The 72,089-nt window shown below is 39.9% G+C and overlaps 1 protein-coding gene across 1 annotated transcript; it reads right to left on the bottom strand.

Moving 5' to 3' along the window:
• Positions 1 to 1,500: 1,500 nt before the first annotated feature.
• mthfd2l (methylenetetrahydrofolate dehydrogenase (NADP+ dependent) 2 like) lies at positions 1,501 to 53,179 on the bottom strand. The gene is made up of 9 exons (XM_002941768.4): positions 52,966 to 53,179; positions 48,216 to 48,275; positions 45,632 to 45,816; positions 43,351 to 43,473; positions 22,794 to 22,946; positions 21,593 to 21,700; positions 20,338 to 20,430; positions 9,209 to 9,334; positions 1,501 to 1,818 (listed from the first exon to the last, which is right to left on the bottom strand). Exons 1-9 carry the CDS (start codon positions 53,064 to 53,066, stop codon positions 1,706 to 1,708), a joined length of 1,062 nt encoding a protein of 353 aa, XP_002941814.2. The 5' UTR covers positions 53,067 to 53,179; the 3' UTR covers positions 1,501 to 1,705.
• Positions 53,180 to 72,089: the final 18,910 nt, after the last annotated feature.

Genomic DNA, 72,089 nt, shown 5'->3' on the forward strand with positions numbered 1-72,089 from the left:
CCTCAGATTCCGGCTGTAATCCCTCTGTATTGTTTAAAAATGTAATCCCCTGTGTTTTTCACACCTTTTAGTTTCTGCATTGTTCACCCCCTGCAGTGTTCACACCTCAGGCTCAGACTGTAATCACTCCCATTGTTCACTTCTTCACACCTCAGACATAGGTACTGTAGGCAGAGAATGGCACATACAGCCAGCATAGGGCAGGTAGAGTATGGCACACACAGGCAGCATAGGTCAGGGAGGGTATGGCACACACAGGAAGGGTAGGGCAGACAGAGTATGGCACACACAGTCAGGGTAGGGCAGGCAGAGTATGGCACACACAGGCAGGGTAGGGCAGGCAGAGTATGGCACACACAGGCAGGGTAGGGCAGGCAGAGTATGGCACACACAGGCAGGGTAGGGCAGGCAGAGTATGGCACACACAGGCAGCATAGGGCAGGCAGAGTATGGCACACACAGGCAGGGTAGGGCAGGCAAAGTATGGCACACAGAGGCAGCATAGGGAAGGCAGAGTATGGCACACACAGACAGCATAGGACAGACAGAGTGCTGCCTGTGTATGACATACTCTGCTTGCCCTATGCTGCTTGTGGGAGGTGAACCTGGCAGGGGTTTGTTGTGGGAGTTTGTTAGCAGTTGGAAATAGCCATTAAATGGTCCCAAAGGTGTGTAATTATGTACTGGGGGGTTCTCTGCTATCCACAGGGGAGGAGGAGGCATATGGAATTTAAGGGTATATCTTAATATGACATAATTCTTTCACATATGGATGATGGTTGATATCCCCACAGTAAGGACCAAGCATTTGGGATTTTGCTGTGCTACCACCATTGTGATAAAATAGGTGTGGTTTGAAGTGGGTGTGGTTTCAAAAAGGGGAGTGGTCAAAACTGGCTTCCATTAGCGGCCCTCTACCATGTATGCTAGAGAAATTCCAGCCCTCGGCACCGCAGAAGTTGGACAGCACTGTATTATAGTATTGTAGTACAAAGTTTCATAGAGGAAAACCTACAAATTGAAGCAACATGAATATATATGACTCATTCTAACATCAAAACACGAATACTGATTTATCACTGATAAATGCATCTTAGTTGGGTAGCATTATGGTTTCTCTGCTCCACTGCTTGCCCAAGAATACAGTGCTGGCAGCGCTGTATTAGTTAGTGGTGGGCAATCGCCCATCCATTTCCTACCCATCCCCTAACTTATTCATCATGCAGAAACACCATTCAAGGACATAGGTGCAACGAGGTCCTGTCCTTATTGCCAGGCCTACAGCGGGTGTTGGTTAAATTAACACTAGGGTATGCATCTTGCACCTTTAAGAATTCTAGCACTCATTTGAGAAATGTAATAAAAGTAATAAACACAAAAACAGCTTGTTTGAACAAATAGTTTTTATCAAGGTGCATATTTTCCCCCATAAGTTCCCAACCAGGCACACACAAACTAAAGTCAGTTTTACCAGTAAATAAAGCAGAATTAGATCACTGGTTCAGTAACATTTTAGATTTATTTGATTCTGGTTAAAATTATTTCTTGGAGAGAAAGATATATAAGTTTTTTGTTTTTTTTTACAAACAGTATTATCAATGTCAATTTATTTTTCTCAGTCTCTAGTAATTATATATTTGCATTGTACATGACTTACAGCAGAGTGATATACTGTAAGCTGGTAGTTACACAGTGAGGTTTATTTCTAGTAAACTAGTTTCTTTGCAGCCAATAGTGTGTTTTTTAGAAGCATTGCAACAGTCATCGGTCCCACACCTCCAGGAACAGGAGTGATAAAGCCTGCTTTTTCTTTGACCCCTGCAAAAAAAAAGAAATAATAATGTGATAATATTGTGCAGGGAACAACGCTACCACAAACACTTCTAAAGGTGTGGGCTCAAACCTCTCTCTCTTGTGACCTGTAGAATGCAAGGCTAGCTCACCACTATATAACTTTAACTGTATAACCCTTATGTTCTCCTTCTTGTTCCTTTGCCTGCACCCTTGCTGTTATGCCTAGTTAAACTGCATGACAATGAAGGGAAAAATAACCTTGCTGTTTTATTTACACATGATGTCCTGTAATATTTAGTTCTATGTAGTTTGGTTTCCATATTAATGTGTATAATGTGTTTTTCTGGTCATCTCACCCTTGTATAAATGGTACATGTGACACTTTTAGATGCTTTATTCTGTGTTCTTAAGTAGCCCAAATATATGGAGCCAAGGCACCCACAACTGCCAACCACAGACTTGCATTGTGCCAGTCAGTTGAGAGTTGTCTACAACAGCGTTTTTCAACCACTGTTCCGCGGCACACTAGTGGCCTGGTGTGCCGTAGGCAGGGCCGCAATTTTTACTTTCAAAAAAAAATCCGGGCCCTGTCATTGGTTGCGCCCCGTGTGTACGGGTGACGTCAGTACGCACGGGGCGCAACGTTATAAAAGGGCCTGTGTCCGGTCGCGTGTAGGCAGAAGTGCAGAGGCGGCGCGCGTGAGGGGAAGATGCTGCTGAAGCCGCCGAAGAGCAGAAGTAAAATGCTGCTGGGCACCAATGTATTAGGGGGGCCACGGGGCACACTGACTTATGGGGACACTGCTGCTGGGCACCAATGTACTAGGGGGGCTGGCTCTTGGCACCAATGTACTGGGGGGCACTGCTGCTGGGCACCAATGTACTAGGGGGGCACTGCTCTTGGCACCAATGTACTAGGGGGGCACTGCTGCTGGGCACCAATGTACTAGGGGGGCACTGCTCTTGGCACCAATGTACTAGGGGGGCACTGCTGCTGGGCACCAGTGTACTAGGGGGGCACTGCTCTTGGCACCAATGTACTAGGGGGGCACTGCTGCTGGGCACCAATGTACTAGGGGGGCACTGCTCTTGGCACCAATGTACTAGGGGGGCACTGCTCTTGGCACCAATGTACTAGGGGGGCACTGCTGCTGGGCACCAGTGTACTAGGGGGGCACTGCTCTTGGCACCAATGTACTAGGGGGGCACTGCTCTTGGCACCAATGTACTAGGGGGGCACTGCTGCTGGGCACCAGTGTACTAGGGGGGCACTGCTCTTGGCACCAGTGTACTAGGGGGGCACTGCTCTTGGCACCAATGTACTAGGGGGGCACTGCTGCTGGGCACCAGTGTACTAGGGGGGCACTGCTCTTGGCACCAATGTACTAGGGGGGCACTGCTGCTGGGCACCAATGTACTAGGGGGGCACTGCTCTTGGCACCAATGTACTAGGGGGGCACTGCTGCTGGGCACCAATGTACTAGGGGGGCACTGCTCTTGGCACCAATGTACTAGGGGGGCACTGCTGCTGGGCACAGAGTTAAATTTTTTAACATTTTCTAATGGTGGTGTGCCTCGTGATTTTTTTCATGAAACAAGTGTGCCTTTGCCCAAAAAAGGTTGAAAAACACTGGTCTACAAAGCATGCTGAGTCTATGGGGAAACCTGATTGAACTATACTTGAATCTAACACTGGTGCGTAGGATGTTGTATGCGTGCCCATAAGTGGAACAAATGAGACTTTAAATAGGCAAAACACTGCTCTTTGGTCACATTAGCATAAAGGTTTGGCTCAGCCCACATGCTTAATGCAGGACCACACAAAAGTATGACATTAACGCTCCTGCAGGTTTTACAAGCATTCAGAGCAGATTATATAAACATGTGGAGCATTTCGGTCAGTTTGGCTAAATGTTACGAAAAGAACATAAAGTAGCCTTAACTGTGAGTTTGAATCTGGACAGAAACTGTATTTCATGTATTCAGATGATTAAATTATTCAAGTTATAGTCTTGTGCAATTATATGGATTTGTAAGGACTCATTTATCCCCATAGCCACTATTTTGGTTGAATAAAAATGGACACAGCCATTGCACATATTGACACCAGTCATTAATTGTACTCAAATCCATACATGTTCCTTGCATTTTAGTATAGTTGCTCTCTGCATGCGTGTAAATATGCCCCCCCCCCCCATCACCTTCAAGCTGGCAATTCCAGTGTTCCCACTGCCCTGTGTACTTGAGTCCAAAGATTCAGAGGTCCGTTTAAGGACCAGCACTGAAATTTGATGTAGAAAACTTTAAGCACAATTGTGTCCAATTTGCCTCAAAACACTAGTGCATCCTTATGGCCAGAATTACGTACAATAGGCGCAATGATCAACACCGCAATTTAAGAATCTTTAGAGCATTATGGAGCGATATATTAGTGTCATCGCTCTTAATTTCATTCGTGAAAATGGCAATATTAATTTCATATACAATTATAGAAGGTTCAAATCAAAACCATATCTCATATGCTATTCTACAATAATAAAACAAAAAATCCAGTTCAATGGGAATTTATGCACAGCTCTTAACACATGACGAGAGACTGTGATGGATGAATAGGAAAAAAAACATGTAATGCACAAGACATTTGCAGAAAAACAACATTCCATCCCAGATAGCTATTCTGAACTCTCTCTCCCACTCTCTTTCCCCTACTATTATCTTTTTATTGATAAATCTTGGTGCTGTGCCCGAACATTTATGTTTTTTAATTGACCTACTGGATTTTGGTGAACAGATGCAGTGCAAAATATGCCATCAAAATATGACAGTGCTTGAAAGGAAATTGTGGCGCTGTTCAATGGCTCATTGATAGATGGGCAAATACTGCATATTTTTGGTCTTCATTCTAACTTATTCCTCTCCATTTTTGTATTTTGCAACTGAATTTTGTGTATTTTGCAACTGGATTCAGGATAGGGTGAGGAAAGGAAAACACCCTGCCCTATTATTCTAAATAATGTCCCAGTCAATACTGAATTGCCATTGTACTTACAAATAATGCAAGTATTAAAACACAGGGAAAGCAAAGCTTAGAACATGTGCTCATAGCAAAGTACAGAGAGAAATCACACAGTTTGCTTGAGGCTCCACAAAACAGACTACAGCAATGAGCTAAGAGCAGAGGAACAAAATGCTAGCGCAGGGCTGTAGTTTCTTATGAAACAGATTGTGACTGTATAGCTCATATGCATGCTTTATAGTAAACAGGCTGTGACAAGAAGCTTAAGGTTTAAGGAATATGAATCTTGATGATGAAAATGTACATGTGACTTTAATGCAGCCAGCTGGGGAAATACATTATGGTACTGATATTTTATTGTGAGCAGTGAAGGTGCCCTTTGTGGCATGATTGATTGTTGTTCAGATACTAATGTGGAATTAATTACTAAAAGTCTTCGGGCAATGCATACATCCTGATATTTAAAAAATTCTGTGTGGGTGGCAAAGAAGGAATGTAAAAATACTGCTCCTGTCAAGGTTTTTATCTTTTTAAATGTACAGTATTTTCTAAACTGTATAACAAATTGATGCTACTATGACCTTATGCACCCAATAAACCACATAGCCCCATGCCCTACAAGGGGTATATGATAAGCAGACGGTCTAGAATGTTTACTGAAAAAGAATGCCAAATCCGGCAGAAGAATATTCTCTATTATATTTGTTATTATATAACATATAGTTGTTAAATATGATTTTTTGTCCAGTTACTGTAGTATTTTTTAAATGACCAGTTTTTCCAAAGGGGTAAACATTAATTGCAGTGGCACAACACTTTAAGGTGGAAGATTTCTCAAACTGGGATAAAACATAAAAACTCAAAACTGTTTTTTTTCCACGATTTCATATTCTGTGTTAAACCCTGTGGTATGTCTCCCAGTGCCTCCTTAATGTAACAAGAATTTAGGCATGTAGTACTTGCCTAGCCACTACTGTTTCCCCCATCCATTATTGCTTTGTTAGAACCAAAAAAATAGTTAACCAGTAAAAAATGGACTAAATTTTTTAAAAAAATTATTCAGTAATCTAACCACTGTTTGAACTTGTCTTGCATCCTGTTTCATAAGCCCTTGACGCAGGAGAGTAAAGAATTAACTAAACATATACCTGATTTCCATAATCTTACATTAATGAAGAGCTGGACAAGAAAAGGCATATTCTGGTATGTGCGAGGGCTCCAAATCACTTCCTTATGTGTGTGAATTGCAAAAATCTCTCAAATATTTTTAACATGTGTTCACTTAACTTTCTCATAATTAAAAAAGATTTAGAAATAGATAAAATATGTTGGATTGGTGAAAATGTAAACTTTTTGGTTTTGTTAAGTTTTGTTTAAGTTTAAAATGACAAAGCCATGACAAAGCAAGTGGAAAGCAGGATGGGGCAGAGCCAAAACAGCTGAACAGAAAGAATATGTAGAAGCAAGCAAAAATAAAGAATAATGAATACAAAAGGAGGGATGGTTGAAACCAGAAGCAAAAACAGGAAACAATACTGTAGCAAAATACAGAGGGTAAAAGTACAAACTGTAAAAAAAAAAAGAAGCTAAATCGGTTGGATTACAAAAAATATTTTTAGAAGCTTGAATGAAAGCAAAATGTTCAATATGTCATGTAGGTGACTGATAGTTACCCTTTTGATTGGCGGTTCCCTAATGTTTACACAGCTAAGTCCTTAGTCATAGCAGAAGTTCATCTTCCTATGTTAAAACATTCTCCTGGCAGTTCAGGAACTGGCCAGTATAAAAAGCGGAAGCATACAAACTCACGCATTTTTTTTCCTGGATATTTCCCATGGCAGGCAGGGGGAAAAAGCTTGAAGCCTAGGCAAAGGTTATTTAGGAGTTTTTCTCTGCCATAGATCACTGTAGGAGTAGGAGTAATAGATAGGAGTAGGGTAGCTAGTGAGCAGCCTGAGCTTCACCAATGTGAGTTAGTAATAACTAGAGTCCTGGGTATACTGTACTGCACAATAGTAGGAACCTGAGTGTACAGACCTAGGGGTAGAAGTTATTCTGCCAAGGTTCCACTCAAGAGGCCTGAAAGCTTGGGTGACACTTGCAAGTTGATTATCTATTTTGCTTTTATTGACCCCTAAAGGGCATTGACTGAAGAGCCTTTGTGAGTATACTGTGTTATCTCCAAGGGATCTGAATATTTACCTGACAATAAAGAAGTTATTGTTATTGTTGAGAACCACAATGCCTATTTTACTGACCTGATAGATATTGTTCTTATTATTATTACGGCAGCTTCTGGGCGCAGTAATTAGAAATCCAGTGTTGCATTCAATATGAATACTTATAAATATTTGCCAGTTTCTCTGGTGCATTTTAACAACTTGTCTGTGGTGATGAGTAAATTTTTTCGCCAGGCATGGATTTGCGGCAAATTTCCGCAATTCAGCATTGGTGAATTGTTTTGCATGTTCGCCGTGTCGAAATAGGCACTGTCGCAGGGAAAATAGGCGTGGCCGTGTAAAAAAAAAATGTGAAAAACACGCTTCGCAGATTTTTTCACAGTTTTGTGCATTTTCCTGTTTTGCAATTTTTTCTGCGAAACAGGACAGATTCCGCTCATTACTACTTATCTGAAATGAGCCCCCATATGTTTTTTAAGGTACAAAACTTAAAACTGTTTTATGGCAAAAATTGCTCATTGAAAGCAATTTTGGCCAAGATGAATGTACCACTTCAGCAATTATCAGAAAAATGTTACAAAAGTGGAAACCAGCCAATGCAGGTACTTGTAAGGAGTGGGAGCATTAAAATCTAAACATACTCAGTTGCAACTTACTAGGTTGTTGCTGGACTACACATTTCACAATATTTTAACATATTATTAAGGGTTAAAGCATGATAGAAGCAACATCAGGTTTGAATTCTTAAAGCAACATTGCTTAAAATAAACTTTTCACCAGTTCTTTAGGCCCAGGAACACCATTTAAATGCAAAATAATTCTCAAACTAGACTACAGGTATGGGATCTGTTATCCGGAAACCCGTTATCCAGAAAGTTCCAAACTACGGAAAGGCCCTCTCCCATTTTACTCCACTCCATTTTAATCAAATAATTCAGATTTTTAAAATGGATTTCCTATTTGTCTGTAATAGTAAGATATAATTAATGCTTATTGGATGCAAAATAATCCTATTGAGTTTAATAAATATTTTATTGATTTTTTAGTAGACTTAAGATATGGAGATCCAAATTACAGAAAGACCCCTTATCTGGAATACCCTTGGTCCCGAGCATTCTGGATAACGGGTCCTATACCTGTACTATGTAATTTTTCTCTGTATTCTTTGTGCCTGCAGAGCAAGCAATATATGCTCCCTCTGATGTCTATTTCTGGGTAATATCATGAAACAAAAATTACACAATAATCTCTGTAACATAAGAGCAAAAATGCTAACGGTGCTGGTATACAGCATTTTCATTGTTGATTAGCTTTCTTCTGTAATTAAATGTACTGTTACCAGCATGGCAACAATATTGTATACTTACTCATTCCTGTTGCAATTTAACTTTACAAATTATATACAATTAAATAACCACATTATTTGTGACATTGGATGAAAAAGGCTACAGTGTTTATTTACTTACAATTATTCTGTATATAACAATGGCAAATAACAAGTTGGTAAATACTAACTAGCACAAACCACCTTACTTAACCCTCCTAATTGGCAAGTGGCCCATGGAACTGCAACATTTTGGTCTGCAATGGCCCCAACCTTTCCTGACCAGCCAAAAGCTACTCACCAGATGCCACCAATACCAACTAACTTGGCAAGCGCCAACCACCAAGCTTGCTTTAACCACTGTGCCCCCCGACGTGAGACCGTTGCCTAGGGGGACCATGAACCACCACCATTGATGCTGTGACAATATCTACCCCCAATTTCAACTCTCCCCCTTTTCTTTTAAATTAATACAGTAAATATTTATTTATTTGTTAATTTTCTAATTTTTTTTTTATTAAACCATTCTGGTGCTCCCATAAACCTGCTTTCACAGGAAGGGAGGGAGGGAGATTGCTGCTACACCACTAACAAAGTGGCTTCATCTTATCCCCTTAGCTCAATAACCCTCCCAACGTGCCATAGTCACCCACATGTAACCCCTAGCAACCTTCGTCACATCCAGCAACCAATGGGATCATTACCCAATGTTGCCATGCCTCCCTGCTCAACCCTTAACAGGAGTCTATTCTCACTAGAGAATGCTTATCTCGTTTAGAGAATTTGTTGCACAATAGGATAGTTTTAGAGATGTTAGATGATAAAGTTAAAAGGAAGGCAAGTAAAAAAATATACTGATCATCAGAAATAGTTACTGTACAACATTATATTTACCTTCAAAGTCCACATCCCCTACTATGATTGTCTTCCCCGTAACTGGATCTTCTATGTGATTAATTCCTACATCAATAACAGTAGCACCTTCTTTAATCATGTCTGAAGTGATCAGCTTTGGAATGCCTAAAAGGAGAATTGATTTTAGTAAGTAAGTTTGACAACCGGGCTGTAAACACTAATATGCATTTTATCAGTGAAAAGTAATTCTACCACCAAATGTTAAGCACCCCCTCAGTGATTGTAATTGCTTACCTGATACCTCTGGCCAGTGTTCCTGTTAGGAGAAAACTGCACCGGCCTGGGGTATATGCAAGTGAGCGATTCTCTTCCTTCTGTCTTCTTTGTTCTGAATTTTTGTGGGGGTTTTGCCTACCACTGGATCCACTAGCAGTTATGCAGGTTAGATACAGGCATAAAGTTTGAACTTGATGGACGTATGTCTTTTTTCAACCTAATTTAACTATGTTACTATGAATCACAGGGCAAACACATGGGCAGTTGAGCAAAAAAGTCAGTGAAAATGAAAGGCTCACCCACATACACACTGGCCAGTGCAGGAGCACCAGCTGGAGGTTTGAGGTGAGCGATTAAAGTCACTGGCGGGTTCCTAAAATTTTGGCACTCCACAGTGATGAAGCTTTTCCTTCTCCTTCAAATAAATGCAATAGGATTTTTTTTTTTTTTTTACCTCCAATAAGGATTAATTATATCTTAGTTGGGATCAAGTACAAGGTACTGTTTAATTACTACAGAAAAGGAAATCATCTTTAAAAATCTGAAAGATTTCGTTAAAATTAAGTCTATAGGAGATGGCCTTCTCATAATTTGGAGCTTTCTGGATAATGGACCTTATCTATCCATCTATCTGTCTGTCTGTATAAGGAATACAAAGTAACAATAAAAATAAAATTGTAGCCTCACAGAGAAATTTTTTTTTTAGCTGCCAGGGTCAGTAACCCCCATTTGAGTGCATGAAAGATATAGAAGAGGAAGGCAAATCATTCATAAGCGATAAAAAATAAATAATGAAGACCAATTGCCAAGTTGCTATGAATAGGACATGCTATAATATGTTAAAAGTTAGGGTCAACCACCCCTTTAAACACTATACCACAACCAGCTACCATGGTTCAGCTCACTAAAGCCACAGATGGTATAAACTGTGAACAGCACAGGCTGGCTGGGTACTACTCCAATCAGAGCCAGCAAATATGTTTAAATATATTTGACATGCCGGTGCTGTGAAAGTGATTCACTCTAACCTGTCTCTTACTGCAGCCTCATTAGAAGATCAGGTTTTCTCTGACTTGGCAGCACATATTTATCTTGTGCAGGAGCAAACTGCTTTTTTATAGGTCAGACAGATAAGAGGTGCCAATATGTCAGGCACAGCCATCTCCACAGAGAATTCAATTGCTTTTTATATTTTTCTTTTCATCTTTTTTTTACCTTTCCCAGTCAGCAGACTTTTTAGACATTTTAGAGAATTGTTTAAGAAAGAATTTTACTCTATGTTCAGCTGCTCCAGGGACACCTGGGATAGGTAATTATAATCCCAAGTGGCACTGCACTACTTTTTCCCCTAAGGCTGTTGCCTTTGTTTCTTTAAAGAAGAACTAGCCTAGGGGAAAAAAGTAGCTATTAAATTAACTGGTGGTGCCTAACATACAGTATTTACAGCCCCAGTGAATAAACCTTTCCTTGTCCTTTAAAATGATTTATTTTTCTAATATCATAATATGATGAAAAAATACTTTCTAATCTGGAGGTACAAATCTGAAATATTGTGCCAATGCTTAAATGTATCCCAATACACCCTTCTGAACTGTTGCACCAAATGGTATGTAAAGTGTGTTTAATGTTATGTAGCCAGTCTGAATTCCTATCCTCCCCAGGTATTTGACTATTACAATGCAGGCCTGGCTTGGTTCATATAATGGCCCGCCCAGAATGTGATTGGCCCCCTCTGGAAGCTGCCTTTGTGTTTGTCAGAAAGAATGAAACCCTGTTCTGCATTTATGACAGGGCCTGTTCCCTTTCTGGCAAAGGTGGCTGCCAAGAATTCCAATTTGTTAGTCTTTATAAACATTTATACACATGGTAGATCACAGAAATTGCCCAGTCATAAACCATCACAGCTGTACCCAATAGTGAGCAGTGAATCTGTCCTGATTTGCTTCGCCAGAAAATGCACGAAAGAGTGAAAATGTTGCATGTCAAAAAGAAATTGTTGTGCACATAATTGTTTTGACGCACTTGTCAAAAAATTACCCACACGACAATTTTTTGACGCATGTAATTTTTCCATGCCAAATTTTGTTGTCCGTTTTGCTAAACAATCCATTGATGGCAAAACACAGAAATTCGCTGAGAAACCATGCCTGCCGAATTATTTTGCCCATCACTAGTACCCACATTTTCCAGTACCCAGCAGTAGCAGTGTCCAACCCAGGCATCATCCACAGGCAGAACCGCTTAATGCTAGGCTGGCTAACATAGAAACTCTGAGAAAACTGTAAAAGTTGGAGCTAAAATAAAGAGCTTCATTCCCTATAGGAGTCATGTCTGTGAGCAGAGGCGGACCAAGTCCATTGGGCGCCCTAGGTGACCCAGCCGGCCACCTCACCCCCACTGCTTCCCCCTCTCTCCAAGTGCGCACATGCGGGGACATCGTAGAGGGGGGAGCACCGAAATCAAATGTTGGGATAAGCGATCCCGGACTAGGGGTGGCAACATAGGTATCTACTCCCTCACTGTTGCGCCCTAGGCAGGTACCTCTTCTGCCTACCCCTAGTTCCGCTCCCTGTCTGTAAATCCTGCCCAGTGTCCATGTCCTCACATGGTCTGGTACCATGACACATCATAACTGTAATTTTGTAACACAGTTTCTTATTCTGATGAGTGTAAGTCTTACATTGGCATCATGCCAGCAGATAAAAGGGCATTTGATGTCTGCTGAACATCATGTTACATCAGCTCAAGACAATAAAGCATATGGACTTTGGAAAGGCTGACTCCATGTCTGCTGACTATGGCAGGCAAAAGTTTCATAAGCTTAATACTCACTTCTAAAACACGGTAGGAATTTTAGTGAGTGTATAAAGGCGAACACAATTATAGGCGTTTTCTAAACATAGTATTTATTATTATATTGAGTTTTCTTTAGGTCCACACATTTCACTTCTAGAAGTGCAACTCCCAGCATTCTGTTAAGGTGTGAATGCACTAAGCTGTGAGGCCTGAAGTCGCAACAAACCTGATTTAATGGTAAGGATTTTGCTACATTGGCAGTTCTCATTATATAATGTGATGCAACAAGGGAGTCAATTCCCAAACTCAGAGGAAATAAAATATGTCCTTGCCTTGTTAAGCTAATTATCTTGGGAGTGTACTTACAGTCAGCAAGGAGTGTATTCCTCCAGACAGCTTCTCTCCGGGATTGATCATGTTAGAATAAATCATTTTCCCAATATTATAATGTAATGTGGGGATTATGCACTTAAAAAGAGAGATAAGCAAATGCATTAGGGATAGCTTGAAGAACATTCTCTTTCTGGTGAGGTCATGATGACTTTAATGCATTGGTTACTATTTTTAAAAGGGGTCTAAAACCAAAAAATTAATTTATATAATAATAAGAAGCACTTGGACCCTGGGGGACATCTACATGCCACCCCCGCATGGCCAACTTGAATTGAGTGCTGCCTGCATTAAAGCTCGATCCAAGGAGCATGCTGCAGGTATCTGCACTCTGAAAAGAAACACTAAAGCCAGCAGTCTTCACTTTGCACATTGCATGGTGTGTAGTGAGCTACAACTCACTTGAGACCTCTGTTCCTCCTTCTGGTACCTAATCATATTATTCATGTTTGCCTTTTTGAAATGTACTATGGCAAATATGTCTATGGGGCAAGGCACAAAATGTGCCTGTTTTTTGTACTTTAGACCTTACCCCATGCCATTGTAATGTTACAGCCAATTCCACACTTCAATTTGGTCACCAAATTGAAGTGTATACTCATGGCTGTCTGTATTAATTTAAAAAAAAAAAAAAAGTGCCAATCAATTGCCCTTAAACAGAAAGGCTCATTTCTCTTTAGTTTGCTTTCTAACTGGGGAGGTCTGATCTCTGAGATGAGATGTTACATTAAGCATAGCTTAGTTGATTTTTTAAACTATATTAATATAAAGGTGGCAATGCTACCTTAGTACCGAAACACAAGACACCCCAGAAATAGGGCAGAGATTTCAACCCCAGGACAAAGTCTCCCAGGACGACTGCAACATGCACAACAATATCCTGTGGGCGCGTGTTGTGACATCATCGCGCATGCTTCAGGGGACCTTCATAGCTAAAGGGAGACCAGGAGAGTAGGTGGGATTTTCCGGACCCTCCTGGAGACTTGAGAGCTCCGATAGGGTTATATATTGAGTCCACATCCTACATGGCTAATTAGCAGTTCATATGTGCTGCATAGCTACACATAAGTCAGTTTAGTCTGCTGCATGCATCTGAATTAATTGCTCATGAGCCATTAAGGATATTGATTCAATATGTGGCCTGTATTAAAGGGGTGAGGTGGCAATCCTACCCACTTCTCATAGCAACTTATAGCAGCTGTGTATAGTCAGATGATCCAATCTGCCAATACTGTTTCTCAGAGTAATTATGAGGCATCAACTAATCTTCCCCTGTTCCATACAGATTTGTTTCCATTCCATCAAAGAAATAGGCATATCGTGTATATGTCTCCTGAAATTATATATATGACTTGTGGGCAGCAGGTTTATTACAGCTTGTATAAAAATGAATTGATCTTAAACAAATGGGACTAATGTGATGACACTATATCTTTTAGTGAATCCAATGTTTTAAAGTATAATAAAGAAGAATAATAGACAATAAATTTTAATAGCGCAGACACATGACTCATAGCACTTGGTGTCTCCCTGGGGAAAGCACAAAAATGAGTCACAGTAGCACTGGCTATTTTAGTACTGGATGACTGACTTAATAATAAGTTAATATTAATCTTGTTAATAGCAGTGTTGGTGATGTTCAGGGTCGGACTGGGATGACGGGACACCGGGAAAAATCCCAGTGGGCCCTGGCTCTAGTGGGCCCCGGCGCCCCAGACCCGACCCTTGCTGGCGCTCCCCCTGCCCGACCGTTCCTCCCCTGACGCGTTAAACTTACGCGCACTCTGGGAAGGACGTCGGGTGGGGGGGGCCCCTCCAGGGAGGAGGGGTCAGGGGACATGGCCGGCAGGGGCACCTTCGGGGTTCCCGGGGCGGGAGCCCTGGTGGACCCTGCACCCCCCAGTTCAATCCTGGTGATGTTCTCATTGAGGGGAAAAAGGGGTTTTCTTTATATGTTTGCAAAGAAAGACATTATGAGGCTCATATGAATTTTTTGGCCTTGTGCCAAATCAATCGATCCCTAAGTGATATTAGGGGTTCTCTAATTCCATCCCACTTCTCCTCACTCAGTATCGGAAGCAATTGATGTTACTTATGATAAGCACTTAAAGGGGTGGTTCACCTTTAGATTAACCTTGGTATTTTATAGAATGGTCAGTTCTAAGCTGCTTTTCAATTTGTTTTCATTATTTAGTTTTTGAATTATATGCTTTCTTCTAATTTTTTGCAGATTTTACAGTTATTTTTCTATATAGGTTTCTAATCTCTCTTATTTATATACCAGTCTCTCATTCAAGCCACTCCCTGGTTGCTAAGGTAATTTGGACACTAGCAACCAGATAGCTGCTTAAACCTAAGAAAAATGAACTTAACTGAGCAAAAATTTAAAAATTAAAAAACAACTACAAATAATACAAAATGAAGACCAGTTCCATGGAAGTAAATTGGGTTATAAATGCACAATGCGTTTAACTGGAGGTATCAAACGAGCTGCAGGTCTCTATGTAATATTGTATTGAAATGTTTGGTTCACCAGAATATCGCCTAGCTATCTTAAAGATCATAAAGGCATGGGAGGTTAAATTTCTATATTGCAGCAGAAATGGATAGTATTACTTTGTAATGGATTACACTTAAATGTAAACAGACTATGTAGCCCCTTTATTGTGTTGGATTTTAATATAAGAATTATACTTAAAGTTAACTATAAAGATCTCTCCCCCATCTTGGGATCCTGTGGTCCTTTTCTCTGCTAGCAGTAGTAGGGATTGTCCCTCTCGTGCCAGAGCTGGGCCCCAAGAACATAGATTTCTTGGCAGCTTTTTGAATTATTCACAGGAGGCATAGGCTTGCAGTTGCCACATTGCCACGAATCTATATGCCAATTTGATGGGATTGTGACTCATCTGAGCTAATTGCTTGTGCCGCAGTTGTCTTTAAAAATGTGAAATATTAAACTCAGTAAGCATGCTTTGGGTTGTAAACACAAAAACAAAACAAGGTGGTTCCAAATATTATTGCAATAGTTATCAGTTCCTCTGACTTTTCCCTACATTGGTAGTTCTGTTGAAATTACATAGCAAAGCCAGATGATTAACAGGCATGGGTAGAAGCATGAATCCTCTGTTGGAAATGGAGTGCTTGGTAGAGTAGAGCTCACTTCTGTAAAATTTTTCACTAATCAGATTCAAGAAGAAGGCATATTACTGTATCAGTGACATAGGGGCACATTTATCAAAGTACAATTGAGTCTGAATACAAAAAATGTGTATGTTTTCTAATTTATAGAACTGTGCATATTTTCTGTGATTTTTTCGTTAAACTTTTTCATACTTTGCAACAAAATTTACGTGACAAAATCGTATTTGTCGCAACGAATACGAAACTTTCGGATTCATTCAAGCTTCGGTAACGTGACTTTCCTTGGGCCAGCTTGGAGCTGCAGAGTGCCATTGAGTTCTATGGGAGGCTTCCAAAATCATGCACTGAAGATTCACAGTCAGAAAGGTTTTCCCGCCGTTTACGATCATTCGGATACGAAAATTTTGTGACTTTCGGAACGCCATTGCGATATTATCGTGACTATTATGATTTTTTCGTAAGCATATTTGTGACATTTCCGATCATCAGAAATTATTGTATTTAATCCGAATTTTACCCATTTTGGGATTTGAACTCTTACTTTGATGAATGTGCCCCATAGTGTTTATGTCTACTTTTTATTTCAAATTTTTAGTTTTAAAATTCCAAAAGTTACCTCTGTTTCTCAGAAACCTAGACCAACCAATATTGAACATGTTCTCTTATTTAAAGCTTACATAACATCTTAAAAGGGCATCTATTACACTTTGTTTCTATAGTTGCAAGCATTTCTCAGTTGCTGCAGATAAATATCTCAAATTACTATAATAGTTTATTGAGGCTTTTTATTGAGCAACTACTTGATAACATATTATGTGGAGGAAAAGATTTAGTAATATTTAGATGCAAAAGCTATCACCCGAATTATTTTGCTACAATAAAAGGGCATTGAATAACCATGTTTAGCCCAAAATTCAACGTTATTATTATTTGTTATCCCTAACCCAGTGAATACTTGGGTTCTCTAGTGATGAAACTTTAAACAAGAATAGAAGTCATTGGGGCTGATTTACTAAGACACGAATTCCGACCGAATTGGAAAAATTCCGATTGGAAAACGAACATTTTGCGACTTTTTCGTATTTTTTGCGATTTTTTCGGCGCCTTTACGACTTTTCGGAAATTATCGCGACTTTTTCGTTACCAATACAATTTGCGCGAAAAAACGCGAGTTTTTCGTAGCCATTCCGAAAGTTGCGATTTTTTCGTAGCGTTAAAACTTGCGCAAAAAGTTGCGATTTTTTCGTAGTGTTAAAACTTGTGCAAAACGTCGCGCCTTTTAAGTTTTAACGCTACGAAAAAAGCGCAACTTTTTGCGCAAGTTTTAACGCTACGAAAAAATCGCAACTTTCGGAATGGCTACGAAAAACTCGCGTTTTTCCGCAAAAATCGTATTGTTAACGAAAAAGTCGCGATAATTTTCCGAAAAAATCGCAAAATACCGATCATTACGAAAAAAACGCAATCGGACGCATTCGGCCCGTTCGTGAGTAAGTAAATGGGCCCCATTGAGTTAGTACCCCCTGAAGAGGCTTCCCCCATAAACTGTACCACTGCTTCCCCCAATGCATTCCCAAGTGCATTACCTGTTGTAGGAATAAAGCAGAAAAATATCATCCTCGGCACTTAGTAGTGAACATAGAATATATGGCCTGCGGTACTTAGGTCCCTTTATCCATATACTGTAGATTTTCTGATCAGTGTCACTTAAAGGGTTAAAGAGCAATATTTTCTTTAAATGTGTTAAGCGATTGAACTGGCATGACAACAAAGCCTTCACGCGGTGCTTGGCACAGTTGTGAGAAAAGGCAGAAAGCAGATATTTGGTTTCACTACACAACCCATAAATCAAGTTTATCTAACTTACAGGTTGGGCAGATCCTGGGAATATGATTTCCAAAAGCTTTTAAACAACCAACACCTTCTTCTTGCTATAATATTGTCTGTTGGACAAGAACTCTGAACATCCAGAGGAAATGATCGTAGCAAAATATGTTTATTCAAAATATAGTTTTTCTTCTATAAAAATAGTAATAAATAAACCAAAATAATCTGCTATACATTATACTCGGCTTCATGCAGAAGCCTGAGAATCCGATTTAGCAAATATCTAAAACTTATCACTAATAATGAACAGGAGGCAGAATAGCAGTCTTCAAAATGTGGACTATGTAATAGTCTATCCACATAGAATAAATGTTTATTCTGTGCCTAAATTAGCCTGTGTATGTAGCTTGTCACTGACATTAGGGAGTACTAGGCTACAGTTAGTGGTCATTTATAATACTGGGCAAATTTGAACCTGGCTAGTAGCCTATGGCAACCAACCAGATGTTTGCTTTCATTGTTCTTTCTGCAGCTGGCTGAAAAAAGCTGATTGGTTTCTATGGATTATTTCAGGTGCAAATTTGTCCATTGTTTATAATTTAACCCCTTAGGCACCTTTACATACCTCGGGGGTGCAAGTGCAAAATTAATCCCCTTAGTGCTCAGTTACTAGCACCTTTGCCCCCTGCATGGAGCACTGGAAAGCATCACCAGGAGGCCAGCTCAATCATGTCCTTACCGCCTGCCTTAAGGATGATGCACAAGTAAGAGGAGGGGATGATGCACAAGTTAGAGGAGAGGACCCCCACCAGCCACCCATTTTGAATCTACAGAACCTATAGCAGGCCACATTAGATTCAAAGATCAGTCCGCAGGTCTCTGTGCTCTAAAATGGAGGATGATTACAGCCTTTTTTTGCACTTTGCACACTGGGTGGTTTATTGTAAATGAGCCCTAACCTGTAACTCAGCCAGCAACTTCATGGGGTCCTGCATGGGTCACAAAAGTTCAGTGGTAGTTTGCACTTTTTCCTACTGTGCATGTTTTTCAGATGATGTTAGTATAGAGAACAACTCTCTTGAGATTGTCCTGAGGCAGGAGTTTGGAAGTGTGACCCAAGCTTTGTAGCTTTTTGTGTGGTGTTGTACTTAGGTATATATTGATATAGTTACAGCATGTCATCTGGTAAAACTCTGTGTAAGTGCACTCTTTCCAAAAATGATAATGTACTTATTTGTGGAGCCTGAAATGCTAAAATATGCACTAATATTTGTAGCTTTTCTGGAGATCTAGTGGTATAGGCATTTGCTTATAATGTTGAAGGTGGAGGGGGGTTTCTTTAGAATGCTTGAATTTATGAAAACATTTTATAATCCATTAGGCCTAGCATTAGTAGCCCAGATCTATTAAAGTGTGAAATAAGAGCTCACTACAGAAAAACTTACCCACTTTATATTCATTTGTATGGAGTTTTAGAAGCATATTTATAAAATGGTAAACTCTAACTTTCACACAGTGATAAATACTCCTCTAAAAATCCCATAGGAATTAATAGAAAGTTGGTGAGTTTTTCTATGCTGAGCGCTAATTTCACACTTTCATAAATCTGCCCCTAAATGTGTAGTACAGATTACATGTTTTCAGAACTGTTCTTTTAATGTTACAAATTAAAAGGTAATGTTTTAAGTAGAAATACATTGTTAATAATGTATAGCAAGCAGTCAGCAATTATTTTAGTACATTACCAGTTGTGATGAGTAACTGCACAGGCATGGGTTCATGGTGAACTTCAGCGTTTCCCCATTGGCAGATTTTTTACCGAAACGGCCATGAAAAAAATTTGCCATGTGTAATTTTTCGTGATTCGTTCATCAATAACTATAGGGCCTGTTTATTTTATAGACAGAGGGTTCAAATTTATTTTTATATTATATTGCTTATCTTTATGTTCAGGCACTTTTTCAGTACCAGGCCAATGATCTTTGGCAACAGTGGCAATATGAGAACCACATGCATGATATTACCACACCGTTAAGCAGTGTACACAGGTGTGCTGCCTAGCTCCAGTCCTGACCTCTCCCATTTATCTTCCATTCTGACGGCACTTAAGCCCTAGCAACCAGACAGCAGTTAGAATCCCAAGCATCCCAAGCATATGGGGCCTGCTTTTTTGTTATTACGGTAAATTGCAAGATTGCATCTTTTCAGAAATGAACAAAATCGCAATGAAAAAAAATGTATATGGAATTTTTCTGAACATTAGTTTTCTAAACTTGAGTTTTGAGATTTATAAATTGAAAAATAAATTCAGGGGAAAATATTTGGGAATTAAAACCTGGCAAGTGTTGATAAAAGACCATAGGAGGCGGATTGTCATTATTCGAGCTATTTTATTTTTCAAGTTTCAAGTTGTATTTGTAAAAATGAATATAAAGATTGTGATTGTTGCATTAATGACTTAACTTGAGTTTTTCCAGATGCTTTTTGATTAATATGCTAGCAATCAGGAAAACAAAATCTTGATTGGTTCAATGATCAAGTGTAACAAACCTGAATTTGAAAATCCAGAAATCAACAACCCCCCCCCCCCCCCGTGTTTAAAAATGAAAAAGTCAGTTTTAATCTTGGGGGAAACATACATAAAATATATATGAATGCACGGTGGCATGCATGTAACATTGTACTGTATATATCATTTTTGTAATGTTATGATGTATTTATAATAAGAGGAAATGTACCTGCAGCCACAATAATGATATCTGCCAACTGTGTGTGGCTCTTCAGTAGATCCTTTGGGGTGTAACGATGTGTTATGGTCACAGTAGCATCACCTAATTCAATTACAATTTTTAAAACACTTTTCTCTTCATGCTATAAATTTGAAAATAAACCATAGAAAAATTCATATAAATTTACATACAGAACATATTTCAGTAGAAATCATTGGAAACCATAATCCATTTTTTTTGTGCAAAAAGATAGAATTACAGAAAAACATTTAATTAAAACACTGATAAACCAACCCCTTAGTATATACTTAAACTTAATGTAGTTAAGTATACAATGCTAAGCAACATAATTTGCAAATTAAGTGGCATACACATAGGTCTCCTGTTCTGTATTAGTGTTTGGACCTAGGTAGCATTCCCAGGATCCCTCAGGGCAGTTGCCATTTTGCAGATATATATATATATTCTTGTTATAAGCTAGGAGCTTAGAGAAGGAACTTAGAGCTCGTGTCCATCAGCAATTGCAGCATTCTGTAGGAAGCACTTTATTCTGATGGTCACAGCCCTAATGCCAAATGACCCTGGAACTACTAGACCATGTTCCCTATTTGCCTTATATAAAAAAAAGTTTGATTCCACAGAAAGCACTAAAGGTACACATTTGCCAACTGCACAATTTGTGGCTCATACCACATAAGACCTTCTTTACCTCCTGTATTTGTATGTGATCTAAATACTTTAAAGCAGAGATCCCCAACCTGTTATACCCATGAGCCACATTCTAATGGAAAAAGTGTTGGGGAGCAACACAAGCATAGAAAAAGTTAATGGGAGTGAAAATAGGAGCTATAACTGGCCATTTGGTAGCCCCTATGTGGACTGGCAGCCTACAGAAGGCTCTGTTTGGTTTTACACTGGGTTTTAAGCAATCAACAGCCAGAAATGTAAAAATAAGCACCTACTTTGAGGCCACTGGGAGCAACATCCAAGGTGGTGAGCAACATGTTGCTCACGAACCACTGGTTGGGGATCACTGCTTTAAAGTATTACATCCTTCTCTTATTGTAAATCACAGCATTTATAATAATACATACTGTACATTTACATTTAATATATTTTTTTGAATACTTGTATAGAAATATAGCAATAAGCTCATACGTAGCTATTGGAGCAGTCTATAGACTTTCTTTAAAGGTGAATTATATTTGTTTGTCAATAGTAATTGCATGTATTATGTCATTTAAAGAATGTCTTTGAAGCTTACCTCCTGGTCTCTCGTGTCTTCCATCGGTATGTAGAAGCATAGAAATTGGCATACCAACATTCTTTGATCGGCCAGCAACAACAACATTCTTGCCAAATGTTTCAATACCTAACCAGACATAATAAAGTAAAACTATATTTTTTTTAAAGTCACAGAAGCAACTAAGTAAAACATAGAAAATATATATTATACATCGTCAACACATAACTGCCCTTAAATATAAATGTCCAAATACTCATAAATAAATGTATGAAAAGTTTTATTTCAAAAACTCTATTTTGCAAGGACACCAACATTATAAGTCTTCACCAAATGTCATGTCTCTCCACATTCATGTAGTTTTATACCCTACATATTAGTAGACAATGAATTTATACTGTTAATCATAATTCTTAATCCAGAGCAAGAAGTAGGAATCATCATTATCATCATCATTTCAGCAGTCTTCCCTGCTGACATGTATTATAAATGCTAGTTCAAGGCCTTCATGCCACCAAATTGTCTCATTTTTTTAAACTTTATTTGTTAGAACATCATCCAGTAATTTCTCTCTTAGTGCCCCTATAAGTCAAGAAGAATTTTCAGATCACAATAAAAACCAGCAACCTTTCTGCCATTGTTTGCTAAGTTTTCAGATGATCAAGCAGGAGCAGAAGTAAAAGTAGCTTACAAATACAAACACATCAAAAAGATTACAAAGCCAGGATGAGTTTTCAAGGAGGTGCGAAGAGGATAAACAGAGCTCCCCTCAACGCTGCACTTGGCACTGAGTGTCAGATGAATAATCCAGAGCTCAATGAAGAATGAAGCATTATCCCTGTGTTCACTGCTCTTCCATAGACCAGGGCCCCAATGCATGCTGCCCTTACCTTGTGCTTTAGAATAATGCAAAAGGTAGGGGCAAGAGGGGAGGATTCCTAACTCCTTCTCCCTGCCCGCCCCTTTTAAATCTAGCACAGCCAAACGCAGGCCATGCTAGGTTTAAAGAGCAGTCTGCAGGTCTTTGTACTCCAAAATGGAGCCAGGGGCCTGTGACTATTTGCACATACCACGGAATGGCCAAAGTGAAGAAAATGGCTGATTGAACCCTTTTTCACTTTGCACACTGCATTGGCCATTGTAAATGAACCATAAAGTTTCTTAAATTAGTCACCTCTTAAATTCCACATTGAGTTTGAGGGGGGAATATAGGTTATCTTACCTGTCCTTTTTATAATCTCCCATACAGCAGCAGCAGTGGCAGGAATTATAGACCACTGATCTAGACACAGCCTTCCAATATTCACAATATGGAAGCCATCAACATCCTTTTCAGGTACAACTGCATTGCATATGGCTCGCTCATTTATGTGCTCTAGGAGAGAAAAAAAACAGATTTTATTTTAAGGTCAGTTATATATTTTATCACCATAGGGTTGGATTATTATTATTTTAAACTAAGACCTACGCTTATTAACATAGGAAGAGAATAGAAATGGTACACTATTAGCAATTAATGAAACATGTATGGAGCCATTAAAATGGCCAATTCAGATTTCAGAAAAATACATTTATTGTTTAGGAAATTTATAATATGCATTAAAAGTTGTGATTCTTACATCTGTTGTGTTCTTACATCAGCACTGTTACAATATGATAAGTGAGCACTGAGAATCAGCTTGAATCAGAACAGTAAATTAACAGGTATGGGATCTCTTGCCCAGAACTCTGTTATCCAAAAAGCTCCAAATCACCTGTAGAGTCCATTTATAGCAAAAAATTCAATATTTTTTAATTTTTTTCCCTAAAACTCTGTATAATAAAACATGGTTTATGAGCTGCTAATACTGTACAGTAACAGATGGTAAGTAAGCTTCATGAATCCATATTAGCGGTAAAACAATCCTATTGCCTTTATTTAATGTTTATTTATGTATTTTTTTGGCAGACAAAATTTTGCAGTAGGTGTAAGTTGCCCGTTTACCCTTATAAGAGGTAAAGGTGCTTTAAGCACACAGTACCCTAACTGGCTTAATATACAATAGTGGAAAATATATGTATCAGTTAACAGAAAAATTTGAAAAATTCTGCATTGTGCTCATAGTAAAGTAGATGAAGGGGGAGTTATCGAGTTCAGAGTCTGCTTTAGGCTTATCTCTGCATTAAGTCATAGTTAAGGGATTGGAAAGGGTATATTAGGGAGTGATGTTGTAGCAATATCAACTAGAAAGGGAAGTTTGAGAACAAACTTCATGTTGGTTTGAAAAACGTCAAGTCACTGAATGAAATCTGATCTGTTGTTGGCTTTGCCCACTTTTTCTAACCTTGGACCACAATTATATAGTAAAAACCACTGTGCAAAGTTTGGGGACCCTGGTTTTAATAGTGTCTGAATGGCAGCAATTTAAATTTCCCCACAGAAAGTCAACGAGTGACATCTGATTGGCGGCTCCATCCACTTTTTCTAACCTGGAACTGCCGTTACCCAGTGACTAACTCTGCAAAGTTTGGGGACCCTAGGATTAATAGTTAAAGAATGGCAGCAGTTTAAATTTAAACTAATAAAAGTCAAAAGGTAAATTGTGATTGGTGGTTGGTGGGTATGCCCACTTTTTCTAATCTTGAGTCGAAGTCACCAAGTGACAAGCAATGGGCACCCTGGCATAAATTGTGTGAGAATGGCAGCATTTTAAATTTAAACCAATGAAATTCAATTGATGAAATCTGATTGGCTGTTAGTGGCCCAACCCACTTTTCCCATTTTTGAACTGCAGTCTCCCAGTGACCAAATTGCAAAGTTTGTGGAAATCTGATTGACTAATGGTGACTCAGCCCCTTTTTCAAAACTAAAACTGCAGTCCCCTAGTGACCAGCTGTGAGAACTGTGGGGACCCTGGTGTTAATACTGTGAGAATGGCAGCAGGTTGAATTTCCGCCAAGTCAGTAGGTAAAATCTGATTGGTTGTTCAAAGCTCCGCCCACTTTTTGGCATCAAACAGTCATCATATTTTCATTCAGGCTGACCACATGACTAAGGGGCATATTTATTATGCTGTGTAAAAAACAGCGAGAAAATTCGCCACACATCGCCAGGCTTCGCCATGTAAGAACGGCATAAAACCTGCGTAAAATTGGCATAATTTTTTACACATTTTTCTTCCACCGCAACTTATGGAAAATAACGCGTAATATCCGGCGTTCAGACGGCGATCTTTTCCATTTATTTTACACAGCTTTTTACTCCGTTTTTTTCGGCGAATTAGTTTTACACAGCATAATAAATACGCCCCTAGGTGATTCATATGTGTTTGGGGAGCGTAGCCTCAAAGCTGTAAGATTGGCAGCAGTTTCTATTACCCCATAAAAGTAAATGGGTGAAATTTGATTGGCTGCTGTTGGCCCCACCACTTTGGATCATCCAACAAATGTTGCTGTTTCATTCGGGGTGACCCCATGATTATGTTATTCAAGTTTGGGGGTGTAGCTTCAAAGCTGTAAGAGTGGCAGCAGTTTGAAATCTTCCCTGTCAAAGTCAATGTGAAAATTGGGGTGTTCAGAGCGGCGCCAAGAAAAGCACAAGCCATGGGCGTCCACAGAAGGGGGCAAGAGGGGGCACTTGCCCCCCCCTGCATAGGTGGATTTTCCATAAGGCTAGGGGAGGCTAAGCCTCCCCAAACCTGCTTGGCACATTAAAAAAAAAAAAAAAAACCTTACTCTGTTTCTGCACTGTCCTGGAAAGCTGTTCTTGCAAGCCCGTTTTGCTGTGCTCCGATTGGATCTTTCTTCTTGTGGATTCTCCAATCAGAGCACAGCTTTCTTGACAGACAGTAAAATTGACCAATCAGAGCACAGATGCACACAGGAATCGGGAGATTTTGCAAAAAGAATCTGCAGAAGAATCTGCAGCTGTAACTTTACCTAAGAACCAACTCTCAACTTTTGCTGCAGATTTCATCCCACAGGTACTATACACAGGTACTATACATTTCTAAAGAATCACTAGCTGACATTAAATTGTTTTTTGCCTGACCTGACATCTATAATAATTTATAATCTATCCCCTACCCTAACAGATGGAGGGTAAGTTAACTCTTTCCCTCTGAAAAAGCTCATTGTGTGTTTGTATATTTGTTGTTGTTTTTTGCACTTACTATTTATTTTTTTTTGTCATTGTTTTGTTCATTTATAGTAAGTTACAGTGGAGCCAATGTTGTGTATCAGTGCCAGTGTTATAGTGCCAGGGCCTGAATATCTGCCATCAGTACCCACTGCTTCTCACTGTATATAATGTGCTGGGTTTGTAAATACGGACTGCATCTCACTGCATATAATGGGGAGTCAGTACCCACTGCCTTTCTTGCTATAAAACTAACATAAACACATCTAAAGGGGTGGTTTACTTTTAAGTTAACCTTTAGTATGTTATGAAATGGCCTATTCCTAGCAACTTTGCAATTGGTCTTCCTAATTAATTTTTTTGAATAATTTGCCTCTGTTCTGCCTCTTTCCAGATTTCAAATGGGGGCCAAAAATATTGCTCTGTGAGGCTACAATTTTATTATTATTATAATTTTGTATTACTTATTTTTCCAAGTAGGCCCCTTAACTATTCATATTCCCATCTCTTGTTTAAACCACTACCTGGTTGCTAGGGTAAATAAGACCCTAGCAACCAGATAGCTGCTGAAATACCAAATGGAGAGCTGCTGAACAAAAAGCTAAATAACTGAAAAACCATTAAAAATAAAAGTGAATTCGAATGCGAACTAGCACTTGAAGCTAACTGATCACAAACACAAATGTTTGCAGATCCCCTCACAGAAGTGCACGTATGAATACTTTTACATCCTAAACATTTTAGGGTAAAAAAAAGCACCCCCTGCACTTTTGTACAGTATCCCTGGAAGTCAGTGGGAATGGCAAGAGGTAGTTGGGAGGTTAATTTTTTACACCAGCAGCAAATCCACTAAGTCTCACATTAGCTGTAGGTCAGTCTGTGTATGGGCCATCTTTAGCCTCCCCAAACAAAAAAGTCACCCTCCGCCTATGCCCCCCTGGAAAAGTAGCAAAAAAAACCTCAGTCGGACTTCTGACTTGCCAGCTGCAGCATCTCCCCGGCACTTCCCACTCGTGACGTCAGAGGCAGCGCCACCTGATAGCAGCGCCACCTACGGCCGGCAGACAGTCCAACGGCAGCTGTCTGAGGAGGGTCCAAAGGCGCTTACATGGCACAGGGTTATGTTGGGTTTGAGTGCAGCTGCTTAACTCTCATAAAATAAACCACTGTCTCCTGTGTCTCGGTGTTTCCCGCACCGATGTTGTTTCCATACAGGTTGGAACTGGCCAGTGAGTCCAAACACAGGACTGTAATTTTAGAGGCGATCCCGGGATATTATTAGTTATATTACATATGTTCAACACTATATACTGTTCTACTCCAGTTGCCCTCTGTCTACATGTACATGTGCAGCACTATCGCTGCTCCTATCCATTTGCCCCGCTAAGAGAGAGCCTGCCCACCCCAAGCATTCCTACACATACACACTCCCATGCCTCCCCCCCAAATCCCAAACAAATGAAAGGGTGCCCCGCCTCCAGCCGCACAACTGGACGCATCACACCGGCCACTCCCTGAAGCCCTTTCTGTAGCTCCTGTAGCCGCTCTGTACGACCCTCACACCCACCCCAGTTCCGTAAGCGCAGCTCCACTCGCAGCCCCTCTATCTGTACACATCTGCATCGTCCATGCCCCCTATTACTACAACCTTCACCTCAACTCCTCTCCCCGTTTCTCATGTGGCACTGTGAGGAGGCGGACTTTTCCCTAGCAGGTACAGGCGCTGGACACGCCCCTAAGTGACTTCAAACTGTCCCCGCCCACATTCTGGGCACGTGACTGTGACATCACGACCTCCTGAAAGCCGCTCCAGTCTGGCACCCAGTGAGAGTTTACATCATGTATATGTATATATATATATTTGTCTGTTGCAGGATGATGCTAGCTTACTTGCCCCCCCTTGGAAAATTTTCTGCGGACACCCATGGCACAAGCAACCTGCTCCGCTAAGTGAGTGAAGAGTGGAGAGTTTGGGTGTTTTACCCCTAAAACTGTAGCATTTAGAAAATGGGGGGGGCTAAGAAGAAGAAAAAGCGGAAGAATAAGCTGAAGTCGAAGAACAGTATGTTGGGTTTCTCTATTTGCCCTGTTTTTGTGATTAAAACAATTGGCAAAAAGACTGTTCGCTCTGATACCATCCTACAAAATCTGCCATGTAGTTTAGTTCTTATAGTTTCAAAAAAGTAATTTTACACTGGGATAGCATCATGAGCCAAAACTAGACCACTTGTTTGGACTTTAGTAATCCTTTAACAGTTAAAAAACCTAAAAGGCGCCTTGAAATGAATAAGTAATCAGTAACCAATAAAAGAAACTAATTAAGTGATTAGTAAAAGTGAGCGAAAGTTGTAATGTATACTGATAGCAGTTACATTTCAAAAGAGTAGAACCTGATAACTAAATTTACTTCCTATTATAATTCATTATTAAAAATACCAGCAGTATGTAGAGTCTAGTAGGAATGTTTGAGGCTATCGTATTCAAAACACAAACTATTCAGTATTAAGGGAAGTATTTGTAGAAATATTTTGAATACATTTCCTGTAGTTCTGCATTAGCTTTACAAGTTCACCTTTAAACCCTGTCAACATTTTCACTTTTTTGCTGTCTTTTGCTCCCACATGTACTTTCCCCCTGGATTCTACTTATTTCCCTTAAAGCATTTTCACCTACGCAGCAAAATAACCTCAGTCACTGTGTGTAAAAAGGCAAACAGCAGTTTCCAAATTGTGTCAGAACATTTTGGAAAACAAAATATTAATAAAGAAGAAGTCAAAATCACTGTGGGTGTCATTTTGTTAGGCATCCAGTGCCTAAAATCAGTTACCCTCTACCATGGCCTAGAGCAAGGATTCCCAACCTATTTTATTTGTGAGCCACATTGAAATGTAAATAGAGTTGGGGAGCAACACAAGCATAAAAATGTTCCTTGGGGGCCAAATATGGTCTGTGATTGGTTATTTGGTAGCCCCTATGTGAACTGGCAGCCTACAGGAGACTCAGTTTGTAAGTACACATGTTTTTTACACAACCAAAATTTGTCTCTAAGCCAGAAATTAAAAAATAAAGACATTTTTTGAGGCCATTGGCAGCAAAATCCAAGAGTTGATGAGCAACAACAGTGGTTGGGGACCACTGGGCTGGAGCTTTTCTTGTTTAAAGAATGCACCTACCTGCAGTACATTCCAGCAGAGTGCCAAGCTGCCATTACTTCCTTGGGTCCAATGTATCCCTTGCTTGGTGCAGAAAACCCAAGATGACCCATAGCTAATGTAGGGAAGCAGGGCATGACAGGAAACAGGCCCCCCTTCCTTCTAAGTCCATGTTGGGTTTAACTGACTTAAGCTTTCTGGAGTTAAAAGGGATTGGTCACTAGGGGGCTTTCATAAAAGCTGAGGCTAATATATTCAGTCAAGTTTGGACAAGCCCTGCCAGCATCCCTCCCTCTTTCCCCTTTTTCATGTAGTAGAAGAGGGGGCTTGTAGCTAGTGGGGGTGTCCATATGTGGGACCTGGTGGTCATGATAAGCAAGGGGAAGTTTCTGTTTTACATTAATATGTTATCACATGGTTCTATTATAACGTTATATACTATATAGAGTTTGGTACTCCATTAAGTGTACATTGGTTATTTGTAATTGATTAAAAAAAATGCTGTGCAGCCTTTTCATCTCAAAAACTGTGTCTTGGAGGCAGATTAACTAAAACTTACATTTTTCTTACTTTTATTTTTTTGAAAGTTTGAATTAACTCATTTCCACAAATGTCAGACATTTATCAAAAAATCTAAACTAAAAAAAGCACATGTGGGAAAAAGTGTAAAAGTCACAAAAATCGCAACTTCGTCTTGTCACATGATAACCGCAACTTTTTCATATTGCCGCACAGAAACCAGCATCAAATACCTGAAATTCTTTAAAAATTCTAAGCAAAGAAAGATCTTCCCCTTGGAAAGGGGAATATCTGCCACTGACTTCTACATGATCTCAACAAGATTTCGGATTTGGAATTTTGGCAGTTTTAATATAAATAATAATAAACCTCAAGATTTTTTTCCAAGTTTTGGTGCAAAAAATAGCAGAATAGTGAAAAAAAAATCTGAGCATTAGTAAATGCCCACCTTAGTGTTCAATGGTATGTGGTGGTGTCTTTGAAAAATCCAGGGTTTGTCATATCAGGGGTGGAGGACTAAACTTGATATTGTCCTGGCCATACACAGCACAGTAAATTCGGAAATGATTGAAATACTGTATTTGCAGGGCATTGGATACCTAGGAGCAGGGACTCAGATGATGAGAGTTGTATTCTTTTACAAATAAGCACATGCCTAGGGCGCTTTGCTCGGGGATGGAATTCCAAGTTCTGAAGAATTACTAGTTTGGAGGGAGGGAGCAAGTATCAGCCAAGAAGGTGGCAGTGGAATTGACTGCTTAAAGAGGCTTGGGGGTTGGGGTATGAGCAGAGAGCAAGTAGGCTGGTGGGGCATTGGGCCAAGTAGTATTGCCTTGGGTCCCAATACTACTTGGTCCAGCTCTGTTTGTATGTGTCAAAACCTGAGAAATCCTGCTCAGAATTATAGTCAGCCCTTAGGCAGTAAGTATGGGGGCGTAGAGAACAAAATGCTATGTGTTAATGGGTTGTGGGTTGTGGGTGCAGCATCTGTCTGATATGAAATACATGGAATGTATAAATGATCAGTGTTTTGCATAAGTTTCTGATCTGTTTCACAAGTTAGATATAGATTATTTTCTTTTCCTGTTCAGTAAATGCAAAGAGTACATAATGGATTGCTAAATTATGTAAGTAAGTATTTAAGAAATATCTGTGGCCCCCACAACCTTGTGCGTGGCTCAAGATCCCCCCAATCCCCCAGTTAGGGTTGGGAAGTGGGAGCATTTTAAGACCAGGGTCTACTCCCCCTATAATTCCAGGGAGGTATTGGGATATTGCCCATTGTATTTAGTATTTTTAAGGGAATATAAACCTTACTGGATTACAACTCCCAGCAATCTTCAAGCATTAAAGTGTTAATAAAAATGGGAACAAGATTGGAGCTGTAGCCCTGCAGTCATAGAAACCAATAATTAAAGCAACAGTGCACTATAAAGCCACAATGGAAATACCCAAAAAAGGGGGAAAGTAGAAAAAACTACTGCACTGCCTATTCCACGCCCCTTATAACACTTGAGTTTGTATTTATAGGTCAGTAATATCATTTATGTCTCTGTAGTGGACTGTTTGTAATACTTCAATATGTTAAAACTTAACTTTTATTCATATTAAGCTAAAAGAAAATTATTGATATATAACCATGTTCATAAAAACAGATAAAAAGTAACTGTGTGGAGCATGTTGTGGGTTAAGGGTCAGGATAGACTATAGTTATTGTTGCTGATGAATCAACATTCACAACATTTCCTTAATACAAAGGGGATTCCACTACTTTTTTACACATGGAAATGTCACTTATTTATGAATATAAATACTGGATGTGTTGTGAAAATGACATACCAGCAGCACTGTACAAAAATGTGTGCAATACAGTCAGTGTAAATGAATGAACATTTCCTGCTACCACAAGCCTGTAACCATACTAGGTGGTCACTTCCGAGTGAAAACTGGAAAGCCACAATTTTGTAATGATTTTTAGAAGGGAAGGAAGTATCAAATGCTACCACGAGAAAGTAACTTCTATATAACACCTTTCTGTTGTAACGTCAGTGTGAATGAATAATGGGGAAGTGATATTTTATTAGCAAGCATAAAATGGAATGTGTTACGTCTGTAGTGGTGCTGGCTCTCTCATGTCAGGAATTCAGGTGTGACTGCCCCACCTGTTTGCAAACAAGCTGCTGGCTGCCAGGATCTGGAACCACCCAACTATTACTTGTGCAGTTCCTAAGTAGTAGACTGATACCACAGCATTACATTTATGTTATGGAAGGAAGCTCAAAAGCAATGCAGAAAAAGAAATTAAACACAATATGAAACACAATTGTGAGAAAGAGATACAGAATAGAAGCAAGAGGAAAAGCAATGCAGAAACAGAAATGAAACACAACTGTGATTCAGCTTAAGAGCTGCAGATAGATTTATTTGATAGAATAGGTGACATAAGAGACATCATATAGTATGGAATTTGAACCAAAGACAAGATACATTGCAGCAAAACTCTAGTTTAGCCATGCACTGAAAGCAAAAGGATTTGTGAATTAAAAAAATATACAGATCATCCATTTTTTCCCAGCACAAATACAGTAACTCGCTGAGGGTTGTGAGAGTTGTAGTTCAGTAACTGGAAAACTGGAACTTAAGAAAAGTGCAGGACAGGGTACAAGTGTGCAGAAAACATGGCAATTTGTGAGCATTTTTTTGTACTTCGTACCTGCCCTGCACTCTGTAAATGACCCCTTATATCTTAAACTAACAAATAGGCAAGGAATGACGGCACACACAGGATTTTCACAGTCAGTCATAGAGTTTTTGCAAAAAAATATTTAGAGGTTTATTTTGACCAACGTTTCAGTTCCACGCAGGAACTTTCGTCAGGGTTACCCTGAGTGTGAAAATCCTGTGTTGCCGTCATTCCATGCCTGTTTAAATTACTTCTTGCACAGGCACCCGGGTATCATCACTATTTAAGGTGTGCAGCTCCCAAGCAGCTTGTATTAAACTAACAAATAAATATTATAGTATAGCAACTTTTCTGTTTTTGAAAGCATATCATGCCAGAATGCAACAATGTGCTTGACACAGAGACAATGTGATTCACTAATGAAGTAGGAGTGCTATCTAGTGGTGCTACATATGAACTGAACAAACGGGACAGAAGTCTGTGTAAAATGGCATGCAGTAAGAAATATGGATGTCAATGTGGGTTAATCATACCATGTCATACTTCCTAATGACATCCAAGTGATAGCAACAGCAGGAGGAGGCACCAAAGTAAGTAGTAATACACTGTATGGGACCTTTAGTGAACTGAGGAATTGTATAACTGTTTCATTATTAATTCTTTGCTGCTTGCTAACAAAGCATAATGAAACTAGAAAGGGAAGTTTGAGAACCAACTTCATGATGGGTTGAAAAACATCAAGTCAAGTCACTGAATGAAATCTGATCTGTTGATGGCTCTGCCACTTTTTCTAAACTTGGACCACAGTTATATAGAAAAAACCACTGTGCAACGTTTGGGGCCCTGGTTTTAATAGTGTCTGAATGGCAGCAATTTAAAGTCAACGCGTGACATCTGATTGGTGGTTGGTGGCTCTGCCCACTTTTTCTAATCTGGAACTGCAGTTACCCAGTGACTAACTCTGCAAAGTTTAGGGGCCCTAGGATTAATAGTTAAAGAACGGCAGCAGTTTAAATTTAAACCAATAAAAGTCAATAGGTAAATTGTGATTGGTGGTGGTGCCCAATTTTTCTAACCTCGAGTTGAAGTCACCCAGTGACAAACAGTGGGCACCCTGGCATAAATAGTGTGAGAAAGGCAGCATTTTAAATTTAAACCAATGAAATCTGGCTGTTAGTGGCCCAACCCACTTTTCCTATTTTTTGAACTGGAGTCCCCAAGTGACCAACTCTGCAAAGTTTGGTGACTCAGGCATAAAAATTTTGAGACTGACAGCGTTTTACACTTCCCCATTGAAAGTAGGTGAAATTTGATTGGCTATTGGTGGCTCCGCCCACTTTTCCCCCCCTATTTTTGAACGGCAAATACCCAGTGACTAACTCTGGAAAGTATACACAACCCTGGACTTAATATTTAAATAATGGCATCAGTTTAAAAACAAAGCAATGAAATTTAACAAAATGGCCTGACCCCCCCCTCCAAAAAAATGGTACGATCCAACCCCCCCAACAGAATGGTACGATCCATCCCCCCTTCCAACAAAATGGTATGGTCCAACCCCCCCTCCAATAACATGGTACGGCCTAACCCCCCCTCTAATTAAATGGTACGGTCCGAACCGCTCCAACAAAATGGTACGGTCCATCCCCCCTTCCAACAAAATGGTATGCCCTGACCCCCCCTCCAGTAAAATGGTACGTCCAACCCCCCCTCCAACAATATGGTACGCTCCAACCCCCATTACAACAAAATGGTATGGTCCAACCCCCCCTCCAACAAAATGGTATGGTCCAACCCCCCTTCCAACAAAATGGTACGGCCTAACCCCCCCTCCAATAAAATGGTACGTCCAACCCCCCCTCCAACAATATGGTACGGTCCAACCCCCATTCCAACAAAATGGTATGGTCCAACCCCCCTCCAATAAAATGGTATGGTCTGACCCCCCTCCAATAAAATGGTATGGTCCAACCCCCCTTCCAACAAAATGGTACGGCCTAACCCCCCCTCCAATAAAATGGTACGTCCAACCCCCCCTCCAACAATATGGTACGGTCCAACCCCCATTCCAACAAAATGGTATGGTCCAACCCCCCTCCAATAAAATGGTATGGTCCGACCTCCCCTCCAACAAAATGGTATGGTCCAACCCCCCTTCCAACAAAATGGTACGGCCTAACCCCCCCTCCAATAAAATGGTATGTCCAACCCCCCCTCCAACAATATGGTACGGTCCAACCCCCATTCCAACAAAATGGTATGGTCCAACCCCCCTCCAATAAAATGGTATGGTCTGACCCCCCTCCAATAAAATGGTACGGACCTACCCCCCCTTCAAGAAAAAATGGTACAGCCCAATACCCCCTCCAAAAAAATGGTACGGCCCAACCCCCCCTCCAATAAAATGGTATGGTCCAACCCCCCCTCCAATAAAATGGTACGGCCAGACCCCCCCTCCAACAAAATGGGACGGCCCAACACCCCCCTTCAATAAGATGGTACAGCCTAACACCCCCCTCCAACAAAATGCTCCGACCCCCCCTTTAGTTACAGGGGCTGTCATGAAACCATATCATGGTTATCATATCATATCATATCATGCTGTTCTTCGACGTCAGCTTATTCTTCCGCTTTTTCTTATTATTATTCTTAATGCCCCCCATTTTCTAATCGCTACTCCTCCTACAGTTTTAGGGGTACAACACCCAAACTCCCCACACTTCTTCACCCTATAATGGAGCAGGTTGCTTGTGCTTTTCTAAGGGATCCCTCCCCCTGTCTATTTGTGGCGCCGCTCCGAACCCCCCAATTTTTTGACAGGGAAGATTTTTAAACTGCTGCCACACTTACAGCTTTGAAGCTACACCCCCTAAACTTGAATAACCCCAAAGTGGGAGGGGCCAACAACAGCCAATCACATGTCACCCATTGACTTTTATGGGGAAATTGAATCATATAGTCAAGGGGTCAGCCTGAATGAAAATATGATGATTGTTGGATGCCCAAAAGTGGACGGAGCTGTGAACAGCCAATCAGATTTTACCTATTGACTTGGCGGAAATTCAACCTGATGCCATTCTCACAGTAATAACACCAGGGTCCCCAAACTTTGCAGAGTTAGGCACCAGGTAACTGCAGTTCAAGGTTAGGAAAAGTGGGTGGAGCCACCAACAGCCAATCAGATTTTACCTATTGGCTTTCAATGGGAAAATTGAACCTGCTGCCATTCTCACAGTATTAACCCCAGGGTCCCCAAACTTTTCACAGTTGGTCACTAGGGGACTGCAGTTTTAGTTTTGAAAAAATGGGCAGGCCACCAACAGCCAATCAGATTTCACCTATTGAATTTTATTGGTTTGTTGCCAGGGTTCCCAAACTTTGCAGAGTCAGTCACTGGGTTACTACATACTCAATCCATTTCTTTCATTGTATAGACTTCATATGTTTAAATTTAAACTGCTGCCATTCTTTAAATACCCAGTGACTAACTTTGTAAAGTTTAGCAACGCTGGAATTAATACTTAAATAATGGCATCAGTTTAAATATTAACCAATTAAATTGAATGGGTGGAAATGGATTGGGTCTGCTTTGCAAAGTTTGGGGACCTTAGTATTAATATTTAAAGAATGACAGCAGTTTATATTTAAACATATTAAGTCTATAGGCAAAGGTAAAGGTATAGGATTGGCTGTTGTTGGCCACACCCACTTTTCTAAACTTGAAAATAGTCACTCAGTGACAAACTGTGCAAAGTTTGGGAACCCTGGTATCAAACCAATAAAATTCAATAGGTAAAATATGATTGACTGTTGGTGGCTCTGCCCACTTTTTCAAAACTAAAACTGAAGTCCCCTATTGACCAACTGTGAAAACTTTGGGGACCCTGGGGTTAATACTGTGAGAATGGCCGCAGGTTGAATTTCCCCATTGAAAGTCAATAGGTAAAATCTGATTCAAGTTTGGGGGGTGTAGCTTTAAAGCTGTAAGTGTGGCAGCAGTTTAAATCTTCCCTGTCAAAGTCAATGGGAAAATTGGGGTGTTCGGAGCAGCTCCCCAAAAAGATGGGGGGGGGGGCGGGATCACTTAGAAAAGCACAAGCAACCTGCTCTGCTATACGGCAAAGAAGTGTGGAGAATCTGGGTGTTGTACCCCTAAACTGTAGGAGGAGTAGCGTTTAGAAAATGGGCGGCGCTAAGAAATAGAAGAAGAAGAAAAAGCTGAAGTCGAAGAATAGTCTGTGGGTTTTTCAACGTAACATAATGATATGGTTTCATGAAAGCCCCTGTAACTAAAGATGGGACCGTACCATTTTATTGGAGGGGGGGGTCGGACTGTACCATTTTATTGGAGGGGGGGGTGTCTGACCGTACCATTCTGTTGGAGGGGGGGTTGGACCAAACCATTTTGTTAGGGGGGGGGTCGGACTGTACCATTTTATTGGAGGGGGTGTCTGACCGTACCATTTTGTTGGAGGGGGGGGTTGGACCAAACCATTTTGTTAGAGGGGGGAGTTGGACCGTACCATTTTGTTGGAGGGGGATGTTGGACCGCACCATATTGTTGGGGGGGGGGTCAGACCGTACCATTTTGTTGGGAAGGGGTCGGACCGTACCAATTTGTTGGGGGATGGGGGTCGGACCGTACCATTTTGTTGGGGGGGGGTCGGACCGTACCATTTTGTTGGGGGGGGGGGGGCGGTCGGACCATACCATTTTATTGGAGGGGGGTGTCGGACTGCACCATTTTGTTGGGGGGGTCGGACCTTACCATTTTGTTGGGGGGGGTCAGACTGTACCATTTTATTGGAGGGGGTGTCTGACCGTACCATTTTGTTGGATGGGGGGTCGGACCAAACCATTTTGTTGGAGGGGGGGTCGGAGAGTACCATTTTGTTGGAGGGGGGGTCAGACTGTAACATTTTGTTGTAGGGGGGTTGGGCCATACCATTTTGTTGGAGGGGGGTTGGGCCGTACCATTTTGTTGGAAGGGGGTTGGGCCGTACCATTTTGTTTCAGGGGGGGTTAGACTGTACCATTTTATTGGAGGGGGGGTCGGATCATACCATTTTGTTGGAGGGGGGGTTGGGCCATACCATTTTGTTGGAGGGGGGTTGGGCCGTACCATAGCATTTTGTTGGAGGGGGGGGTTGGACTGTACCATTTTGTTGGAGGGGGGGTTGGACTGCACCATTTTGTTGGAGGGGGGGTCAGACCGTACCATTTTGTTGGAGGGGGGTTGAGCCGTACCATTTTGTTGGAGGGGGTTTCAGACCGTACCATTTTTTTGGAAGGGGGGTTGCACCGTACCATTTTGTTGGATGGGGGGTTGGACTGTACCATTTTATTGGAGGGGGGGTTGGGCTGTGCCATTTTGTTGGAGGGGGGGTTAGGCCATACCATTTTGTTGGAGGGGGGTGTTGGACTGTACCATTGTGTTGGTGGGGGGGTTCGGACCATACCATTTTGTTGGAGGGGGTTATTTGGACCGTACCATCTTGTTGGAGAGCAGGGACTGGGTCGTACCATTTTGTTGGAGGTGGGGTCAGAACGTACCATTTTGTTGAAGGGGGGTTGGGCCGTACCATTTTTTTGGATGGAGAGGGGGTCGGAGCGTACCATTTTGTTGGTGGGGAGGGGGGGTTTGACCATACAATTTTGTTTGGGGGGGGGGTCGGACAGTACCACTTTAGGGGGATGGGGGGGATGATAATGATACAGTTTCCTGACCCTCTGTAACTAAAGATTGTAACATTAGCAGTTCACTGTTATTCACTTTCCCCTCCAGACTCACCCTGGCATCAAACCAATAAAATTCTATAGGTGAAATATGATTGGCTGTTGGTGGCTCTGCCCACTTTTCAAAACTAAAACTGCAGTCCCCTAGTGACCAACTGTGAAAAGTTTGGGGACCCTGGGGTTAATACTGTGAGAATGGCAGCAGGTTAAATTTCCCTATTGAAAGTCAATAGGTAAAATCTAATTGGCTGTTGTTGGCTCCTTCCACTTTTTCTAACCTTGAAACGCAGTTACCTTGTGCCTAACCCTGCAAAGTTTGGGGACCCCGGCGTTATTACTGTGAGAATGGCAGCAGGTTGGATTTTCGCCAAGTCAATAGGTAAAATCTGATTGGCTGTTCACAGCTCCGCCCACTTTTGGGCATCCAACAATCATCTTATTTTCATTCATTCGTGACCCCATTATTATTTTATGCAAGTTTGGGGGGGTATAGCTTCAAAGCTGTAAGTGTGGCAACAGTTTGAAAATCTTCCCTGTCAAAGTCAATGGGAAAATTGGGGGGTTCGGAGTGGCGCCAGAAAAAGACGGAGGGCGGGATCACTTAGAAAAGCACAAGCAACCTGCTCCACTATAGGGCGAAGATGTGTGGCGAGTTTGGGTGTTGTACCCATAAAACTGTAGGAGGAGTAGAGTTTAGAAAATGAAGGGCGCTAAGAAAAAGAAGAAGAAGCGGAAGAATAAGCCAAAGTTGAAGAACAGTATGTTGGGGTTTTCAACCCAACACAATAAAGGTATTCAGTTGTCTGCATTTTTTGTAAATGTGTGATCTTCTGTCCAATACTCAAGAGGGTCAAATTTCACCACATACTTTGCTTTAAAGTGCAAATATGGGCCAGATGGCAAGGGCATGTGAAGCAGGACCCCAACCTTGATCCCCCCCACAGTGGGGGGTGTCAAGTGGGGAGCTTGTTATTCCCCTTCCCCCCCATCACCAGTGCGAATCGCACTGCTTCTGCTTCCTCAGCCAGCCAGGGCTCACAGGCCCGGATTTGTGGAGAGGCCACAAAGGCCCGGGCCTAGGGCGGCAGAAACCTGGGGACGGCATGCCGCCCCACCGCACTAAAATCTTTTAAAATTTTTGTTCACATACGGAGCAATGGGGACTTCTCCCCACTGCTCCGTATGCAACTTTGGTCGACCGCGCACGCGTGCGCGCAACCCTACCCCCCCGCGCTCTTCGCACATTGCGCATGCACACGCAACCCTCCTGTTCGCGCATGCGCACTCGGGGGGAGGGGGCGTGCGACTAGGGGCGGCCGGTTTAGAAATCCGGCCCTGGGGGCTCAATCAGCCAATCTAGGGCTGAAGGTCAAACAGTCAGATCACATTGACAGGATACAGACCATTGGAGGACCACATCAAGCACTGGTGAGCTCCTCATCCCACAAGATTGTTAAACTGCTTGATAAAAATCTGGAGTAGGCAAGTAGGCCCTTCTGACCCATACACAGGTTGATAAGCTACCGACTTTTGCTGATACCAAATCAACAGTAATAAGGCCTTCATTACACTAATAGCAACAGGTCATAGCAGGCACTGGGCAGGCGCAGGGGATCAGGCTAGCAGCAGCAGTAATGGCAGGGAGCAGATTAGTGTTACCTCTGTTGGGCATGATCAGGGCCTAGTGTCTAGCGCGGGCCAATTTTAGCTGCCGATATCGGTCTCTTCGACTGATTCGGCAGCTTATCAGGCCGTGTAGGGGCAACAACGACTGGCCTGCCCAGATCGATATCTGAAATTGAGCAGATATCGATCGGGCAGGTTAAAACATTGAGTCGGATAGGGGGCCGCATCGGCTCTTTGATGCAGTCCCCGAACTAACGGTGCCCTTAACAGTCATTGTAATTTAATCATTTGGCCCCAGGGACAAACGACCCAATTAGCCTATATTCCCCTGATATCTCCGTAGGTGGGGATATCGGGGGAAGATCTGCTCGCTTGGCAACCTCGCCAGGCAAGCGGATGGTTACGTGTATGGCCACCTTTAGTTTCTACGTTTTGGAGATCAATTGACAGGTTTACAGGAGGCAGTGGAGCATTTTTCAGAAAAGAAGGAAGCAACAACAGAGTGGGAGTTGCAGTCACTGCTGGACAAATTGAATTTTGTTTGCAGGGTGATTGCAATAGGAGTATGTTTTGTAGGATATTGGGTGGTCTGCTGTTTTGGGACCGAGGCTTCACATCACCACGTTTGCATGACTAAGGAGGTAATGGATGATCAGTATGCAGAAGAATCCAGTGAGGAGCTGCACTTGTTTACTGATGCAGCAGGCAGCAGCGGTTTTGGAGCTTTCTTGAGCAGGAACTGGTGTGTGGCAAGGTGGCCACTGGCCATCTAGTTGAATAGCAACAAGCTTGGTTTAGAGCCTGAGTTTTCATGAACTGTTCCCCATTGTTGTGGCATTGCTTATTTGGGGGAGAATAGCTAAGCAATAGGTGTCATTATCATATTTGACAACTTGGGTGTTGTGCAGGCAATTAACCAGAAGACTGCCACTTCGGACGATGTGGTTAGGGCAAAGCAAATGGTCCAGGATGAGATGACTGACACTTTGGGGCAGATTTATCAAAATGGGAGATTAGAGCTCACCAGAGAAAAATCACCCCCTCTTTTTGTGGTATAGTATGGCAAAGTTTGTTTAACTGACTTGTGAAATTGGCAGCTTCTAAAGAGCATCCCCAACAAGATGGGGGTAATGAGTCAGAAAGACTCATGAAAAGGGGTGTAGATGTAATAGGATAGATGTTCTTTGGGGTAATTACTCTGTGGTCTTACATACTGTTTAGGCTTGTATGGCCAGAGACCCAGATGCTATGGAGATAAGTCAGAAGAAGCTATAAAGTTTAGGGGATCAGAGAACCCTTCCACCTGTTCTGCCTGTGACATCATTCAGCCCAGTTACAGGCAGAGGAAAAATCCAATTGGCTGGGAGCCACATTGCACTTGCACTTCTGGGCGAAAAGGAGCCAAAAACCAGGGGTGGAACTAGCAGGTTTTAAAGGCAGCCCCTGCAACAGATCCAGCCAGAACCAGTGAGACAGAGACTGTCCAGGAGATAAGACAGGCTTCATCTTTATCCTGTGTGGAGCTAGACCGGTAGGAAAGGCCTAGACACCCAGCTGTACAGAGTCAGCCCATCCAGTTCCCTGCCAAGCTGCTATAGATCCAGGAGGTGCCACTGTGGATAGTGACTGTGCTGTAGAGCTACCTGTGATTTCCAGTGTGTCTGCTTCTGAGAGAGCCACCAAAGGGAGGACATTGGCAGGGCTACAAGTGTGGGGCCCCTGTGTGAGGACAGATTTTGTTTGTGTACCTGCTATGTCGGAGCGGCTACTAAATCCAAGCAGTGGTACTTTGAGGCAGGTAGTGCTACCTAGGGTGTAAAAGCTCTTGAAAAAGGGACATTCTGCATTTAACTGAACTGGGCATTATTAATTCCATGCAGCATTGAGGGACTGTGATATCTAAAGGACTGTGTAAGGTAGACAGTCAGCGTGCATTATCTGCTAGAGAGACAGATAGGTCCCCAAGTGTCCCCAGTGCAGGATTGTTTCTGTATTAGATGCCCGTTGCATTTTTCTAATATTACATAAAGTTAATCTTTGTTGCAAAAGTGTATCATTTATTTCCTAGTGGAATCCCCTGAGGTGTTCCTCAGTGCCCACTAGGTGAAGGCACTGCGCTGTAATTCCCAGTTCCCAGTACCGTTCATGCAAGTGGGACCAGGCTGCTGGATTCCAAATTACAGGTAAACAGCCCAAAAAAGAGTGCGTATAATCCGCATAATTCTTGTGTTCCAAGAAAGGGTTACACAAGCTTCTGGGTATTTTTATATGGAGGTCAGGTGGTGCGGTGGTGCATGCTAAGTTAGATGGCAGCTTTCAAAGTTAATATAAAAATGATTAATATATGATTATGATGATCAAAGCTTGCAGCTGACAAATATATTTATTAGACTGATCAATATATAAGATCCAGACACAAGTGTTAGGCAGTTCTAGGGGCAGCCTGGCCCTCATGAATACAGTACTGCCAAACAACCTGCACACAGGGCAGGATGAAAACATGCCAAAACAGCAGGGTGCTTTTGCATTTTTCACCAAAAACTTTGTAAATTAGCTCCTTTTTTCCTTTAAATCAAATGTTCCTGAGTTACTATGTCACTGTTATTTATTGTCTATTGTACAGGGCTGAAGCTTTGGGTAGGCAGGAGTATACGGAGCATTATTAGAAGGGGAGCAGTGTTTCTATTGGTTTAGTTGGTGTAGACTGTGGTTGGCATTCTGGGGGAGTTCTGGTTTAAGTTTTTTTACTTATGTGAAAACCGTATATGGGAAAAGATTGCTCTGTTTAGTTCTGGCCTGGGACAATCTCTTGGGTCTTTGTAAAATAGCAGTTAAAAGTTACCCCCCTCAGCCTGTGGTACAAAGGGAAGCAGAGGCCCAGTGTGTCTAGGGTGCAAGATCTCCTAGGTAAGGACTTCCTATGTATGTTTTAATAATTAGTGGAAAGCCATACGTATGCATTGCATAATTGTGCAAATTCTGAGAAAACAAATCATGAGGTGAATTATTCTGTTATCTTTCTAATGGTTTAAAATATACAATACACATACCCCCAACTGTCCCGCTTTTCGCAGGACAGTACCGCTTTTTATGGCGCATCCTGCTGTCCCGGATAGTTCCATGAATGTCCCGCATTGCGGGACATTCATTGAACTATCCAGCACAGCGGGATGCGCTGGCTGGAGCCGGACGTTCAGGCTTCTCCTGCGGCTTTGCTTGTTATGCCTCTCCTTGTGCAGCGCGACAGGCCCTTTTATAAGGTTGCGCCCCGTGCGTACGCGTGACGCCATTACGCACGGGGCGCAACCTTATAACAGGGTCTGGCACTGCCACACAAGGAGCCGCAAAAGGAGAGACACCACAGACGAAGGCGGAGCTCCTATGGGGGGTACTGTGTGTAGGGGGCACTGTGTATGGGGGGAACTGTGTATGGGGGGTTACTGTGTATGGGGGATACTGTGTGTGGGGGGCTACTGTGTATGGGGGCTACTGTGTATGGGGGGCTACTGTGTATGGGGGATACTGTGTATGGGGGGCACTGTGTATGGGGGGGCTACTGTGTATGGGGGCTACTGTGTATGGGGGCTTACTGTGTATGGGGGCTACTGTGTATGGGGGGCAAAACTGGTACATAGTTATAACTCACTTATAACTGACTGCCTTCTCTCTATATTTGTATTTTATATGTAGGAGTTGCTATATTGTTTTCCTTAGGTTGTTCAGTATGAGAGTATAGCACATTTGTGTCTGATCCCACCATTTCATCTATATAAAAGGAGTATTTTTTTTTAAACGGGGTGTGGTAATTGGGGCGTGGTCACAAAAGTGGGCGTGGTCCAAAAATTTGCCGCGCTGCGCACGCCGAACCTTTTTGTCCCTCTTTTCATTTTCCAAATGTTGGGAGGTATGCAATACAGTGTATAAAAAAGTATATTTTGTTTCCTACCTGGTAAAGGCAGCTGAACCAGCAATCCACTAACACTGGAGTCATTGCTTAGCTTGGATATAACATCTAGCAGTTCTTCCTCAGAAATCTTACTTGGTTTCAGTATCACTTCACTTGAAATACCTAGAATATAAATTATAAAAGAATCACAAATAGAAATGCACAAGATTAATAATATTGTACAGCAGTGCTGTCCAACTGGCGACCCCCCTCTGTGTGGCCCCCCACCTGTCTGGCTGCTTTGATGGCTTACTCTTGTGTAAGCTTTAAATGGTATCAGTACTGTGATTAACTGCCCCCCTGCATGGTTCTCACCTCAGATTCAGGCTGTAATCAGGCTGTATTGTTTAAATATGTAAAACCTGTGTTTTTCACACCTTTTAGTTTCTGTATTGTTCACCCCCTGCAGTGTTCACACCTCTGGCTCAGGCTGTAATCACCCCCATTGTTCCCCTGTTCACACCTCAGGAGCAGTAGAAACCCACAAATAATCCCTGCACACTGCAAAAAGAACATATACTGAGGTGGTACTTCAATTAAAAAGTTTTTTAATATATAGTTATTTTGCAGACTGTAGGAGCAGTGCCAGCATTGTGTCACTGTAGGCTGCCTGTGTGTGCCATACACACAGGCATCATAGGGCAAGCAGAGTATGGCACACACAGGCAGGGTAGGGAAGGCAGAGTATGGCACACACAGGCAGAGTATGGCACACACAGGCCAAGTATGGCACAAACCAGCCAAGAATGGCAAACACAGTGAGAGTATGGCACACGCAGGCAGGGTAATAAAGGCAGAGTATGGCACACACAGGCAGGGTAGGGCAGGCAGAGTATGGCACACACAGGCCAAGTATGGCACAAACCAGCCAAGAATGGCAAACACAGTGAGAGTATGGCACATGCAGGCAGGGTAATGAAGGCAGAGTATGGCACACACAGGCAGGGTATGGCACACACAGGCAGGGTATGGCACACACAGGCCAAGTATGGCACAAACCAGCCAAGAATGGCACACACAGTGAAAGTATGGCACACAGACAGGGTAGGGAAGGCAGAGTATGGCACACACAGGCAGGGTAGGGAAGGCGAGTATGGCACACACAGGCAGGGTAGGGCAGGCAGAGTATGGCAGGTTTTTGCTGTACTACAACCATTAATATGGGTATGGTCATGTGATAACATGGGTGTGGTTTCAAGTAGGTGCGGTTTCAAAAAGGGGAGTGGTCAAAACGGGCTTCCATTATCGGCCCTCCACCACGTAGGTCGGAAAAATTCCGGCCCTCGGTACAACAGAAGTTGGACAGCACTGTTGTACAGAGTATAATATCATTTAGTACAGGGTTGGACTGGCCTGCCAGAGTACCAGTGTCTTTCCCGGTGGCCCTCAGTCAAGGACAATTACCATTAATTCTGTCTTATTTCCACCATAAGTCTTTATGACACCTTCTACATTCAGACTTCCGCACTTGTTAGTTGTGAGATTGGGCCCTTCATGTTAGGTTCTTTGGTGGACCGTAAAGGCCCAGTCCAACACAGCTTTGGTACATTATAACAAATCAATTGTCTGAGCTCAGAATATCAGTGTACTTAACTGCAGCCTTATAAAACAACTAGTGATAAGTGTAACTGCCCATTTTTTTGAAGCTTGTATTGTTCCAAATGTATTGGAAAGGATTGAAAGTTTTTTACCATTGTTTTTTCTTGTGCAAAATGCTCTGGAGTCAATGGCCATTTTTTCCACCAAATGCTTTGAATTCAATAGATGTTTTGTTTTTTTTATTGCACCACATGAGTTGAAGTAAATGGCCATTTTTTCTTATGCGAAATGCATTGAAGTCAATGGGCATTCGAATATTCTTGTGGCAAATGGATTGGAGTCAACATTTTGCACTTTTTTTGATCAGGAAAACAATGTGTTTTTTCCGCCAGCCACATGATGGAATTCTAGCACATATTGGAGAAAATTGTAGCCACTTGTGAAACCACAAATTTCACTGCAAATCTGTGTCAGCTGAAAAAAATTTGCTTATCTCTAAAATCAACTTTTTTCAAATAGATTGACTTACTAGCTTACTAGACATGAAATTTGTACAGGGCAAGTCTTTTGCATCCCCTCCCACATCCATCTACTGCAATATATTCCTTAAATGCAGTCAGTTAATCCCTTTTATTTAACCCTTCTGACTTAATAATCATTTAAATTGTATGTACTTTTATTTTTGAAAAGCTATCTCATCCATTTTTCTTGCCAAATCAAGTCAAGTTCAGTAAGTACCCACCTACAGAAGTAGCAGCTTTTATTTTATTTTTGACATAGGTATGGCTTGCAGGGTTGTCTCCTACAAGGATAACACTGAGATGCGGACGTCTGTTTCCAAGAGACAGCCAGGTCTCAACCTCCTTCTGAACTTCCCTTTGTATTTCTTTAGCAAGTTTAGTTCCTGAGATAATTGTTGCCTTTGATCTGCAATGTAGCATGTTAGGCAATTTATACCATACATATGGAATTTAAAAAGTTTGTTATATGATATAAATGAACTACAATATAGTACATAAAACATTTTAATTTGTAATTTATTATATGAACTGCTACACTGATTTCTGCTTTACACAATTTATTGTTAATTCAGTTTATACACACCCTGTCAATATAATTACCTGCAAAATATAGACAATAATAATAGTTTTCAAAATTCATGCCAGAAGGGGAATTTTCATATTCAATGTAAGGGAAATAACCAATCTAGTTACGGCTATTCTATTGCTGTCTTAGCAATAGGAGAATAATCAGTGCAATAAATACAGTATTATATATATATATATTTATATTATATATATATATATATATATATCAATCCAAATGGTGTCCGCACTCCAAGGCTCAATATTCTGCGGGGTGCTTAGCCAAAATTATGTATGCATAGAAAATAATCATCTGTGGCCAGCACACCCTTCAATGTTTCATCAAAAAAATTTTTATTGCAGATATATTGTTAAAACCAACGTTTCGGTCCTTGTTAGGACCTTTCTCAAGGATAAAAAACAATAGTGCATCACATCTAAATACCTGTGTACCCTAGCATGTGAAATTAGGTGCCCAATCCCCATTCTCTGACCATTATGTAATTAACCAATGTGGTTACTTGTGTACAAATTTGAATAGTCCAATGTGTGGCCATTATTTGTGCATGTGTATATCCATTCTAAAAAATATATATATATATATCTCTTATTATATCATGACCTAAGTGATTCTATAAAATATCAAACAAAGTGCAATAATCGCATATCAAAAATAATTGCATGATATAAAATATTTGTTACAAATAATTTGTTATAAATAATCAAAGTGTAATGCCATAAAATACAATTATAAAGTGCAGTGTACATTCTCACCATACGGTGTCACTAGTGCATCAATGAGCTCAAATAGTGTCCATGTTAAAAAGTTCATTCATGAGATACCTGTAGAAAAAAATCTTTTTATAATACCATCTCAAAAAATGTATATCAATAAAATCATATATGACACATTCAAGAAATACTACAAAGTTATATACAGAACACATCTCTGATCAATATTTCGAGACTTGCTAATCTATGTAAGAAAACAACTCAAATTTAAACTTCCATTTAACCCTTGCGGATACACGCAATTTAATTCACTGATCCAAAAGGCCTCCCTCTTAAGAAGCTTTTTACCACTGTCGTCTCCCCTCGGATGTAGCTCAATCTGCTCTATCGGCATGCACCGAAAGGAGGAGGCATCGTGCTTTGCCTCAGCCCAGTGCTTAGCAACTGGTTGCTGGGCAATATCTTGCTTGTGTTCCTCCATTTTTTTGATTTTAGTCGCCCGCTCTGGATCTAGGGCGGCCCTAATGCTTGCTCGGTGCATGCCTATTCTTTCCTTTAATTGTCTGACAGTCTTGCCGCAGTATAGTAATCCGCATGGACATTTTATGATGTATACCACATTGGCCGATTCACATGTCATACGTTGCCTGATCCTATATGTTTTTCCAGTATGTGGATGTGTGAACTGCGTCCCCAATATTAGACAATTGCACATCACACACCCTGTGCACCTATATACGCCGGGGCGTGGGCTTAGGAAATGTGTGTGACTTCGTGTTACATATTTATCCCTTGGGTCAGTGGGGCTCAAAATTTCTTTCAAATTTCTTCCCCTTGAGTAACTGAATTTTGGTCTTTTGCCTACTTTGGACTTTAATTGTTCGTCAGTGTATATCACATCCCAATACTTCATAATGGTATTCCTCACCTCTCTACTATTGGGACTAAACTGACATACATAATAAACCTCATCATTATCTACCTTCTGGCCCTCATCCACTCGATCTTGTTGTGTCAACACTTCATCTCGATCAACCTCCATTGCCCAATTCATTACATCCTGTACCAATTGTTTAGGATATCCCCTGGTAATAAATTTCTTTCTCATTATCTGTAGATCTTGAATTATGTCGGACAACTCACTATCGATACGAACTACCCGCAACATCTGTGACTTGGGCAAGGAGTCACACATTGGACTATTCAAATTTGTACACAAGTAACCACATTGGTTAATTACATAATGGTCAGAGAATGGGGATTGGGCACCTAATTTCACATGCTAGGGTACACAGGTATTTAGATGTGATGTGATGCACTATTGTTTTTTATCCTTGAGAAAGGTCCTAACAAGGACCGAAACGTTGGTTTTAACAATATATCTGCAATAAAAATTTTTTTGATGAAACATTGAAGGGTGTGCTGGCCACAGATGATTATTTTCTATATATATATATATATATATATTACATTTAAACATGTTTAGATATGATGCAATCCTTACTCAACCTTGTTGTCTGCAGACCCTCAAGCCCATATTTGCAGCTGCTTCTGTAATCAAGTAATTTTCTGTAAAAAAAAAATAAAAATATATATATTATCACAACAGTGCTGAAAACTAGAATAGTAATAAATACATAAAACGGATTGTAATTTTGGCATTAACCCTAAAGTGTTTGTATCACTATTTTAATTTTAAAAAATAAATAATAATTGGTTTGATAAACTCACTTGCTGCAGACTTCCTGGCTTTGAACTCTTAGGAACCATCAGCCCTGCTGGGTCAGTGCAACCTTAAGGTACAGTAACATTAAAAAATGCAGTCTACAAGCCTATGTGTGGCTTGGTTACACATGGACTATCTGTGGGACACTGTAGGTCAGGGATCCCCAACCTTTTATACCCATGAGCCACATTCAAATGGAAAAAGTGTTGTTGAGCAACACAAGCATGAAAATTGTTCCAGGGGGTGCCAATAAGAGCTATAATTGCCTATTTAATAGCCCCTATGTGGACAAGCAGCCTACAGAAGGCTCTGTTTGGCATTATATTGGCTTTTTATGCAACCAAAACTTGCCCCAAGCCAGGAATTAAAAAAGAAGCACCTGCTTTGAGGCCCCTGGGAGCAACATCCAAGGGTTTGGTTGAGCAACATGTTGCTCTCAAGCCACTGGTTGGGAATTACTGCTCTAGGTAAATCCTGCCATTTGGTGGTGCTAACTGTTATGAACTTATGTCTCAAAATGACACTGACATCTTGTGCTAATTGCTGATTAAAATTACTAGGAAATCTTACCCCTGACAATTAAGTTCTCTTGCCTGACAAATGCACTGTGCTATGGATTATGGGCCTCTACTCTATGGAATAAGAAAAATGTGCAACTCAGTGGAAGACTGAGAAAGGGAAACCATTAATAAGGGACTTAGCTGGTGTTTCATACGTAGGGTCAGGATACAGGCCTGTAAGGGTTAAATCAAGCAGGCCAAGGTATCCCAAAAATCTTCCCCAATGTGCCAGAAACAGATATATGACAGGCCTCTGGTCACTAGGGTCTGGAACCAGCCATGTGTAAAGGCCTCACAACCTGGAATGCCCAGCTCTAATCCCTGGCTGATAAGAGCCATGCCATGTGGGGGAGTGAAAGCCCACATGGGGGTAAATTAGAGTTTACATTGGGACCCATCATAGGTGATGTGGAGGTCACACCATAACCCAAACTCACAAACATTTATTGTCCCAGAACCCGCTACCATTTACAATAGAGGTACCAAAACCTGAGTATATGTTTAATTTAATATGGCCTTTCATACAAGTCCAAACATGACTAGATTTGGGCACTCGGTTTGTCAGATAGGAATATCTGGGCAGGGGCAGGTCACACAGTAGTGATGTTTAGTCTGTATGGGACCGGTGGGATAATTTAGAATTGATGAATTTAATTTCATCTTTCTATTATGTTCCCATTAGGAGTTATGGACATTTTTATCATTGGTCCAGTCCATACACTCAGGAGGTAATAAAAGTCCCACTGTGTCCTGCTAATGGTGACTCCCCTTGCATTCCTGAGGGAGGGGAAAGTTTCCAGTTACCTGATCCCCTGCAAACTGGGATAAATAGTCAGCTTTTCTGACTATACTTTGATATACTTTGGAGGACCAATTTCTATTGGAAGTTTATCCTGTGGTTTCCCCTTGCCTCCAGGGCTAGAAGGACTTTGCTTGGTATAGTATAGGACTTCTATGTTTTTCCCTTTTATTTTAAAACTGTTTGTACTTATTTTATTGTATGTCCTTTTTGTAACATCTTGTTTTAAACTTGCACTGATATACCTTTTATAATATTAAATATAGCATTTAATAAGTTTGTCCTTGATGCTCTAAAGCGTACCTAACCTCTGAGTGTGTAACTGTGTTGTGTGCCTTAGTTCCTTACATTAACCCTTTCTCTACTAGTCTGCTTGGCATCTCTCATCGCCAGTGTAAGAAGTATGAGAGTGGTGGCAGCAAGTTGTGTATGAGTGTGTGAGCGTTGGTTGGTCTTTGGGGTGCTGTGACACTAGTCTGACCTGTGTGTCAGGTGTGTGAGACTGAGCAGGGGACCCTCTAAACAGCCACGCCTAAAGTCACGTGCGTCTGAAGCGGCGTAATCATGACACGTAGTTACATAGTTACACATAGTTACAACCCTAGTAACATGCAGAATCCCTAAAAGGCATAATTGAGGCATAATTGGGAGTTCTTGTACTCTGTGGGCTGGCACTGGAGGGTGAGATTAACCTATAAGAGCAACTATATAGGGCACAGGATTTTTATTTGTACCAAGCAAAGAGAGTCAAGGTACTGTTACAGTTATCAGCAGATAGCTGTTACTGGTCAAACATTTTAAGTATCATTTACTATTGTGTAATTTCTGCAGAATATTAATGACTGCTTTAACACTTTCCCTGCTGTCAAATTCAGCAGGTTAAGGGTGCTTCAGAAAAAGAGAATTGCTTTGCAAATTTTATTCAAACGCAGAAACATATTAGGAACAAAGGAACAGCTAGCTAACGACAAACCACACGTCATCGGCAAGAAAGTTTTTTTTTTTAATAAATCCAGGATTTGGTGCACCTCTATATCCTGTAGGTGGTCTAAAATTATCATTTGAAAGTGTCTGCATTTGATAATGTAATAAGTAATAAAATCTTCCCCCCAACTGACTCCTCTTTCCCCAAAAAGAAATAAAAAGCTGATTTTTCAAGGAAAAACTAGAATAAAAAAAAATTTGCAACTTACAGCTTTCTATTGCAATATAAAATAGGTAATTTAACCATACAAGCCATTTTGTAACATTATATTATGTATAATTTTGTTCTCTTTTTTTAGTTCAGAAGTTTATTGATCTGGGCTTGCTAATGACAACACAGTCTTCAATCTACAGGACACACTGTGCCAGGTAACAGTATTGGGAAGGTTAAAAATACTAGAAGGCAGAGCAGAAATCAGAGAGGAATGTAAAGAAGTGTTCTGCCATGTGGAGAGGCTGTGCCTTCGTATAGATTGCTTGCACCGCAGTAATCTATTAAATCTACTGAAGTGTGAAGGGGACAATGCAGCTGCAATAAGCACAACTGCTAAAGCATCATTACCTCTAATCTGTGCCTGAAAGACAAAGAACATTGAAATGGAGTGGTGTATTAAAGGCGACTCAAATCCTGTCACATTTGTGGAAAAAGGGCACACGCCGTGTCTAACATATTTGGTACTCATATATGTAAAGTACTATGGAGGAAATGTGATGTTTTGTATATGGTGACAAAATAACGAAATACTCGTGTGAAAGGTTCCTTTGGTGCAGTTTTACCAGCATTCAAAGGGTTAAAGTATTACTCTGCTTCTATGATGACTCTCACTCGGACCCATGTATTTTCCTAGTAAACGGCAGTTTAAATTAATATAATGATCTGCCTGAATCGATCAATGTAACACTGTACGATAATAAATTATTTTATACCAGAATACTCTGTGGAACAGCTCTTTCTTTGGGCATTTACCTAAACTATATTTAGGTCTAGGTATATTTATTTTTATATTGTGGTTTATTTTATGAAAGCATGTCTCTGGCAATTTATTGGGTACCTTATTTATTTAGCAGTGTATAAGCTCACATTGTTATTTTTTTGTCTTCACTTTCCATATAAAAATGGGCTTTTCATTTTAATAGCAATAAATAAACTGGCATAAAGGCAGCTGTAAATATATGAAAGTACACTTATTATTTGTTATGGTGTAACCTTTTTCAATGTGGTATAAGAAATCTAAAATAAATATAGGTAATAGAAAAAGGCAAAAAGTTAAAATTGTGATTTTTTTTTTTTTGTAAGGTGCAGTAAAATAGAACAAGCCAAGGTCAAAAAGAAAGACATGCCACTAATCTGAATATGATTGTAAATCATCCCTAGCTCTGTGCTAATCTCAAGGAAAACAGAAGGAATATATTAACTCATTGCCTGCCAAGAATCATTCTGATTTACCACTAAACAGTTACTAATTCCCTGGAATATAGAATAAACAGTTGTCATCTGTGCATATACTAGCATTATTAACCTTAAAATAACCAAAACAGAAATCTGTTGTGATATTGTCTGCCATTGCGCAGAAAGCCCGATTATATAGATATAATTTATACGTAATAAACATTACTGATTGCATCTACCATTGTAGAAAATCAGTTAATGAGTGATCATTTTGTATGAGCCATGCTTATAAAAGAAGTAGTGCTATTCTAGCAAGAACAGTATTTTGGCACTATTGGTATTTTCATGTAAAAAAAAAGTTGCAGGTTTCTTTAACACTGATATTTCATTTTTTGAGCCAAATTTAGTACATTGTATCAAACTTAAAATCACAATTACAATATACTGTAAACTGCAATGTTTTGCTTCTTCGGAAAAAATGGCATTAGCCTTTAAACATTAATCATGCTCAATGTAATACATTAGCGCTGCATCGGTGCTTCATGGATATACTAATAAACGAAGCATAATTATTTAATCTCTAACAATTTTCTCAAGCACAAAATTAGTTAAATCTATGGATGAACAGCTAGCAAATTTCATATCTGGTATAGCTCAGTACACGTCCCCATAACCTCATACACCATATAAAATACCAGTATTTGAGGCAGCTTCACAACCTTTGCCCTTGGACTATACTATATAATTCTGCACACTGAAGATATAAAAAAATTGCTTATATACCTGTGTTCCATTCTTACCTGCTCCATCCCCTGTATATAAAGCCAGATCTGCTCCAGGTACCCACAACTCTACGCTGTACTCTAAGCAGGAAACGGACAGTGTACATTGTAGAAGCCATGGCCAGTGAGTAGGATAAGAAAACACAGTGAGAATGAGGGCATGCAGGAGGGAGAAGAGAGCTGTAGTATAGATTGCCTCCCCTATTGCAGCATCACCCTTTTTACAAGCGTCAGTTGCAGTAGTCATGCCCTGATGAGATTGGGAACACTTTGAAGGCTGCTAAATGATGGGAAGCAAAGACCACTGACCTGGTTATCCTTCCAAAGCTGTAACCGGACAGAAGCAGAGAGACAAAGACAATAAAATAACAATGCATTAGTAATTGCTTTTTTTTTTTATGGTGATAAAGCAAACACATACAAAGTAAAATAAAAGCTAATGACAAATTAACTGCCTGGTACAGACTGAAACATCCTGTTGAAATTTAAATTGAAACATTTAAAAAAAAAAAATGTATAACAATGCAATGGCTTCCACTGAAAAGACCTGTGAATGTTCATAGTTTTGCATACTAATAAATAAGATAAATAAGCTCATTAACATCTGTTGCAGTAATGTTTGGAGATGCCCAGGGCATCACAGTTAAAGTGAAATTACACACCATCATATCAACATATGAAATTAGAACATTCTGTAAGGTGACAGAAAATTGCACAATACAGGTATAGGCCCCGTTATCCAGAATGCTCGGGACCAAGGGTTTTCTTATCAGAACACTTATATACTATTAGAGAGACTTTATTTTGGGGATTCTTATTGTTGGTTGAACGTACTGACAATGCTAAACCTATTCTCTACCACTGTAGAGGTTTGCTCGCCTAGATTATATTTACAGTGTATTAATATGATAGCACTGACACTTTTCTACCTCTCACAGGGCTAGTAGTGGCACAAGAATCCAAACGGTATCTCCAGTCTGTGCTATTACAGTATTAACCCTAAGGGGCACATTCATGAAAACGCGAGTTCGAATGGGATAAATTCGGATTGGATAAGAAAATTTCTGAAGATCGCAAATATCACGAATATGTTTACGAAAAAAATCGTATTAGTTAAAACATTAGAAAACATTGTATTGCCGATCAGAAAATGCAGGAAAACCTTTCCGACTTTGATCCTTCTGTGCTTGATTTTGGAAGCCTCCCATGGAATCAATGGCACCCTGCACCTCCAACCTGGCCCAAGTCAAGTCACGATAACGAAGCTTTAATGAATCCGAAACTTTCGTACTCAGCGCGACAATACGATTTTGTCCCGCAAATTTTGGCGCAAAGTACAAAAAAGTTGTGGAAAATACGAAAAAAGTCGCGCAGGGTACAAAATTGTCGCAAAAAATACACTCATTACGAAAAAAACGTGTTTGGACGCATTCGGAACGTTCATGGATTAGTAAATGTGCCCCAAAGTCTTTATTTAAACCTATAATTAGTGATATCTATGGGATAACTGGGACGAGCATGGGTAAAACATTGTGTTTATCATTCAAGGATCTTCCTGTATGGTAAAGTAGCCTATGTACATAAGTATACATATGGTATGATTGGGTAATATTACACCCATAAGTGTCTTACTGAGTTTCATGGTGAAGCTTACCTTAAAATGTACTTTTTGTATGGTGCAGATATGGGATATATTAAAATAATTAAGATAATCTGCTGTCCTATCAATACTCTAAAACTAAAAATTGGGTTTTGTAAGCATGCTTTTAGTCTTTCCACAGCATTCCTAGTTATTCCAAGCCAATCCACTGTAACCTTACAAATTTGTGATTATGTCTTACCCTCTCTGTAACTGTCAACTGGTGCTATCCCTATAAAAATAGGGACAATTGGGAGATTGGTGTAACCCTTTCTTGGCACACTCACTTATTTTTGGGCTGTATACAGGAGATTTTTGTTCTCTTTGAATTATAAAGATACTGGGAACTGGGATTTTAGCGAACTTCTGCCAAAAAGTGTGAACTTTTGCAAACTTTGCGAACCCCATAGACTTCAATGAGAAGGCGAACTTTAAAACCTAGAAAAGCCATTTCTGCCCAGAAAACTGATTTTAAAGTTATTTAAAGGGTGCCATGACCTGGACAGTGGCATGCCGGAGGGGGATCAAGGGCAAAAATTTCTCTGAAAAATACGTTGTTGACACAGCGTTGTGTTTTGTGCTGTAAAGGGCAGAAATCACACTACATTTCTAAACTTGTGTAATAAACTGCTTTAAAACGTCCGGCGTCTACATGCCAATCAAGTCGTGTAAAGGTTACAGCTGGTTCACATGCAAAGACAAAACGCCGCAGTAGTGGATACGGAATATATTATTGCTGGTGGAAAAATGACGCTCAGGTGATTTTATTGCAATGCAATGTCACTACTATGTGTAACGTGTTTGGTACACTACTATGAACAACAGCAAACAGCACTGGACACGTTAAAGAACAGTAAGTTAAATAAAAAAAAAAAAAATTAATAATAAAAAAAAAGTGATCTCTGGTTGGTGCTGGTGGTGAACTACTAGGAGCAGCACACCAGTCCCCAACACAGCTAGACTAATAGCACTGGGCTCTATAAATTACAGTAGCAAAGTAAAAAAACACAAATAAAAAAAAATTATGTGAATGTGTGGTTGGTGCTGGTGCACTACTATGACCAGCACACCTGTCTCCAACACAGACGGAGCTGCAGTACACAATGAAAAGAAGAGTAACAGTAATTAGAAAATAAAAGCAGTCCTTACAAGGACTATTGGGTTACAGCAGATGAGATCAGCAGGACAGCTGTCCACAGCAGCTACATACAGAGCAGTAGAAAGTAGATTACTAGTCAGCAAAGCTACCTAAACTGTCCCTCAAACCCCTGCACAGCTCTCTCCCTATGCTAACTCATCAAGCACACACAGACAGAATGTTAAATGGCTGCTGGGCTTCGGTTTATATATGGAAGGGAGTGGTCCGGGGGTGGTCCAGGAGGGAGAGCTGCCTGATTGGCTGCCATGCATCTGCTGGCTCTGGGGTGAGAGGTCAAAATTTGGCTCCAGCTAAGGCGAACCCGAAATTGCGAACATCGCTAAAAGTTCGCGAACTTGCGAACACCCGATGTTCGCCGGCGAACAGTTCGCTACATCTCTAGTGACAAGCAGGAAGATTGTAAGCAGAGGAGACATAGATAAGAAAATATAGAGGAAAAGCAGCTTTTAAAACAGAATTGCAAGAAAAGGAATAACTAACATAGATAACCGTAATATAACATGAATACAAATAAGGTTAGGAATTTGATAAAATTCATTGATATTTTGATTGACTACATTTTATTTTGTCTGAAAAGATATGATATCCAGAAACCTGTTATCCAGAAGCCTCAGGATTACGGGACGGCATCTCCCATAAACACTATTAATAAAATAATTCAAATTTTTAAAAAAGATTTCCTATTCCTCTGTAATAATACAACCATACCTTGTATTTGATCCCAACTAAAATATTATTAATCCTTACTGAAGGCAAAACAACCCTAGTGGGTCTAATTTATATTTATATAGCAGGCACTACACCCTCCAGATGGGGCCTTACCAAGACTTCAAAATAGCAGAATGATTTGAATCCAGAAAGTCTACACCCTGGTTAATGAAGGCAACAACTAGCTGGGCCTGTACTGCTACAGCGTGACATTAAATTCATTAAGAAGTGAAACCCCAGTGAGGAAACACTGGCACTTCAAAATAAAAAAATGTAAATGTAAAAAAATGCTTATACTGTATATAAAGCTTCCAGATCTAATTCTTGGGGGGTCCCAAGGAATAGAAGGTTGGGCCAATCCAAAAAAAAAAAAAAGTCTCAACATTGATTATACCCGCCTCTCTGGGCCGGTCAATCAAGGCAAACTGTTCCTCCTTAAGTTTATCCAAATTTGGCAGCGCTTGTACCAATCTTTATTTATTTTAAATTCTGATCATAATCCACAATAACTATATTTAGTTTTAATAATTTTTATTGGGATTTTTTAAACATTATAGCCAAATAAAGCCATTAAAATATTTTCAAACATTAATATTTACATTATGCAGAAAAATAATCTGCAGTACAAATAATAACAGCCGTTGAAAACTAATAAATTTAGTATTGGTCAACATATGATAAAATATGATATGATATAATTTAATATTGTTGCTTAAGAAATTTGTTATGTACACGTATATTTATACGCGTATACTAATCACGCGTTGAAAACACGTAAGTTCAAACGTGCAAAACGCGTATAAACTGACACTACTGAGATCCTAGGGGTTGCATCCATCTAAGGATTGATTGAACATAGTCAAGCTGTATCATTAAGAAATTTTGCTTCACCAAAAATATAGAGCAATATTTTTACTATAATAAATTGATATATCCCAATAAGGAAGTATACATACAGTAAAAACTATAACTACAACTACACCTAATACTACAACTATTGCTAAGAGTTAGGAACAGTACGCTTCCCTCATAAATTATTGTGTTATGCAGAGTACACAACTGGAAAAGTCTCCATCTTTGTGAGAGGGTTTATAGGATGTATTGGATTTATTAGATTTATGGGATTTATGGGATTTATAACCTCTAATTAAGATCATTCAGATTAGTATCTAGATATATCGAATGCCATAAACTTGATCTCACCAGAAAGGACTGTACATTTCCTGATCTGATTGCCCAGGTTTTTCCTGCATTGAGATTAAACTCTACAGTTTTAAGAATATCTTCAATTTTGGGAATTATTTTAGATTTCCAATTTTCTGCTATCTTACACCTGGTAACCACAAAAATGTGATTAAAAATCAGTCTCTCCTTGGGAGGCAAGTCCATGGTCTTTATGTGGAGAAGAGCCATACTGGGAGGAATTCACATCAAATTCACAGGTAATTTTCTAAGAAAAACCTCTATTTCCTTCCACAATCCTTGGATTTTAGGACATTACCAAAAGATATGTTCCAAAGAACCTGCTTGTTTACAGTCTCTCCAACAAAGTGGAGTAACTTTGGTATCGAATTTGGCGATTTTTACTGGAGTGAGGTACCATCTCCATATCATTTTTAAGAGATTCTCATGATGAGACACACAGTGTGTGGACTTTCTCAGCGATTTGACTGCTAGCTCCCATTCCTCTTGGTCTAAATCTAACTGTAAATATTTCTGCCATCTTGTCAACTGACAGCTAGGAGGTTCTACTCTATCTGATAATAATGTCGTATAGAACACCGATAGTCCTTTTTGAAATGTCTTTTCTGGTAGTAAAAGTTTAGTAACTTGGGAGGGTAGGAGTAGTGGGGTTGAAGTATGGCTTTGTAAAAATTTCCAGATTTTGAAATATTTGTATTCTTCAGATTTAGGGATATTATATTGTTGGCTTAATTGTTCAAAAGATTTTAGTTCTGTATTTTGAAACAATTTATCTACTGTATCTAAGCCTAGGTCTATCCAATTATCTAAAGAGAGTTCTTTAATTACACTAGCTAACGTAGATAAGGGGACAGGTTGAGTGATAGCTAATGGATTGTTAGAGCTTGATTTAATTAGATCTTTCCATAATTTCAGGGTATTTGTTATCATAATATTGGGTATTGATCTGTAAGTTTTCCATATTAATTTGGTTTCTAATAGGTTTTTATATGGAGAAAATTGTTCCCAACTCTATCCAGTGTTTAGTTCCATCCTCTGTCCAGATTACCCTAGACTGATCTAAAACTGTAGCTCTATAATAAAGCTCAATGTCAGGTACGCCAAAACCTAGGTTTGATGCATGTAGTGTTAGTATTCTATTGGAAAATCTTGGTGATTTATTCATTAAGACAAATTTATTGAGAAGTTTTTGTAGGGAAGTAAAGAATTTTTTGGGAACTTTTACTGGGAGATTTCTGAAGAGATACAATAGCTGGGGCAATACCATCATTTTGAAGGCAGCAGTCCTACCTAACCGAGAAAACTCGAGCTTGGAGAGAGCCTCTAGCTCGGTTTTGAGCCTGGAAATCCATGGCTCGTAATTTTCCTTGTATATCTGAGAAATTAGAGGAGTGACAGAAATTCCTAAGTATTTGATTGACTTTTCAGACCAAGAGTAAGGGGAAGACTTTTTGAGCGACTGGATTGTATCCGAGTCCAAATTACAGGGTAGAATCACTGTTTTATTTTTATTGAGTTTATAATAGGAGATTTTTGAAAAGTTATTTAATTCTATTTTTAAATTTGGTAGTGATATTAAGGGATCTTGCAAATATAGTAAAATATCATCGGCATACATGCCTAGTTTTGTTTCTGCATCGCCAACTTGGATACCATGGATCAATTGATTGTTTCTAATCTTTTCTCCAAGAGGTTCAAGGGTAAGTATAAAAATTAAAGGGGAGAGTGGGCATCCCTGACGTGTTCCATTAGTAATATTGAAAGGAGAAGACAAAAAACCAGAGGACAATACCATTGCTGATGGCTGCGAGTAGAGTGCCATTATAGCCTTATACAGGGACACAATAACTATATTTGAACTTTATCTAAAAATTTTATAATTATATCCCCATTGTCCTGCAATTCTTTTAAAGCTCTCCTTTATATTTACAGTTAAATAAGGTTTCACTACACCACCTTTTAATTTCACTAGTCACAGTCATTTTCTTTTTAATCTGGATATTTATTGGATTTAGGCCTAAGTGTGGGTGTGTTTACTGTATACCAGATGGACTTTCTGCTAATAACTCCTCTGAATCAGACACTGCCTAATTAAACTCATCTAACCTAGGGTAAATCCATAATTATACCAATGTGTGCAAAGTCTTGCAATCCTTTTTATCAAACCATCAAAATGTCTGAGTTGTGATTGTCCCTTAAGTGGTGTTGCAAAACAGCTGTCAGGATGTCTGCAGGGGGAGAGCAGAGAGACCTGCTGGATGGAAAAGCGACAACACATTGGATAAGTAAAATTCTTTATTTATTACTGTAAATATATTTATGCATGTTGCTATGAGTATTGCTTTTGGATACTGAACGTTAAGGAATATAACAATAACAATACTCCTTGACTGTTTTGATTAAATTTTGCCTGACTGGATTAAGAGCCATAGCTGATGCCTGTCTAGACTGCCACACACATATTCATTGAACATATCAAGCTACAAGGATTGTTTTGCATGCTTAACCAGCGCTGCCCAGTGCATTTGCTGGGGCCCTTATCCCTTGTTGTTATTTTGGGTATGGGAAGTACTTTTTTAAAAATGTCTGAATAAAATAGAGATGTGATTTCATTTTTACTTTAGTTACACTGAATGATAACAGGTTACAGAAGGGGGATTCAAGAATTGGCATATAAACTGTGGGTTTCTACAGTCTGACATTGCTTTCTAAATACTCTATCAATTGACCATAATATGCAGAATATGGACCAATTTAATTTAGCTAAGCCCTACGAATTAGAAGTGCAGAAGTGTGCTGCAGATTAGGATTTTAAGAGTTGTTTTTAACTGAATATTATCCCATCTTTTTACCACAAGATGGCACTAATATACAAATTCTAACCATTTAGTCATTAAGTTGCTTGAGATAAATTCTAGTCCAGAGTGGTACATTGCACTTACCACCAAGTACTGTAAACTACATGTTCCACTATCCTTTGCCCCGTAAGAGGCAGAATGTGTGCAAGCACTGAGAATAATGATTACAGGAAATTCACAACACAGTTGTTAAACAGATTTGAGGGAGGCAATTGGACTTAAGAAGGATATGTATTATAAGGTGCATAAACTATAGCAATACTAATAATTTATTATAGAGATGGTTCACGTTAACTTTTAGTATGTTATAGAATGTCCTATTCCTAGCAACTTTACAATTGGTATTCATTATTTATTTTTATGATTTTTGCCTTCCAATTCTACATCTTTCCAACTTTTAAATGGGGGTCACTGACCCCAGCAACTATTGCTCTGTGAGCTTTATTACTGTTACATTTTATTACTTGTCTATCTTTTCAGTCCCTCCATATTCATATTCTAGTCTCTCAACCAGCAACAAAATCCTAGCATGACGATAGCTGTTAAAATTCCAAACTTGACAGCTGCTGAACAAAAGCCAAATAACTAAAACACACAAAAAATTAAGACTAATTGCAAATTGTCTGAGAATATCACTGTCTACATCATGCTAAAAGTTAATTTAAATGTGAACAACCCTTTAAAGCATGTGCACAATGCCAAGTGCCCTGTGTTTAGAATTTTGCACCTTGTTCTGTGGATTCCATCTATGTACATGTAGTACAGTAGTAGTTGTACCTCACTCTTTGAAAATTTGCCTAAAAATGTAGAATAGGTTTTAAAACATAAAAGCTATCATTTCAATTATCCTTGGCCAGTAAAGCAACTTTGCTATCACTGTGTAATCTTCGCAGCTAAGGAAAAAGGGTAATATTCTTGTTTTGCAAGGATAGCAATAAAATGCATTGGAAAATGTATAATTCTTTATATAAATATATAGCAGTTTCTTTTTGGAAAGGCTCTTCTCCTCCTGTGTCCATGTCACTAAAAAAGTGACAATTTTGTTGTTGGAGCTATCTGTCTAGCAAGATTCAGTCTCTGTCATATCAAATCTTAGCAGAAACCCAGTATAAAACATTACAGGATTAAGAACTAAAGGATGAAATAAAGGTCAAAGTAAATATGCCATTTTTCTGGGCCATTTAGGAAATGCTTGTATCCCTGGTTTAATTTCATATGAATGTCGAATCTGCATACTAGTGTAAGCTTATGGTAAATGAGGTAATTGTGCTACCATAAACTATACCAATTTTACAGAGTGTGAGACTATTTCTCTCAGGCTTGAGCCCTTGCTTATATTAGAGGCCAGGGTGTTGTGCGACTATAACTCACAATTATGATGGGCGCCAGTTGTTCTTGCACTTAAACAGGAACTCTATCCCACCAGGGCATAATGGGTTACTCCCAGCTTTCAGGTCATACTTCTCCCAGTCGCCTCATTGCGACAAATACGATTTTGTTGCACAAATTGTAGCAAAGCACAAAAAAGTTGCGGAAATTAACAAAAAAAATCACAGAAAATAAGCACAGTTCTAAAAGTTAGAAAAAATACTATTTTTTTTCCATTCGTACTCATTCAGACTTTAATGAATAGGCCCAGTAGTGTGACCTATAACAGAACTTACATGACCTCTCTCCTACCTTACACCCAAGTTCCACTTAATGTCTCCACCTGCCTGCTCAGGAAGAGAGCTCTCACAGGAAGAGAGCTCTCCTTCCACATGGCTGTTATATCACAGTGCCACCTTATGGCCAAACTGTTGAACTGCAAAGGTCATGCTATGACCCAGGAAAAGGGACTTAATTCCCATTTTATTAAGGACCTTTTTTAGCTGGCAGTGAGAAAGGGGCATAATTTACCAGTCCCCTACATTAGAAACAGAAGCTGTTTTTTATTTTAATACAATAGATGCACTGCTATTACTTAGACTACGAAATTATCTTAAAATTGTTTAGTAAAATGGGCCCCTTAGCCTTATGTACAAGTACAAAGCTGCTGTAAGACAATGCTATAAAACAGAGTCAGTTTATATATCTGTCTGTATGCTTTCCCACTGAGCATGGAATTCATATTGTGGTTTTTTGAGTAGCTGAGAAAAGAAATATAATTCGTCATTTATCATCTTGAGTCAGTGAAGAAAATCCTTAGGGAAGCAAATTACATTTATTCAATAAAGATTATGGTTTGCTAAGATTGCAAAATGATCTTGTTAGACACATGCTTTTTTATTTTAGGATAATTGGGGCCTACAAAACACAACTGAGGGTAGAAAGTTGTTAATGGGGAATTTAACCAAATTTGTTGCTTGGTACAACTTATTTTTATGTATAAAATCCACATCCTTAGTAAAGTTCCCCCATCTGCACTTAGACATCTTTAGTCATCCATTTTTAGTATATTGATACTAGGATTTACACTCAGTTTTCTCCCTGGTAAGTACAGTAGTAGATCCCTAAAATGACACATTATATAATTCACCTGGACAATGAATGGTTTGTCCTACTAACAAGAAAATATGCAATAAGATTTCTAGGTGTACTTCAGGATCAGTAAAGATGAGCTTGTGTTACTTACTGTGACAAATTGACAGAAAAAGGTCCTGTGTTAGCCCATCAACTATAAATGAGGCTAGACCCTGCCACCCAAGATAAGGAACTACTCCTTATGTGTGTGTAAGGCATCTCGTCTGAAGTCTGTCTGGCGCATGCGGCAAGTGTGTGCGTTTATTTGCACACCTTCACGTGTGTACAGTTGTGCGTGAATCTGCACGCACGTCTACGCATATGTCTGCATGTACAATGTTGCGTTCAGTAGCACGTGCACCAAAATTACAGTTTAAAAGGAAGCTGAAGGATGCAGGCATTGCTTGTTATAAGCCTAGCTGCTGGTTACTTGTTACTGTGATTATTTGTATGCACATATATGATCCACACATCTAAGCTCCGCCATTGTGAAATTTGGGACAGTATAACCAAGCCATATGGAGCCCAAAGGGACGGTTGTTTGAGATCTGCAAGGAGGATATCAAATGATGCAGGGGCAACTTCAAGATCTTTGGGGAGCTTCTGCCCCTGTTCCTGCTGCAGCTCCACGGGGGTTTGTTGCTCCCTCCACTATGGATCCTTCATCCGGTTCTGTTTCATCACCTGAACCAAAAGTACCTTAATAGCTGCAAACTTCTCTTTACCCTGAAGCAGCATACATATTCAATGCATCAAGTGAGAGTTGGGGTCATGATTTCCTTCCTTCAATTGCCCAGGTCTGGGCACATCGGCTGCTGGAACAGAATAGCCCACTCTTGGCAAATGTGGATACCTTCATTCAAGCCCTCACATCCCTGTATGATGATCCTCATCAAGTAGACAACGCTGAAAATGCTCTCCGCTCCAACAGCATGTGGAGGATTACGTTGTCGAGTTTCGTCGCTGGGCTCCAAATTCCCTTTGGAACGGCCAGGCATTGAAACATCAATTCCCTACTGGACTTTCTGAATTACTTAAAGATGAACTTGCCCATGTACAGTAGAGGTTCCTGAAACTCTGGAGGGGTTAATTCGGCTTGCTATTGAAATTAATAGCCAGCTAATAGGGGTAGTCCGAAAGACTTTATCTATCGAAGAGGGACTTTGCCAAAGACGTCTCAATTTGTGCCTGTACTGTGGTCAGCCTAGTCATCTTCTCAGAAATTGCCCTACTCGGATGGTAAATTAACTTCAAAAGCATTGTGAATTAAATCACTCCTGCCTCCAGTTCACACCTATTTTACTTTGCATCTTCTCTTACAGATGGACACAAAGGAAGTTGAAGCTGATATGGTTATTAATTCTGGAGCCTGTGGATGTTTTATGAATCTGACATTTGCTTACGACCATAGGCGGAGGGTGACTTTTTTGTTTGGGGAGGCTAAAGTTGGCCCATACACAGACTGACCTACAGCTAATGTGAGACTTAGTGGATTCGCTGCTGGTGTAAAAAATTAACCTCCCAACTACCTCTTGCCATTCCCACTGACTTCCAGGGATACTGTACAAAAGTGCGGGGGGTGCTTTTTTTTACCCTAAAATGTTTAGAATGTAAAAGTATTCATACGTGCACTTCTGTGAGGGGATCTGCAAACATTTGTGTTTGTGATCAGTTAGCTTAAAGGGGTAGTTCACATTCGAATTCACTTTTATTTTTAATGGTTTTTCAGTTATTTAGCTTTTTGTTCAGCAGCTCTCCATTTGGTATTTCAGCAGCTATCTGGTTGCTAGGGTCTTATTTACCCTAGCAACCAGGTAGTGGTTTAAACAAGAGATGGGAATATGAATAGTCAAGGGGCCTACTTGGAAAAATTAGTAATACATAATTATAATAATAATAAAATTGTAGCCTCACAGAGCAATATTTTTTGGCCCCCATTTGAAATCTGGAAAGAGGCAAAAGAGAGGCAAATTATTCAAAAAAATTAATTAGGAAGACCAATTGCAAAGTTGCTAGGAATAGGCCATTTTATAACATACTAAAGGTTAACTTAAAAGTAAACCACCCCTTTAGATGTGTTTATGTTAATTTTATAGCAAGAAACCCAGCACATTATATGCAGTGAGAGGCAGTGGGTACTGATGGCAGATATTCAGGCCCTGGCACTATAACACTGGCACTGATACACAACATTGGCTCCACTGTAACTTACTATAAATGAACAAAACAATGACCAAAAAAAAAAAAAATAGTAAGTGCAAAAAACAACAACAAATATATTAACACACAATGAGCTTTTTCAGAGGGAAAGAGTTAACTTGTTAGGGTAGGGGATAGATTATAAATTATTATAGATGTCAGGTCAGGCAAAAAACAATTTAATGTCAGCTAGTGATTCTTTAGAACTGTATAGTACCTGTGGGAATGGGATGAAAACTGCAGCAAAAGTTGAGAGTTGGTTCTTAGGTAAAGTTACAGCCTGCAGATTCTTCTTTTCAGTCTTCAGTTCTGCACTGCTTCCAGTTTGCAAAATCTCCCGATCCCTGTGTGCATCTGTGCTCTGATTGGTCAATTTTACTGTCTGTAAAGAAAACTGTGCTCTGATTGGAGAATCCACAAGAAGAAAGATCCAATTGAAGCACAGCAAAATGGGCTTGCAGGAACAGATTTCCAGGACAGTGCAGAAACGGAGTAAGGTTTTTTTTTTTCCAAGACTCAACCAGTTAATATCAGGATGGCTGATGGCACCATAATTTCTTCTGGCTCCATTTATTTCAAAACCATACCCCTTAACGTCATTTACGTTTGATGTGATGAAGTCTCTTCTCTTCCCTGTAATTGTTGGTATTCCGTGGTTAAGACTACATAACCCCTCTATTTATTGGCAAATGGGAGCTGTAGTATTTGGGTCTGATTCTTGCAACCAAAATTGGTTTGGGTTGTTCTATTTGGGATGATGAAAACTCTGTTGGCACCCCAGGTTTATCATGAATTCCTAGATGTCTTTAACAAGAAATGTGCAGATTCCCTTCTACCTCACAGAGAATATGACTGTCCTATTTACCTTCTGCCTGGAGCTGCTATACCATTTGGCAGGATTTATCCTCTCTCTGAACCTGAACTCATAACTGTGAAGGAATATATTGACAAAAATGTAACCAAGGGGTTTATTAGACCATCTACATCTCCTGCAGGGGCAGGAATATTTTTAATTGAAAAGAAAGACCACTCCCTGTGGCCATGCATTGATTATCGTGATTGAAATAAAATAACTATTAAGAATCACTACCCTCTACCTCTAATTTGAGAGGGGCTTAAAATTTAGTTTGTATCCGGTCAGGGGCTGAATGGAAGACTTCTTTTTGCTCTCACTATGGACACTTTGAGTATACAGTAATGCCCTTTGGATTATGTAATGCTTCGTCTACGTTCCAGCACTTTGTGAATGATATTTTCCATGATCTCCTGGATCAATATGTTGTGTTTATTTAGATGACATACTGATTTTCTCCCTGATTTTTCAGGAACAATGTGAAGAAGATATTAAAGAAGTCCTTTCCAGACTCAGGAAACACCATCTCTATACCAAAGTGTCCAAGTGTGAATTTGAGGTATCTTCCATTGAATTTTTGGGGTTCATTGTCTCTGCAGATGGTTTCCAAATGGACAAAAAGAAAGTAGAGACTGTTCTTAATTGGCCTTTTCCTACTGACCACAAGGGGGTGCAATGATTCATTGGTTTCACCAACTTCTACAGAAAAAGGATTAGGAGTTTTACTGCCATTATTAAATAAATCACAGACCTAACTAGCAAAAAAGTGAAATTTTCCGTGTTCCACAGCCACCCAAGAAGCTTTGAAAAGACTCAAACTTTTTTTCACATATGCTTCCATTTGAATTCATCCTGATTATTCAAGACCTAATTGAGGATTCTGAAGAGGCTATTGGAGCAATTCTGTCCCAAAGGAGTGGTCCCAAGCAAATTTTACATACAGTCGCCTTCTTTTCTAAGGGTCCGATTCACTAGAGGTCGTTATCGCTTAGTTTTATGCATTAAAAAGTGTCTGTTGATTAAGTACCGGTTCTTCAAAGTAATTTCGCATGTGTTACTACTCATATCGCATACGCAATAACCCCAATCATCACAAAGCCTTATTTCCATCACATTGCAGTAATTATCTAATAGAAATAACACTAACACATAATTCACAGACATATTTGAAGCATTAAAAGTATATGTGAAACTTAACACCTCCCAGGAGTAGGCGTTAATAAACAAAATTGCAGCTGGTGATTGTCTGTGGGGACAAGATGGAGTTTGCAGTTGTTTTTTTTCTGGAATCTTTAGAAGAGAATCAAGTATGTGTTCGCCCTAGAGCAGTTGTTCCCAACCTTTCTAATGCCATGACCCTTTAATACAGTTCCTCATGTTCTGGTGACCCTCAACCATGAAATTATTCATAAGACCATTACGATGGTCTTAGGTGGCCCCTGTGAAAGGGTTGTTCGACCCCCAAGGGGTCCCGACCAACAGGTTGAGAACCGCTGCCCTAGAGTGATGCATCCTCCAATTTTCAGGGAAATGGAAATTTTCAGAACAGTAGTTTTCAGGAATTAACGGTTACGTGCGTAATAGGGTGCGCTAATATCACATGCTACGAAATAATGCATTAATATATTGCATTGTTTAAAATATTGCTTAAAAATATGTCATTGCAACATAAATAACGACAATAAAATCAGTTCTTAATTCAGACAAGTGTCTTTTTTTCGATCGCTAATTCTCCAAATATAAGAAGTGATCATATTTTTAATGCATGCTAAAAATAACACTTGTTTTTTCGGCCTTTAGTGAATCGACTCCTAAGAAACTTAGTTCTACAGCAAGAAATTATGATGTGGGAGATTGAGAGCTACTGGCTATTAACAATGCCCTTGAAGAATAGCACCATCTGTTAGAAGGAACATCTCACCCTATTTTAATTTTTACTGACCACAAAAATTTGGAGTATTTACGTTCTGCAAAAAGGCTCAATCCTCGTCAAGCTAGATGGGCTCTTTTCTTTTCCTGGTTTCAATTCTATATTACCTACAAACCGGGCTAAAAAAATATTAAAGCCGATGCCTTGTCACATTTGTTTCATGGAGAAGAAACCGCAACAGCACCAGATACTATCTTACAACCTGGGAATTTTCTTTTATTTCAATCAGTCTTCATTGAGAACATTAGGAAAGTTAATCAGTCTATTTAAGATTATCCTAATGTCGAATCATTATATTTACAAGATAACCTTCTCTTCCATAAGGAAAGATTGGTAATTCCACCCTCTCCTCGTTTGGATGCTTTGAAGCTTACTCATGATTATCCTCTTGCTAGCCACTCTGGTATTCGAAAGACGTTAGAATTGGTAAGATGATTCTTTTGGAGGCCCTCTATTGTCAAAGATTATATTTCTTGTGTTCGTTCCTGGGAAAGTTGTTCCAGATCTAAGATTCCTCGATCCATACCACTCGGAATAATGTGTCCCCTCCCTCTGCCTGAAAGACCTTGGAAGTCTATTTCTATGGATTTCATTGTGGAACTCCCGCCCTCTGATGGATGTAACACAATATGTTGTAGTGGTGGCTCATTTTATTCCTCTTTCACTTCCTTCTGCATCCGTCACGGCTGATGTATTTGGTTTTCATCCTACCATGTTGCCAGGTATTTTTTCTGAAGTATCCCTTCCATCAGTCCAAGAGCGATTACACTTCTTATAAGAGAGCTCTAAAGTCTAAAATTACACGTATCTAAGACAAGGGGCTGATCCAGAATTTCAAGTACTAGATAAAGTCTGGTTGTCTATGGTTAATCTTCATCTTACCAGTCCTTCCAAGAAACTTTCTCCAAAATGTGTGGGTTCTTTTCCTATTAGGAGGGTTGTTAATCCAGTCACATTTAAATTAAGTCTTCCAGCTCCATGAAGATTCATCCTGTGTTTCATACTGCTTTACTCAAGAGATACGTCCAGAATCCTTTTCAAGGTCACCATTTAACACCTTCACCATCTATTCTTTGCCAAGGAAGTGCGGAATTTGAAGTCGAGGAAATTCTGGCCTCTCAAATCCGCATGTATGATACACCGATGTGCATGACATGGTGCCAAAATTACAGTTTAAAAGGACGCTGAAGGATACGGTCATTGCTTGGTTATAAGCCTAGCTGCTGGTTACTTGTTCCTGTGTTTCTGTGTTTGACCTCTGTCTGATTCCCGGATTTTCCTGAACTCTGCCTGAACCTACCTCTGTCTGTTTCCCGGATTTGCTGGAACTCTGCCTGAACCAATCTCTGCCTGTTTCTCGGATTTGCCTAAACTTACTTGTCCTGCCATCACTTTAATTTCTGACTTTGTAAGTAGCCCATACTCTCCTCTATATTGTGGGATTAGTTGTATGCAGATAGACGATCCTCAAATTTGAGCTCCGGCCTCTTGAAATTCATGACAGTGTGTTGTTCTACACAGTGACTATGTACTCAGCTACAGTATTTTCAAATAAAAATCGCATATATTTTTACACATTGAAATTTTCATTTTCTGTATTGCAACTGTAACTTTTTGATGTATGGCCTCTGTATGTTGCCAGATGTGTTGAGCCTGAACTCTCTCTGCCCTTGTGTTTCAAACAAGTGGACTATCTTTTGTCTGCCCAGACTGCAGTGTATCTTCCTATGCTGCATTTTGAACATATTTTTTCACTGGTTTTGAATATTTAGACCTTGGGGGAGAAGCTCATTAGACAGCTTAAAAAAAAAGATGCATTTAAAGAGGTGGGTCACCTTTAAGTTAACTTTTAGTATGTTATAGAATGGCCAATTCTAATCAACTTTTCAATTGTTCTTTATTTATTTATATGTTATAGTTTTTGAATTATTTGCCTTCTTCTTCCAACTCTTTGCAGTTTTGAACTGGGGGGGGGGGGATGTCACTGACCCCAACAGCCAAAAAACTATTGCTCTGTGAGGCTACAGTTTTATTGTTATTCTTTTTTTTTGTAACTTTCTTTACTATCTGGGAACTATTCATATACCAGTTTCTCATCCAAACCACTCCCTGGTTGCTAAGGTAACTTGGACTCTAGCAACCAAATAGCTACTCCAACTGGAAAACTGCTGAACTGAAAATGAAATAACTAAAAAAACTACAAATAATAAAAAATGAAGGCCAATTACACATTGTTTCAGAATATTACTGTTTACATCATACTAAAAGTAAAAACCTTTAAATCTAAAATTCCAGAAAATTCATTTCTTGTTAGAGAAATTCATTAAGGACAACAGTAGGATGGGACATTTTGATGCCAAAAAAAGGATTGTGTCATGACATAACCGCGACAAATCCAAAAGCAAAAATTACGCCATCTAATCAATTAGCACGGAAGAATGGGCCTAGAACAGGTGGAGATGCATGGGGGCCATGACAAGGGGGTAAATAGGGACTTAAGGAAGTTGGTGCTAGGATGATTGGTTTGGTAGATAGAAAATGGGAGGAGGAAGAGATAATTTAAATAAAGAGACAGGAGGCTGAGAAGCACTACCTCGTGGACAGCTGAAGTGAGAGGCCAATGTTTCTGCCCACCCAGGGGTAAGGGATTATGGGGGATTGATTGTTGCAGCTTGTGGCGTACTTGGTGTAAAGTGTATTTGAGTAAAACATTGCTTAAATGTATGTTATTAATAAAATAAGCTGCGGCCTTTCCACCCATAAAATACAGGTCTGTGTTTGGTGTTGTGGGGCAAGTAGGGGGTGGGTTATGGTAAAAGGGGACCGTTATTACAACTTCCCTTAGTCATGTAGAAGTCAGTGGCAGATGTCCCTTTTACAACTGGAAAATCTCTTTTTCCCTTGTGCTTTAAGTGGTTTTTGGGCTCTGGCTCTTCTACGACAATGCGAAAAGTGGTAAATGACTGACATGAATAAATGTTCCCCTAGGTGTGGAACATTCTGTTTCTAGTTAAAAAACTAGGTTACCCAGCTGTGAATAGATGCACTGATGGACAGATTATTGTTTTATTGTGAAGAAACCATGAAAGAGATCTTAATCATGCATCTTTTATGCATGTTCATGTTTTCTTTCAACCATCATTTTTTAACAATCATTAATGTTTTCTTTTTTTTAAAAAATTAAAAGCTTACCACATAGCACAAGACAAGGTACATGACAAGGTAAACATGGCAAGGTACAAATAATAAATCTGTTGATAAATGTGAATAATGAATGGAAAACTCATTAATCGGGGGCAAAAACATAAGTCTGGAACATGCAGACACTGGGCTTTATAAAAGGAAAACTGACTTTTCAAGCCATTCCCTTTTAAAAAAAAATATTCATTACACAATTTTCTATCAAATCAGATCATTCCGCATCAATATTATTATATGCAATACCAGAGAAAAACATCACCCTAGTAGACCCACTCATGATACATTTGCTACAAGCCGCAAAGTCGCTGATTCCCCAAAAGTGGAAGTCTCCTAATCCCCCCACTTACAGTGAGTGGCTAGCTAAAGTTGAAGAAATAAGAAAACTCGAGGAGATCTCCTTTTTAATACAAAATAAAAGCCAGCAGTATAAAAACATATGGACACCTTGGACAGACTATTTACAGAAACTAAGCCGATAAGGGTACGTACACTATATGGCCACTAGACCATTAACGTAAAAAATTCCCTCGCCCCAACAAACTAAATTTCCACCCCTACAGGTAACAGTAAAAGTATAATATGGAATCCACTGATAAATCTGTCAAAATGTTTGAAATTGTTAAAATGGAAATGTGAAAATGTACTAGTGTTAGACAGTTATGACTTGCTGTCACATGTGCCTTCATTTTATGGCTAAACATGCTTCTAAATGACTGCAATTTATTCCCTCCCCCCTCCTCTTTTCCTTCTGTACCCCACCCCTCCCCCTTTGTATTTGAAAATCAAAAATAAAGAATTTAAAAAAAAAAAAAAAATATTCATACTTTGATTCTTATTTGTGTTCATTGAGGAAAAATGTATTTTGTTAACTAATGTGATTTGTTTGTTCT

The sequence above is a fragment of the Xenopus tropicalis genome, chromosome 1 (assembly GCF_000004195.4).
Source record: "Xenopus tropicalis strain Nigerian chromosome 1, UCB_Xtro_10.0, whole genome shotgun sequence".
Taxonomy (NCBI): Eukaryota; Metazoa; Chordata; class Amphibia; order Anura; family Pipidae; genus Xenopus; species Xenopus tropicalis.

Bases quoted from the DNA above. Each gene is read 5' to 3' on its own strand.
- mthfd2l (XM_002941768.4), bottom strand. From the start codon at position 53,066: ATGGCTTCTACAATGTACACTGTCCGTTTCCTGCTTAGAGTACAGCGT. The intron at 21,701-22,793 runs GTAAGATAACCT...ATGTCTGGTTAG, and splicing joins GGAGATTATAAAAAGGACAG to GTATTGAAACATTTGGCAAG. The intron at 1,819-9,208 runs GTAAATATAATG...TTTTTTTTGCAG, and splicing joins AGGGGATGTGGACTTTGAAG to GGGTCAAAGAAAAAGCAGGC.